Source organism: Malania oleifera, chromosome 1 (genome assembly GCF_029873635.1).
Source record: "Malania oleifera isolate guangnan ecotype guangnan chromosome 1, ASM2987363v1, whole genome shotgun sequence".
NCBI classification, from domain to species: Eukaryota; Viridiplantae; Streptophyta; class Magnoliopsida; order Santalales; family Ximeniaceae; genus Malania; species Malania oleifera.
The window spans coordinates 47,368,364-47,440,452 of record NC_080417.1 but is presented as its reverse complement, the minus strand read 5'-3'; the positions used below and the strand labels follow the sequence as shown (position 1 = coordinate 47,440,452).

Sequence of the window (72,089 nt, the reverse complement as noted above, 5' to 3'; positions counted from 1 at the left end):
ACCATTTTTTTGTCATGTCTTGCATACTGTGAAATGTCTCCAAATGCCATTTTGCTCGTACAACTCCATAAAGCTAGAATCAATGTACTAGGTTCCACTCTCTATCCCAAGGCATTTAATCTCCCTCCCAATCTGGTTTTCCACCTCCACTTTCCACAGTTTAAACTTGGCAAACATCTCTGCCTTGTTTCACATGAAGTACACCTAGACCTTTCATGAGTAATACTAAATAAAACTCGTGAAATACATATACCCTCCTCATGATGCTAATCTCATCAGCCCCCAAACATTTGAATAAATGTGGTCAAGGATTTCCTCTATATTGTGCGTGGTTGCCATGAACTGCACCCTATTATATTTCTTAAGCACACAATACCTCAAAAAATCCAGCTTGCATGATTTGACCCCCTTCAAAAGATTTCTCTTGTGAAGCTCCATCTTTCCACGCTCACCCATATGCCCTAGCTGCATATGCCACAAGACAGTATTATCCAACTCAGACTCTGAAGCTGCAGCTCTACCTATAACTGTGGTACCTAGTCGTGTATAGATATTCCTTGGTACATTCTACCCCTTCATTATGGTTAGAACACCCTTACTCACCTTCATTACCCCACTTTCAGACTTGTAACTAACTCATTATAGTCTAAAGTGTCCAATGAAATCAAATTCTTCCTTAACTCCGATATATACCTAACATCACATAACGTCCTTACCACACCATCAAATACTTTGATTATGATATTCCGTATTCCAGGAAGTTTGCATAAAGCATCATTTCCCATTAGAATAGTGTCAGAATTTACTAACTTGTAAGTGGTGAACCAATTTTTGTTGGGCATCATATGATAAGAGCACGCTGAATCTATGATCCAAGAATCCATGAGGCCATATGAACCAGATGAAACCGAAAGCATAACACCATCACCACTCCCTGAATCTCCTTCTTCCACTACATTTTCCAGTTTTGATGAACCTTCTATATTTTTTCATTCCCTTTCTTCCTCTCTGGACAATCCAATTTTATGTGCCCCTTTTTACCACAATTAAAACACCATATGTCTTTCCCCTTCTTGGAATTGGACTAAGCCTTATTGTTACTCAGTCCACTCCAGAACTTGCTTCTCCCACGATCCAGATTACCTTTCACCACAAGCCCTTCACCTTGAGCATTCTCATCCCTGGCTTTTTTCCTCTAATAAAAACCCAACAAAGCACTTGTTGTATCCTCTAACTCCAAAGTTTCCCCTCCTCATATCAGAGTCGTAACCAAATTTTCATACGTAGGAGACGTCAGTAGGGAATTCCACAACATCAACGCTTTGTCTTCATCCTTAAATTCATATCAACCACTTCAGATCATTGATGATCTGATTGAATACATTGATGTGTTAATTCAGATCTGAACCCTCTACCGTCTTAAGCCCATATAGATTCTACTTAAGATACAACTTTTTCTTCAATGACTTGGACATATGTTGGTTCTTTAGTTTCATCCAAACTGCCGCCAGTGATTCCTCATCCATGGCATGATACATCACTTCATCTGCCAAACAAATCCTGATAGTCACCACATCCTTTGCATCTAATTCATTCCAACTCATGTCGTCCATGCCTTCCGGCTGCCTCTCGTATAATGCCTTCACCATACCTTGCTGCACCAACAATTCCTTAGCCCTCCTATGCCATAGTCTAAAATTTCTTGATTGATCAAACTTGATAATATTGAACTTTACAGAAGAAATCCTAGCCATTGTAACTAATAGCTCTAATACCACTTTGTCGTGCAAAATATCAATGCGCAGCAAAAAATCGAATCGAATCGTACAATGTAGCAACCAATGATGAATAATGTGGAAACACAATCACATACAGATAATAAAGGAAAGCAAATAAACAATAACACAAGAGATTACATGGTTTGGCAATGTGCTAACGTCTACAAGGGCAAACGACTGAAATTTCACTATCAATCTTCGAACAAGGGTTACAATAATGTTTATGAGATTAGGAATAACTTCCCAAGAGGTGGGGTGAATTGGCTTTTAAAAACTTTCGTTTTAGTTCTTTTAAAAGTCCTTAACTTCTTTTAATATTTAACCAATTCTTTTACTTGTTTATCTATTTTGTCAAACAAACAAGAACTAAGTAAACATTTAATCTTCAACCACAACACTTATTGCTTAACCAAACAAGTAATCACATTTTCAACCAAACCAATCAATTTGCCATGATGATCAAACCAAACAATCATAAGAATTCTCAGTTAATTTATCTTTGTTATTATGAATTTGAACCAAGCCTTGTATATATAAATTTGTTTCTTCAATATAATATTCAATGCTTCATCCAATCACTCTTTCCAAATATTCAGAATCCAAATAAACTCTCAGTTAATTTATCTTTCGGACTCCTGTATGGTTTCCGTAAAGAATGGTTCAACCAACGTACTCCCTTTCGATTTACGCAACCCAGATCAAAATTAAACTTAAATTTTACTTGACTTCCAAATATACGTAGTTTATATGATTTTCAAATTTAAATCATCCACACAATTTAAATAAGTATTGAAAATAAAGAATAAGGAAAGAGAGAGTGCGACGGGGATTTTTACGAGGTTCGGCTTATACCCAGCCTACGTCCTTGCCTTTGGCAAACCACCAAAGGATTCACTAAACCTGTTTCGTTGATGGGTGGAACAAAACCTTTACAAGCAATACCCCATGCTCAAACACTCCTTCACTAGACTAGAGCCCGCCTCTCCAAACGATGTCCCCTCGTTTGGTCACTCCTTAATTAGGCTAGAGTTCACCTCTCTAAGCAATGTCCCTTTGCTTAGCCAACAATCCAAACAATCCTTGGAATCATCCAAAATCTACAAGAGAAATAACAAGAAGCTGGTGTACAAGAGATGCTCACACAAAGAGCAAGTTAGTACAAATTGAAACTATGTACTTCAAAAGATAAATATCAAGAAAGAAATACATTTTCGAGCTTAACAAGAATTTCACCAAATTCCTTTTCTCCAGATGAGAAATCAGCAATCTAACTTCAGGAATTGATGAATAGGAATATCAAAATCACAACACTTTCAGCTTGCAAGAGATTGATCAAGGTGAGACTTTGAGAGCAAGAGAGCTTATGAGAGATTTTCAATGCTTGGTGTATTTTGATTTACAAAAACCATGTATTTATAGGCTTTCAAACAAGTTTCCTTGTTGCAAGAGTTTCCTTAAAGAGTTTCCCAAGTTGTTAGAAAAATTTGGAGCTCAATGGCTATTTTATAAAATATTAGATTTTAAAAATTTTTCCCATTAAACAATATTTAGATGTCTGAAGAGTTGAGTTCAGTCATCTGAAGATCCTGAGATCCTTTAAAAAATGAACTGGACACAGGGTCAGATGACTGAAGAGTGGGTTCAGATGTTTGAAGTGTCGTGTTCAAATGTCTGAAGTGTCGAGTTCAGATATCTGAACAGTTACTACCTGTTTCAGTTTTATCCTAGAAAATCTTCAGATGTCTGAGTTTATTCTTAAAACGTCTAAAGTAATTCTTTAGACATCTGAACAGTGAGTTCAGTCATCTGAACAGACAAAAAGTTGTTTAAAAAATATTTTCCATTAAAAATAATTTGCTCTCTTATTCTAATTTTTACAAAACTTGTTTCAATAATCCTAAATAGGTCTTTAGGTCCTCATAATCTCTTGGAAAAGCTTCAAAACATATTTCAAATGATATTTAGCTTTGAAATACTTACAATATGTTTCCTAAGACTTTATATGCCATGCTTGAGATCATTCTCATTCTTTTCTTTTGAAGTTCTTTGGATATTTGCTTGAGCTAGCTTTATCTGCAAATGCCTTAGTTTATCTTTGGATCATTTGTTAGTTTATCTTCCTTGATGACCCACACTTGATCCATACTTGATCTTCACTTGATCCATACTTGATCCTTATTTCTTGAAACACAAAAACTCAACCTTTCCAAGTTAAATTGTCCTTTGTTTGTTATCACTAAAACTGATTGAAAGGCCTTGTTAGGCCAACAATCTCCCCCTTTTTGATGATGACAAATAAGGAGTAAAGATAAAGGTTTTATGTGAAATGAAGTACTCCCCCTTACTATAAACATTAATAAGCAAGCCAAAGAAAGTTCATCAAATATCCATGTTAAGTTCATCATACATCCATTCATTATATATCCATGTCATGTGTCCATTCACATCATATATTCATTTTATCTTTACTAAGCTCTCTCTCCCCCTTTGTCATTAGTCAAAAAGAAAAAAAATAATTTAAATTCAAATACAAATCATTTTAAGCATATCAATAACCATGTATTCCAAACATATGTACACACTCAAGTTATTGTTTTTCAATATAGCATGGGTAGAGTGTAGCTCACAACATTTATTCAAGATACCAACTGATATTATGCTCATGCTCAATTGAAATTAATTTGATGATTTTTTTTTTTATTTTACCAATTTAAAATTTAAAATTTAATTCATGATATCAATTGATTAATAATTCATGACACTCCCCTTGAATTCAATACATTCAGTTTTGTTATTAATTTTACTTTTATCATCCCATGTAAAATATTGAATCATATCATGTATCAAATATTAATATCATGCTAAGATCATCAATATCACATCATGCTCATAGACATAATCATGCTTATAAATAATTTTGACTTTGTGATACCAAGTGAGCTTTTAGATTTGATATCTATTGAAATTTGTAACATGTGAAACCAAAAATACTTTATAGATACCAAAGCTTAATATCACATAATGTATAGTTCATGGATACCAATATGACTACTATATCTTTCATAGCTCATAGATTAAGAGCAATATGTTTATCCATGTGATTCATTTAAAATCATGCATGTTCAAGAATTATCCTTATATAAAAAATTTATGCTTAAGCTCAATAATCTCATTCTCAATTTTCAACATAGTGAGCCATACCTTTCAATATAAATTAAGTTAAGTTAATTGATATACATGTAGCATATATCATATCAATACATCACATGTAGGCAAGTAAACATGTAGCATGTAACATCAAGACGCTTATATAATAAGCTCAGATTTGATATTTTCTTTATATTTTCTTAAGTTAAGTCTTGTAGAAAGTTATCCTATGATTTTGACCAACAATGCCATTTTCTATTTTATATATGTGTGAAGTCATTATTTCATTTTTTATACCCATATTTTCTTGGGTCCGAAGGATTTTTTCAAGGGAGGTTTCTTTTGTTTTCCATACTTGTTTGGTTTTAACACCTTTCCTCTTAAACAGACATTTAAACTTTATATGCCCCTTTTTCTTGCATTGATAGCATATGGTGCTTGTGTAGGCATTAGAAGATGTGCAAGTATAATCTTTGGATTCTTTTGAGAAATATCCCATGTAAGAATTCTTTTTCTTTTTATTTTCAATTCCATTGAAACCAATGCCTTCTTTAGAGACATTGTTTGTAAGCCAATCATCTTATCAAGGTTTTTTTTTTTTTCCTTTTGTGAAGTTGTAAATAATTTTATCCTTATCTTTGATTTGATTCTTGATATCATTTAACTCTATGTCTTTCTTGTTATCAACCTTCTTTAATGATTTCTCTAATTCTAGAGATAATTTTCTGATTCTATCCTCTAATTCAGAAATATACATATCTTTCTCATATATGGTAGAGGATAAGGATCGAAGGCTTTCTATCATTTGGTTATTCTTGCTTTCTAGTTTCTTAATTTTCAAGTTGTTTTCTTTTTCAGCAAGATTTTTGGATTCTATCTCTTTCATTGTCGATTCATACTTATGTTCTAATTGCTTAATCATTGAATCATTTTCTCTTTTATTTTCTCTTTCAGCATTTCTAAGGGATTCTAATTCTTTCATTATACTTTCATTTTTATTCTTTAATGAAGTATTTTGTTTATTTGCTTTGATCAGCATCTTATGTACTTTGAATAAATCATTTTGAAGTTCATCATAAGATAGCATACCCTCATCACTTGATTTATCACTACAAGAATTATTTGAAGATTTAGTTGAGGAGCTTTCTTCATTATCCCATGCCATAAAGTACGTGTAGGCAACCTCTTAGTCGCTTATTTCATTCTCTGAACTACTTGTACTATCCTAAGTAGTGGCTTTTATGGCTTTCTTGGTTTTCTTTTTAGACTCTTTCTTTAATAGTGGACATTCCAGTTTTAAATGTCCAACTTTATTACAATTGTAGCATTTAGGAGTTTTATTCTTTGATTTCTTTTTGCTGATATCTTTTTCTTCTGATTCAGAGTCTTGATTTCTTCTTTTGAATTTGTTTCTCCTTCTTAGTATCCTTGCTAGCTTTTTAGATATGAAGGCTTCTTCATCTTCATCCATTTCACTACTTGAGTTTTCTTTTAAGGCTTTAAAGGCTATTTTTTCTTGGGCTTTGGTTTTCCCACTCTTTTCATTCATTGTCATTTCGTATGTGAGGAGAGAACCTATAAGCTCATCTAAGGATGTATTTTTTAGATTTCTACCTTTCGTGATAGCAGTAGCCTTTGGTTCCCACATGGAGGGAAGGCCTCTTAGAATTTTTCTTATCATCACATAAGTAGTGTAAGTTTTTCCTAAGGCATTTAGGGAATTGATTATGTGAGTAAACTGACTCACTCGAAAAATGAGCAGCTCGAAAGCTATCCCAAGTATAGGAGTTACGTCGTATAATATTAAGCCCAAGGGCTAGATCGTCTCCTCAGGGAATGCATTTTAATCTCGAATTTAACGTTCTCCCAATCAAAATTAAATTGGTACTGAACTCAGTTCAGATTCGGGTTTTCAAGATTGGTTGATTTTATTCTTAACAAATTAAATGACACGCGATTTAAAGTCCTAAAACTAGCACGCACAAAATTAAATAACAATAAAGGAAACCCTAGGCTACCCAAGGAAATACCTAAACACGCATTATTAAATATGGCAACCACAAATAAGAAATTAAAACACGCAGGAATGGAAACTCAATCAGATCCAAACACAGACAAAAAACTGAACTTTTAACACGAATCAAGAACGCAAACTAAAATTAAACTATCAATCAACCTAAACGATAATGGGACACAATAAAAACACGAACTTTGTATGTTATTATTTTTTATTTTTATTTTTTATTTTATACCAGAACTGAACCAAACTTCACTAAATTAATTAAATAAACTAAAGCATTAATTAAATCTATCACTAAATAAATAACCAAGTTGCAGCAATTTAAAATTACATCTTTCCATATACTTCAATAAAAAAAAAAACAATAGTCACTTGAATAATAAGCAATTAAATCTAGATTACTTAAGCTTCAAAAAGAAGAACAAAAACATAATATCCAAATAAAATAAAGTAAAAGAAAAGAATAGAGAAGGAGAGAGAGAGAGAGAGAGAGAGAGAGAGAGAGAGAGAGAGAGAGAGAGAGTAAAACAGAGCCTGTGCTGGTTGGTTGTCCTCGGTTGAAGCTGGAACAGAGGGCTGTAGTATCGGGTGGCTGTGATGAAGGCTGGAGCAGAGAGGCTTGCTACTGCTGTGTTGCTGGCCGAGACAGTGCTGTGGCCGGAGGAGAGGATGCTACAGAAGATGGTGGTCTGGCCATGTGCTGGTGTTGGATGCTCACGGGTTGCTATGGCTTTCGTGGAGTAACTATTGGTGAAACCGTGGCTGCTGCTGCTGTGTGTTATCGCGTTGGAGAAACTGTTGCAGCAGAGAGTTGCTGCCGGTGTCGTGCAGGGGCTGCTGTGTGGAGTTGCAGCTGGTTCTGCAAGACGGCGCTACTGCTTTGGGTGGCTACAGGGCTGCCAGAGAGGACAGGAGGCAGGTTGCAGTGGTCTCGGGTTCTAGCAGAGTGACTGGCTGCAGTGCGGCTGTGGTGGTGCTGGTGTTGTTGTAGCTGCCGGAGCAGGAAGATGGTAGGGAGCAGAGGGATTTAAGGAAGAAGAGTAGGGAAAGATTGGGGAAGAGAATAGGGAAGAATAATAAAAGAAAAAAAAAAAGACAGAACCAAGGGAAAAACAAGAAGAGAAAGGGGAAGAAGAGAAGGGAAAAGTAGGGAAGAGAAGAGCAAAGCAGAAATTGAAATAAAATAAAACAAAGAAGAAGAAGAAGAAGAAGAAGAACAGAGGAGCCGTCAGAAGAGGCTGCACTGGGGGAGTTTAAAAAGAAAAGAAAAGAAGCCCTACCCAGATTAGCCAACCCTGCATGGTCGGGTCACATCAAATATCCATTCAAGTATATATTTTTTTATTTTTTTCATTTTATTTGTTCTCTGTTCGTCGCAAATTTGACTCTTCTGGATCCCGTATCTCACAAAACTCAAAACACAAAAGTTGTAGATCATCCTTTTCTCTTTCTCTAGAAATTTGAATTGTCTTGATCAGAGCTCAGACCAAAAAGTTATGCACAAAATACGAACAAGTATTGGTTTTGGTTCCCGGGAGTTTTCCTGCGACAAAAAATTACCAAAACGTCATAAAAGGTGCAATAAAGTTCAAGAATGATGATTTTGGCACTTTATTAAAATATTGGACAATTTTGGTCATTTAATTAAAAATATAAACCTTAAAACCCAGGTTAAACGTCCAATTACGCAGTTTCGGCGCGTAATCATAAACCTAGTAAACATATTTGTAATTGATTCATTCGAGTTCATCTTAAAGGCTTCATACTCGCTTGTGAGCATATCAACCCTATTATCCCTAACATCCGTTGTTCCTTCATAAGTAACTTCTAGCTTATCCCATATCTTCTTAGCTGATTTGCAGGTCATTACTCTATTAAATTCATTAGCATCCAAGGCACAATATAAAACATTTATAGCACTTGAACTTGTTTGGAGCATTTTATAATCTTAATCGGTCATATCTTTCTTCTCTGTTGGGATTTTTTTTCCATCTACTATCTTAGTGGGAATTTGATCTCCATCTATAACAACTTCCTATACTTTCCAATTCTTCGTTTGGAGATAGATTTGCATTTTCTTTTTCCAAAAAGTGTAGTTCAAACCACAAATGATAGGAGGCCTAGTTGAAAATTGTCCCTCTCCAAAGGGAGCTACGCCTAAGTTAGCCATTTAGATATTTTTATAACTACTTATTATGATTTGTTATAACCTCGCTCTGATACCAATTGAGATTAGGAATAACTTCCCAAGGGGGGGGGGGGTGTGAATTGGCTTTTAAAAACTTCCATTTTAGTTCTTTTAAAAGTCCTTAACTTCTTTTAATATTTTTTAATTCTTTTACTTGTTTATTTATTTTGTCAATCAAACAAGAACTAAGTAAACATTCAATCTTCAACCACAACACTTATTGCTTAACCAAACAAATAATCAACTTTTCAACCAAACCAATCAATTTGCCATGATGATCAAACCAAACAATCATAAGAATTCTTAGCTTGTGTGTAGCCCTTTTGTTAATATGAATTTGAACGAAGCCCTGTATATATGAATTTGTTCCTTCAATATAATATTCAATGCTTCATCCAATCACTCTTTCCAAATCTTCAAAATCCAAATAAACTCTCAGTTAATTTATCTTTCGGTGTTTAACCAAGTAACGTACTCTCGTATGGTTTTCGCAAAGAATGGTTCAACCAACGTACTCCCTTTCAGTTTCTACAACCCTGACTCACTCGAAAAATGAGCAGCTCGAAAGCTATCCCAAGTATAGGAGTTCTGTTGTGTAATATTAAGCCCAAGAGCTAGATCGTCTCCTCAGGGAATGAGTTTAATATCAGATTTTACGTTCTTCTAATCGAAATTAAAAATACACTGAACTCAGTTCATATTCGGGTTTTTCAAGATGGTTCAATTTCACTTTTGATGAATTAAATGACACATAATTTAAAACCCTAAACTAACATGCACTAAATAAAAGAAAACAAGAATAGAAACCCTACGTCTACTTAAGGAAATACCTAAACATGCATTATTAAAGATGACAACTACAAATAAGGAATTAAAACATACAAAGGAAACTCAATCAAACACACACACACACGCAATAAAAATCAAATCTTTAATATGGATCAATAATTCAAACCAAGAACTCGAACAAAAATGCAAACACATAAAAAATCCAAACTTTGAATGATACCGAAAAATAAAAATACGAACTTTAACAAAACTGAAAAATATGAACTTTGACGAAACTGACCCTAACTAAACTGAACCTCAAAAGAAAAATTAAAACTGGGAAAACTTCAAAACAAAACAATATTTTTTTTATATTTTATTTTTTTTCCTTTTTATTTTAAAATTACCCGGACCTTAAGATAATTAAATACTATGAATTAAATTCCTTGTTAAACTGCTTGAGTAAAATAATTAACTAGAACATACTAACACTAAAATAAAACTTTAAATAACCATTCAAGAATCCAATTTTTTCTACTAAAAAAATTCAATCTACAACTATTCTTCATAGAATAAAACGAAAGAAAAGAAAAGAGAGAGAGAGAGAGAGAGAGAGAGAGAGAGAGAGAGAGAGAGAGAGAGAGAGAAACAGAAACAGTGCTGCTGGGTAGAGGGTTGGGGCTGGCTTATCTGGTGCAGAGGAGCTCGAAGGAGGCTGCTGGTATTGCTGCTGCTGGTGTGGGGTTCGGCTGATGGTGCTACTGTGCTCGGGCTGTGCTGGCATGGAAGCAAGGTTGCTTCACAGGGAAGAAGGCTAGCTACTGTTCTTTGGAGCATGGAACAGAAGTGGCTGGAGGATCTGTTGCTGCCGGAGTGAGGGTGCTGTAGAGGATGGAGGGTTGTGGAGCAGCTCGGGTCTATGGACTGTGCAGCAGCTTGTGGAGGCTCACGGGTGGTTTGCTGATTCAAGTACAGCAGAGAGGCTGGAGGTTGGGCAAGAGAAAGAAGAGAAATTGGAGAGAAGAGAAGAAGGAGGGCAGGGAAGAATAAGAGAGAAGAGACAGGGAGCAAAGCAGAAATGAAAAGAACAAATAAAACAAACTAAAGAAGAAGAAGAAGAAGAAGAAGAAGAAAAAGAGAATGGGGAGCCCCGGGGGCTGCCTGCGCAGGGGGAAGAAACAGGAGAGCTTAAATAGGAGGCATTGGGTGCCCTAGACCCAGATAGCACTGACCCGACCCATTTGGAAAGGGTTAACCCGACAACTTGATTTTTTCATTTTTTTCATTCTCTATTCATTACAAATCTGACTCTTCTGGAGCCCGTATCTCATAAAACTCAAAACATGAAAGTTGTAGATAATCCTTTTTTATTTCCCTAGAAATTTGAATCGTCTCGATCGGAGTTCGGATGGAAAAGTTATGCACGAAATACAAACAGGTGTCGATTTTGGTTCCTAGGAATTTTCCTGCGACAAAAAAAATTACCAAAACTTCATAAATAATGCAATAAAATTCAAGAATGATGATTTTAGCACTTTATTAAAATATTGGACAATTTTAGAAATTTAATTAAAAATATAAACCGTAAAGTTCGGGTTAAGATGCCCAATTACGCAGTTTTGACGCGTAATCAAACCCAGATCAAAATTAAACTTAAAGTTTACTTGATTTCCAAATATACGTAGTTTATATGATTTTCAAATTTAAATCATCCACGCAATTTAAATAAGTACTGAAAATAAAGAATAAGGAAAGAGGGAGTGAGACGGGGATTTTTACGAGGTTCGGCTTATACCCAGCCTACGTCCTTACCTTTAGCAAACCACCAAAGGATTCACTAAACCTGTTCCGTTGACAAGTGGAACAAAACCTTTAAAAGCGATACCCCATGCTCAAACACTCCTTCACTAGGCTAAAGCCCGCCTCTCCAAACGATGTCCACTCGTTCGGTCACTTCTTAATTAGGCTAGAGCCCGCCTCTCTAAGCAATGTCCCTTTGCTTAGCCAACGATCCAAACAATCCTTGGAATCATCCAAAATCTACAAGAGAAATAAAAAGAAGCTGGTATACAAGAGATGCTCACACAAAGAACAAGTTAGTACAAATTGAAACTATGCACTTCAAAAGATAAATATCAAGAAAGAAATACACTTTTGAAGCTTAACAAGAATTTCACCAAATTCCTTTTCTCTAGATGAGAAATCAGCGATCTAACTTCAGGAATTGATGAACAAGAATATCAAAATCACAGCACTTCAGCTTGCAAAAGATTGATCAAGGTGAGACTTTGAGAGCAAGAGAGCTTATGAGAGATTTTCAATACTTGGTGTATTTTGATTTACAAAAACCATGTATTTATAGGCTTTCAAACAAGTTTCCTTGTTGCAAGAGTTTCCTTAGAGAGTTTCCCAAGTTGTTAGAAAAATTTGGAGCTCAAATGGCTATTTTATAAAATATTAGATTTTAAAAAATTTTGCCCGTTGAACAGTGTTCAGATGTCTGAAGAGTCGAGTTCAGTCATCTGAAGTTCCTGGAACCCTTTAAAAAATGATCTGGACACAGGGTCAGATGACTGAAGAGTGGGTTCAGATGTCTGAATTGTCGAGTTCAGATGTCTGAAGTGTCGAGTTCAGACGTCTGAATAGCTACTGTCTATTTCAGTTTTGTCCTAGAAAATCTTCAAATGTCTGAGCTTATTCTTTAGACGTTTGAAGTCATTCTTCAGACATCTGAATAGTGAGTTCAGTCATCTGAACAGACAAAAAGCTGTTTAAAAAATATTTTCCATTAAAAATAATTTTCCTCTCTTATTCTGATTTTTACAAAACTTGTTTCAATAATCCTAGATAGGTCTTTATGTCCTCATAATCTCTTGGAAAAGTTTCAAAACATATTTCAAATGATATTTAACTTTGAAATATTTCAATATGTTTCCTAAGACTTTATATGTCATGCTTGAGATCATTCTCATTCTTTGCTTTTGAAGTTCTTTGAATATTTTCCTGAGCTAGCTTTATCTGCAAATGCCTTAGTTTATCTTTGGATCATTTGTTAGTTTATCTTCCTTGATGACCCACACTTGATCCATACTTGATCCTTATTTTCTGAAACACAAAAACTCAACCTTTCCAAGTTAAATTGTCCTTTGTTTGTTATCACCAAAACTGATTGAAAGATCTTGTTAGGCCAACAGTTTATATGCTAACCCTACACATACAAAAGACTTAAGAAGTTCTCTAAGTACCCCTATAGCAAGCTACAGAGGAAAATCCTCTGAAATTCCCAACCTACTGATCTTCCTAATTCAAAATTCGATATCTACACTAACTAAAACCATCGATAGTTGTAGCAAATTGTCGAAGGTTTCCTACAAAAACTAAAATTGCTGTGACTAAAACCGTCGATGATTTATTCCCGTGACTAAACCATCGATGTAACCTTCGACTATTTTTTTCCTGCAGCTCAACTTCCTTGTTTTCCTCACCATGTTTTTCTGTGCATATGTTCCACTCAATATGAGCCACATACTCTAACACAGCTTCTAAAACTACACAATATTCAAGTGTAAGGTCAAATATACCTATCAATGTAATGCAGCAACTTCATTTTCGTTTGATGCAATTTGCATATATTCCTCACAGCTTATCATGCCTACACAAAAGAAGTTACACGTGGTAAACAAAGGATGTACAGATTTGTATCTCCTTGGATTCTTGGAATAATGAAGAAACTATTGAAGCATGATACAGATAAGGTCATAAGAATTGGACTGATGAAATGAAAAGGAAAATTGCCAGAGTCGAAAAAAATCAATAACCAAATAATTACCCAAAGGCTTTATATCATCAGCTGCCAACTTCTCAGTTGATGGTGCTTTTGGCACATCAGTTCTTCTGGGAATATCCATCATTGGCAGCTCTAGCGGATTGATACAATAAATGAAATCTGAATTCACGCTCTGGAGAAATGAATCTTTAGCTTTAGAGGCACCATGGTGAAATGCAAGACGATGCTTTGTTTCTTCACAAACAATTTTTAAACGAGCCTCTTGCAGCAAATCTTAAAGTAGGTGACTGAAAATCAAAGGGACTGTCCCACCACATAATGCAGAGTAGCCCGGTTCCCTGCTCCCTTGAAAGGAGTTTTTCCAAATAAGAGCTCAAAGAAAAAATCCCAAATGTGCACAAATCCACAGCATTCCATGACCCCTACTCATGGAACCCGCAAATGACATAGATTGAGCACTTGTTGGCTCACTAATGAGCTCTACGAGGGGGCTCACTTGATTATAGTTCTTGCTTTGGTTTGGCCTTGTTTTCTTTCATCAATCATTCTTGACAAAAACTTTGATGCAGAACATGCAGGCTGGGTGCAAGCTGACTGGATTATGCAAATTGGCTCAATGCAGGCAGCTTGAAACCAGTATTCTGAGTTCTTTTATTCCAAACTTGAGTTTGATGATGTAAAAAGAGTTTGAAAAACAGCATATCTTGGGGATATTTCAAAATCCGAAAGCATGATATGCCATCTTCCATGACTCGAGCCAGTATCCTGAATCCATCCCTATTTGACTTTGATGATGCAACAAGAGTACTTGGAAAGACAGCATATATTGGGGATATTTCAAAATCCGGAAGCATGATATGGCCATCTTCCATCATTCAAAACATACTCCACTTTATGGTTTCTGTAAATGATCCCAAGCATGTGTAAATACTCCAAAACAAGGAGAACTTCTGCCATGTGAAACCTGCACAAGGAAAGAAACGGTTAGTGGGATGAAATTATGGCTACTACTGCCTTTTTAGCCTCAATATTCCCTCACAAATCAACTCCTACTTGTTGTCACTTTATTAAAGAAAACGCACTAAAGAAAATAAGCATTTCCAAGTTTCCTAAATCAAAACTGTCCTCCAAAAGATCTATATTCCATAAGCCATAGTATCATATTGTGTGCTAGTTTTAGCATACATGTATTATTATTTTCTTTTCCCCCTGAATGTATAGAGTATATGAGTGACAAATGCCAAATTTTGCTACGGATAAAGATAACAAGAATAGAAAAGCCAGAAAACGCACCTCACAATTTTGAAAGCTGCTTCATGTGTGACACTGTGAAGGAAAGACCACAAATAAAATAGATAGAAGAAATCTGGCGTTAAAGATGTGAAGAAACTTTGAGGGGGAAGAGCAGACTGGGAAATGTTAGAGATGGAGCCAGAAAGACAGCTGGAGTCGCGTTGTTGCTGAGGCAGAAAATGCATGGATTTATTCTCTATTTATATCTTGATTATAAACTTCCAATTTGTGATTAATTTGTATTAATTCGCATTCAATTACAATGTAAAATCCAAGCCTATATAAAGAGGCTGTGGAAAGTGATATAGCATAGCACAGCAGTGCAGAGATAGCACAGAGAGTGCAGAGAGAGCTAAAAGGAAGAAGGGAGGAAGTGAGAGAGAGAATTGTAACATTTCCGGCAGAGTTATTGAATAGTTGGTGTGTGTTCCGTGCATGTAGGTCGTTTTTGACCGAACCACGTAAATTTCTTGGTGTCACTTTTTTCTGGATGCTCACAGGGTCCTAACAGGAAACTCATTGGAAGATTTTGATAAATCCAACTTAAGTTCCATGTCTATTTGATAAATCCAATAATCACACAATAAGTGATAAGCCATTTTTTGTTGTTTTGGTGAAAGAGAGTGGCACCTCCTTTCTTAATTTTATTAATAACCCTTACTTATTGCGGAGGAATACCGTGGAAACAAAAAGACACTTGGAGCTTACAAATAACCAATAAAATACCCATATATCAAACCAAACAATAGAAGAAAACAATTCTAAAAATAATTTGCACTAGCTCTTTTTCAATTCTTACATTCCTTCGCTGATATATTTGGGAACTCCTCTAATAATCTCCTAAAACCTGATTAAAAAAGAATTCAATCAAAGTTCAAATTAAAATAAATTAAAGAAAACGGCCACCTGCTTGCAGAATAATCGAAGATTTACTCCAAAATGATGTCATTGTTTTCTTTTTTTTAAAGCATTAACTCAAATTTGCATTGGGTTTGTTTAGAAATGAAACAAGGAAAGTGAGAATTAAACATACATACAAGGATATCGCTTACAGCCAACTGGGAGAAAAAAAAAAAAAAAAATTGAAGAAGCATGAAGGCAAAATAAATGTTAATTTAAAAATTCAATATAAAATATACAAAACTAAGATGAACACCCATCATCAAATCATCATCAGAACAAAAACGAAAGCAAAACATAACCCAAATCAGCGCTTGAAATATAGATATTTCCTCCCCCATTTTTTTTTTTTTTTTAATTATCTGCTATATCACCATTCCATGGACATGTTAGACGTCTGTACATCACAGTCCAAATGTGTAATTTTTTTTCTATTGTTCTGTTCTTTGTGGGAAACCATAAACATGGGGCACTGCTCACCAATTTGTGCAGTATTTCTAATTTCCAACTATTGAATAATTTTCTTTCTTTCTTTCTTTATCAAATATTGCATTGATGGCTTCGTTTTACACATCAAGGATGGTTGACTGTAGTTGCAAGGAGTAATATTGTTCTTGTGAAGACATATTAAGGACAATTAAAGGACGAAAGACTATGAGAACAAGAAATAACAGCATATGGTTATATTTGTACCATTATTTGCTGAGTGGTTCCAATCCAGTCAGCAATTAGATTTAAGATGGTAAATGAGACTACATTCTATGGCTTTATATGTGAGTGACTTAAGATATGACATTCTTATATATCTTATGATTTCATTCAGAAGATAAGTTTATTCTACTACTAAATTTTACTTTTGCACCCACAAATGTGATTCTTTTGAGTAAGAATTGGCAAAATGACGATTTGCAGCCATCATATGGCTTAAGGTCAGTAACTAGGTATAAGAAATGAATCTTGATGAAGAAAACTGATTTTGTTCAATTGAATAAAATAACAATACAAAAGCATGTATATATATACATTTAGCTTAACGAATGAAGTTGAATCTGGTGAAGAAATAAAGAAAACTAATTAACTAACTAAAACAAAATTAGTTTGCTGTTGCTCCTATACGGATGAAGAATCAGTTTGGTTATTTTTTCTGTTAAAATGTTGCTGCACCAGATATAATTCTGTTGCTGCTGCTGCTGCTAAGCTGAGGCTCTACTGTTGCTATTAAGCTGAGGCTGGTTTTTCATACTCCTCCTCAAGATGGATTGATGAAGAACAAAATGTTAATCAGTCCTCTCTTGGATAACAATTCTAAAAATTGTTTGTAACCCAATGCCTTGGTTAATAAATCTGCCAATTGACAATGAGTTCTCACATGATTCAGTTTAATTACTTTAGCCAAGACCTTGTCCCTTACAATGTGACAATCAACCTCTATATGTTTGGTTCTTTCATGAAAAACTGGATTAGATCCTATATGCAAGGCTGAATGACTATCACAAAACAATATTGCTTCTCCATCATATCTAATCTGCAAATCCTTTAGCAAATAAAGAATCCACACAATTTCACAAGTTGCTACAGCCATAGCTCTATACTCTGCCTCAGCTGAAGATCTTGACACAGTAGCTTGTTTCTTTGATTTCCAAGAGATCAATGAAACACCAAGAAATATACAAAACCCTGTAATCGATCGTCTTGTGTCTGAGCTTGATGCCCAATCTGCATCACTGAATCCTTTGACATGTAGTTCTGATTTTGCAGAAAAAAAATACTCCTTTCCTTGGTTCATTTTTTATGTAATGAAGTACCTTAAGAGCAGCTACATAATGAGGCTTTCTAGGTTGTGCCATGAACTGACTGAGCTTATGAACAACAAATGTAATGCCAGGCCTAGTAATAGTTAAGTATGACAATCTTCCAACCAATCTTCTATATTGACTTGGATCATTCAACACATCACCTTCATGTCTGCTAAGTTTTAAAGTAGAATCCATAGGAACTTTTGCAGGTTTGGATCCTAGTAAGCCAACATCTTCCAAAATTTCTAGAGCATACTTCCTTTGACACAAGAAAATGCCCTTAGCTGTTCTTGCTACCTCCAAACCAAGAAAATACCGCAAACTCTCTAAATCTTTCAACTTGAACTTCTGATCTAATAGTATTTTAAAATCTTTGACTCCCTTTTGATCATTGCTTGCTATGAGAACATCATCAACATACACTAGCAACATAATAAATGAATCTCCTTGTTGCCCAATGAATAAAGAATAATCAGCCTTGGATTGAACAAAACTAAGATCAATTAAGGCATTTGAAAACTTAGAAAACCACATTCTAGAAGCCTGTTTAAGCCCATAAAGTGATTTATTGAGCTTACAAACCAAGTGAGTCTGCTGCTCCCCCTGGCTGTGAATAACCTACTCCCCCTGGCTGTGAACAACCTAATATTGCTCCCCCTTGTTGTGAAAACTTGGTAGAAAAGACATGTAAACTTCTTCATTCAAAGCCAACCTTTCACAGCAGCCACAGCAAGTATAGTTTTGATAGATACCATCTTAGCAACTGGGGAGAAAGTGTCAAGATAATTGAGTCCCTCCTTTTGGGTAAAACCCTTGGCAACCAGCGTGGCTTTGTACCTCTCAACTGAACCATCTGAATTGTATTTCACTTTATATACCCATTTACAACCAATGGGCTTCTTACCTGGTGGCAAAGAAGTTATGCTCCAAGTATTATTAGCTTCCAAAGCTGAAATCTCAGCATCCATGGCTGCCTGCCACTTAGGATTACCAGTAGCTTGATGATAAAAAATAGGTTCAGAAATGGAAGAGATGGCACAACAAAAAAATTTATATGAAGGAGACAGATTATTGTAAGATAAATAAGATTGAATGGGATGAGAAGTACTTGAATCATGTAAGAAAGATTTTGAAGTAGAAGCTGATTGTGCTTGATTACAATTATAAGCCTCAAGATAAGATGGTGGTTTAGTATGCTTTGTAGATCTTCTAAGAACAATAGGCTGCTTAGATGTATTAGAAACACCATGTGTATCAGGAAAATCATGAATATTATCATCAAGGTCCTGATGAATGTGAACAATGTGGTCATTAGAAGGAGGTAAAAGAGGAGAAGAAACAACTAGAGATTCAGAGTAGGGAATGGAAGGAAAAATAGGTAAAGGAATGAGATTATCACATGTAAGAGAGTCATTTGAAGCAAAAGGAAAACTTGACTCATGAAATACAACATCCCTGGATAAAAAGAATGTATGAGAATCAAGATCAAAGAGTTTATAACCCTTGACATTGAAGGGATATCCCAGGAAAACACACTTTCTGGCTCTAGGAGTAAATTTATGTTTATGAGGACTGAGATTGTAGCATAACACAAACAACCGAAAATCCTAAGATGTGAATAAGAAGGAGGTTTGTGAAATAGAAGTTCAAAAGGTGTTTTATGATTTAAAAAAGGAGATGGAAGTCTATTTATTAAATAGATTGCAGTGAGGACACAATCACCCCAAAAATAAAGAGGAACATTGGACTAAATTTGTAACGCTCTAGCAGTAGCAAGTATGTGTTGATGCTTTCTTTCTACAACTGAATTTTTTTGTGGAGTCTAAGCACAACTCAATTGATGAACAATTCCTTTGGAGCTGTAAAAATTACTAAAACAAAATTCTGAGGCATTATCTATTCTGATGGATTTGATCTTAGTATCAAATTGAGTAAGAATCATGTTATAGAAAGATTCAATGAGTGATCTAACTTCAGATTTATTTTTGAGTAAGAAAACCCAAGTTGCTCTAGAAGCATCATCAACAATAGTAAGAAAATATCTGTGACCATTAGAGGTTGAAACAAAAAAAGGAACCCAAACATCCATATGAACAAGATCAAAAGGATAAACACATTTATTGTTATTGAAAGGAAAAGGAATTCTCTTCTGTTTTGCCAAAAGACACACAGTACAAGTTTTATTACAATAGTTCTTAAGAAAAGGTAAAACACTGCTCAAAGAATGAATTTTTACATCAGAAGGATGTCCAAGTCTTGAATGCCAAAGTGAAAATACATTCGAAGAAAGAGGAGAAGAACAAGCAACAGAGAAAGCCTTAAGATTCTGCTTAGAAGAAAATGCAGTGGCTTGAGAAAGACTCAAAGCTTGTAATAAGTTCAAACCATCATGCATTTTGCCCATTCCAATCGTGTTCCAACATGTAAGGTCCTGTAGAAAATAGAATTGTGACAGAAAAACAAAACATATGGGTTGAGATTTGGTTAATGCACTAGCTGATAAAAGATTAAAATCAAAAGAAGGTACACAAAGAACATTGTGAAGAATTATATGGGAAGAAAGTTGAATGTTGCCAATACGTGTAACAATAGTTGCTTCTCCATTAGTCATCTTCACCGTAGTATGTGAGACCTCAGTATAAGAAGTTAATAACTGAATGGAACACACTATATGATCACTTGCACCAGTATCAATAACCCATGTATGAAGATCATATGCTTTTCTGTTAACAGCTTTTGCAGAAAGAATAGAATGCTTGCAATTGCCTACAACAACATTTGATGGACCAGTCACAGCATTAGCAGCATGGAGTTCTAAATTTTTAGGCAATTGTGAAGAAGAACAAGAACCAATTAGTGTCAAAAGTTGTTGATATTGATCATGAATGAAAGCTGGAGCTTGAGAAACAGATTGTGATGTAGCAGAATCAGTAAATCCAACAGAATTATTCCTTTGAATGAAGTCAATATTAGATGAAACTTGATGAGCAATGGCATATTTATTATTCTTGAACTTGAAACTTGGTGGAAAACCATGCAGCTTATAGCATTTGTAGATGGTATGACCTAACTTTCCACAGTGAGTGCATAATGGCCTTTCTTTGCCTTTAAAATTGGTTTCAAAATTCTTGGTTGCTAGAGCAGTAGATTCAACTCTAACAACATTATGTACAGACCTCTACATTTCTTCTTGAATAAACAAAGAATGCAGCTTATTAACAAAAGGCAAAGGATCCGTTAATAAAATTTGAGTTCTTACTTGAGAGAAAATATCATTCACTCCCATGAGAAATTCCATAGTGGACTCCTTAGCTTGAAGATTCTGTAAGTTTTGATTAATCCCACACACACACACTGACCACAAGTACATTGAGGAAATGGGTTCAAATTCTACAATTTACCCCACAAAATCTTGAGCTGAGTGAAATATTCAGTGAATGACAGCTCTCCCTAATGAATCTCAGCAATCTGCTTCTAAATATTGAAGATCTTGGTCCCATTTCCTTGACTAAAAGTGTCTTGAAGATCAGTCTAGATTTCTAAAGCAGTATCTCTATAGATAATACTACCTTGAAGCTTTGGTGAAACAGAATTAATGATCCATGTACCTACCATATTATCAGCACGAACCCATGCTTGAATAGTATTTGGAGAATTCACCAATGGTGAAGAAATGGTTAAAGATCCATCAATAAATCCTAACTTGTTTTTGGCAATTAAAGATTTCCTTACTGATCTTGCCCAGGCAAGATAATTTTCTTCCCCAATCAATGGTTGAGAAGTAAGAATTGCTCCAGGATTTTCATTAGGATGCAAGAACAGAGGATCACCAATATTATATGTATCTTGCAAAGAAGATGAAGCCTCTGTGTTGGAAGTATTAGCTGCTGTTTCCACCATTGAAGAAGCTTGTAGAACACAGTAACTGAAGAAAAAGAACTCGAAGAAGAGAACAATGAAGAACAAGATATCTTTGATACCATATAAGAAATGAATATTGATGAAGAAAACTGATTTCATTCAATTGAATAAAATAACAATACAAAAGAATGTATATATATATATATACATTTAGCTTAATGAATGAAGCTGAATCTGGTGAAGAAATAAAGAAAAATAATTAACTAACTAAAACAAAATTAGTTTGCTGTTTCTTCTATATGGATGAAGAATCAGTTTGGTTATTTTTGCTGTTAAACTATTGCTGCACCAGATATAATTCTGTTGCTGCTGCTGTTAAGCTGAGGCTGGTTTTTCATACTAGGAACTAGCAAGGAAGACTGTTGATTCTAGCATTGGTTGCTAGAAAATTAGGTTTACATGTATTCGGCTGTTTGTGATGTTTGAGTGATATCTAAAAGAAGTTATAAAGATAGATTGCATGAAGAGATATTGTATTATCGTGCAATGCCACAACAGTTGTAGAGACAGTAACCCATAAAATCTCTTTATAAATATGTACCCATGCAACCCCCCCCTTACCCCCCACCCTCCCTCCTCTTTTGTGTTTTCTAACACCACTAATTCAAGAAGAGCTTGAAGTTAGATGGATGACTGTTACTTGGATATGATTTACAATTGGGCCAAGTCGCAACCTAAGTGTGGGGGGAGGGGGGAGCTGGGTTTAAAGAAAATTATGTGCTTGATATCAAATTAAACAAACCGAGAAAATACAAAAATATTAAAGCAATTAAATTAAGGAGAGTTATACGAAATTGATGAATGCTCAAAAGCTTTCTATGCTATTCTACAAACCTGAGTTATTCTCCACTTATTTATCAAAATGTCACTCATGCCATTTTCCTCATCAAGACTTTTACATATTTACTACAATTTACATGATGGATGCAAGGTGAATGGGCACAAGACAAATGGCTATAGCCAAATAACAAGGCCTTGCAAAAGCTTGGCTCATAAAAATGGTTAACGCATTCACTGCCCTCAATTTATGATGCATACAAAACCTTAAAACAATTTGGAGAATTATAAATAATGAAACTCGTGAAGATAAGCATGTCATCAATGCATTATAATTCTATATTTCATAAGATTGAATGAATTACTTGAAGATCACCCTCTATAATTATATTCTCTTGAGGAGATACAATATAAAGTGTGTATACGTGTGCACACGTGCTCGCATTTTTCACTTGTTGAGTTGTGTTGGATTGCCATGCCTCTCACAGAAAATTTCCCAATCCAGATGCTCTACATCTGTAGTCCTGCATCACTTTCCACTGGGAGTTTGCTCTATTTTATTCATTTGTCACATGTGTTCAATTGTCACACATGTTTCTTGATTGTTAACAACTATGTCTTTTCATTTAATTGAAACACCTCCAAGATGTTTCCCATTGCGTACTCGCATGCCATTTCATGTTTTGTGGCTTTTAAAGAATCCCCATCTTGTACTCTTAGGATTCTAGAAAAAGAACCTCGTTTATATCTTTTGCTATTTCACTGAGTTCAAGATGAAATATCATGGAATGGATTTTTATGGTGGTTATCACGCTAAAGGTTTAATGGCATCTTTTTTTAAAGAAACATGAAGGAGGACTACGTGAGAAGTTTATACTATAATGCAACTCAGTAACACAATGCTATTTGGAATGGGTAATATCTATGCATAATGTAAAAAAAAATAGAGAAAATTAATGCTGCAAAGCAGAAAATGCTTCAAGGCACGTTACAATGCCGTTTTCCTTAAAATGTTATTTGCCCCCACCAGATCAGTATGTATTGAGTCAGTAAATACGTTTTTAGGATCCAATGAAGCCTAAAATATGATCTGATATCAGTTTGTGTTATAAACAGATGAAAAACTGATCACAAACACCCTTAGAAAAATCTGAACAAACTTTTGAAATTCTGTTTATGCAGAAAACAGAACCCAGAACTGAAGAAGATATAATTTTTGAAAGCCTTATTAGAGAAAGAGAATGAGAGAATGATTGAATATTTTTTGTTAGGATTCTTGAAGTTAATTCTGTCTTTAAATAGACATAATTATGCCTATTCCCAATAGTTACAAAGGCGGTTATTTGAATAAATAGTTACATTTGTTCAAATGTAAACAATCAGTTAAATAACTGTTTTATTAACTGTCACAATCTCGCAACAATGCAAGTGTGCTAAGTGTTAAGTGCGTGTGCTTCAACTAAATGTGTCACTAAAGCCCTACAACCCACACCATGCCACATACGCACATGCGTGTGCATGTGCTAAAGTACACACTAGCACTATCTCTTAAGCAACTTTAAGAAAATATCCCACCTTATCATTTATTAATAACTTTTCCTTTTTCACTCTTTCCAATGTGGGACAAACCCACATAACATAAAATGCTCCTCATAAATACTTTAGAGAATACATAAATTGAAGACTTTGAAAACCCATAAAATCGATTATTTTAGAAAGTATTTCAATACATAAAACCCCTAATTTCACATAAAATAGATTATTTTTGGATGAAGCAAATAGGAGGCATATTAATACTAGTTCTTTAAGTAGCTGTCATAAAAATTGTGTTGGAGCATGTGGCTCATATTAAGTGGAATACATGCTTAGGGAAAGCAAAGTGAAGCAAGAACAAGGAAGTTGAACTACAGCAAGGAACCATCAACAGTTGGGTTGACGGTTTGCTCTCAAGAGATAACCATCAACGGTTTCAATTTAGTTACTTCGGTCTCTGCATTAAACTGTCGACAGTATTGTTCGGCACTGTTTACGGGATTTGAATAAGGAAGATCAGTAGAATGGGGATTTCTAAGGATTTTCCCTCATAGATTACTGCAGGAGTACTTTAGATAATTTCTAAACTTTTTGTATGCATAGAGTTAGCATATAAACATTATTTTGTAACCCTTATTTGATATGATAGTAAAAATCAGCCGCTTGCTGCTGTTGACATAGGCACATTACCAAACCATGTATATTCTTGTGTCATGTGTCTTTATTGCTTTCCTTTATTCTCTTTGCGATTGATTCTTTTTGTTGAGAATTCCACTTGTGAGCTTATCCCACATTAAAAAATTAGAGTGGATGATGGGTGCTTATATACATAATTGGGCCCAAGACCCAATAGGTTTAAACTTTTGGGTCAAGTTGGTGTTCACCCATGTGTATCAAGCCCACCTATGGACTCCTCCAGTCCTAACAAGTGGTATTAGAGTCAACGGTTCATAACTCTGGGTGAGTGTCATCATAAAAGTCAAGACGTAAAGTTAATTCTCCTAATGTGCTAACAGTTGGAGGACCAAGTGTGTGACCAAGGCCAATAAGGATCATCTAGCCTTGGATGGATCCGAATAGGGTCAAGGCGTGGAAGGTAGGATTGGTTCGGAGGCATATGAAATGCAATCCGAGGCACGTAAGGTGTGAGTGATAAGGTCCACTTGAACAACTGTTGGGGAATTGGGCTTACTCCCATAAGGGAGATGGTGTACATTCAAGGGGGAGTGGTTGGAACTCACAAGTGAGGGGGAGATTGTTGAGAATTACACTTGTGAGCTTATCCCACATTAGAAAATTGGAGTGGATGATGGGTGCTTATGTACATGGTTGGGCTCAAGATCCAATAAGCTTAAGCTTTTGGGTCAAGTTGGTGTTCACCCATGTTTATCAAGCCCACCTATGGACTCCGGTCCTAACACTTTTCATATTGTTCATTATTGATTGCTGCATTACACGTTCCGATTCAATTTGTGTTTGCACTGTGCATTGGTGTATACTTTGCACAAAAAATTGGGTAGACAAACATATAACTTACTTCTTGGGTTGATTCCATAATTCCAAATCTATGTGGAAATTTTCTTATCTAGGTAGATACAATTTGGGGTGAAGATTTAATTTGTTCTATACTTCCTTTGCAAGAATCTTATTTTGGGATCTTTATTTGGCCAAAGAGTAAAAAACAGTCCTTGTACATAGGGGAAGCAACCTACGGAATTGTGACAAAGGATGAAAGCACTTGAAAGGTCATCAATCCAAGTGGAAGCTTGGAAATCAAGGAGGTTCTTCATGTTGTGGCTGATCTGACTCAAGGTGGGCTGATCTTTGGGAGGTCAGCGATGCAAGGGTGAGATCCTCGATGATTCAGTTTCTCCTCCTGGGATATCCATCCTATTCTCCATGATACTGGTGTGTCTTGGCCACTCACTTCAATTCTTGTATATTTTTGTTTGTGCATATGAAGGAGAATGGTACTAGCTCATGACTTGGCAAGGGTAGCATCAGTTGTTTTTATTGTACTCTAGTTCAATTCATTCCCTACTTTTGGCCTGTTATTATGTTAGTCATTTGTAAACTAGACCATTGAGTTTGGTCAATGGATTGTGTTTCTAATTCAAAAATGATAATTATAATGTCCTTTCTGGTTTGTTTTGATGACTTGGAGACATGAAGATAAGAACAGGTTGAGTTCAGCCCAAATTTACACAGATCCAAATATGAAGCTTGTAAATGCTCCCATATACACTGTTTTGATTTTCCAACCATATAATAGTTTGCTATTTTTCTTTATTGCCAGTGACAGGAAATCAAACCCTTGATAGTATCCCACAGAAAGATAAAAATAATTGCTACAATTGGAAATGACTGACATGCAGGTATGCCTCAGTCACATAATTTTATTCTATTTTTTTTTTTTTTTCTGAAATTGTTCACATGTCCTGTCTGTTGCTGGCCAAAACTTGGTTCTGCAACAAAAGGTTTTGGTCTTACCGTATGTTTTTTCTTGTAAGTACAATAACAGAAGTTGATTCTTTCAGTTGGTTTTCATCACTATTATATGTTGGGAGGCTTTACACAATTTGGGCAAATCATTAAAGATTCCACAGACTGCTTAGCTTATTGATTTGATGTGCATCTAAAATTCTAAATATAAATGGATTATTAAACCTAATGGTTCTCATTATTTAGATCCAGACATTTATACCAGAAACTGGAAAGCTTCAACACCAGTCACCCATTAATACAATGCTAGTAGGTTATACAAGATTGATGAACACTCATCCTCCCCCGAAGAGCTTTCTATGTTATTCTCACGACTGGTGAGTTTTGCTCCATTTATTTACAAGAATGTCTCTCATTTCATTTTCTCTCCAAAACTTTTACACGTATACATGACCATGAAACATGAATTCAACACCATAATTTACATGATAGACCCAAAGGGAATGGACAGAAGACAAGTCTATCATAGGCAAAGAATAAGGCCTGGCAACGGCTAATGCATACACTATCCTCAATATATGATGCATACAGATCTTAAAAAAATTGGAGGTTAGTGAGTAACTAACCTTGCAAGGATAAGCACGTCACAAATGTACTGTAATACTTGAAATATTTGACTTTACTCAGTACTTGTTTTCTCTTAAAGAGACAATATAAAGTGTGCGTGCGTGTGTGTGTGTGTGTGTATGCACATGTGTGTGTTCTGCACTTGTTTAGTGGTGCTGGATTGCCATGTCACTCAGAGACACGATACCCCAGTTCAGATGCACTATATATTTAATTGTGCATCATTTTCCACTGAGTTTTTATTTGGTCTCATTCATCTGTCAGAATGAACAATTGTCACACATGTTTCTTGATTGTTAACAAGTATGAATTTTCACATTCCTTGGATCACCTCTGTTTTGTTTTCTATGGCATACTGTCACTTTCTCATCTCTCATGCCTCTACATGTTTTGTGGCATTTGAAGAATGCCCATCTTGGTCTTGTGCTTTTAGCATGAATTTTAGGATTGTAGGAAAATGGCATCACTTCCATTTTTCTCTCTTATTGAGTTCTATAAGAGGATTTTAGCATGGATTTATTTCTCATTCATCATGGCAAAAGGTTTTAAAGGTGGTTCTCACACTAATGGTTTGATAGCATCTCTTTAGAAGGAAAAATTAAGGTGGACTGCATGAGTATATTATTGTTTAGTGCAATTCAATAACATCAGGCTATTGACTTCGGTAATGTTTATGCATAAAACCTCACACTGCACATGAAATGAAACCTAAACAGCTAATTAGAGATGGAGCAAATACAAGGCACATTAATGTCAGTACTTCAACAAATTCTAGGTGTGCTAAAACTTGGACAGACAAACATGTACCTAATTTCTAAGGTTGATTTAGTGATTCCAAATCAATGTCAAATGTTTCTTACCCAGGTAAGTACAATTTGGAATGAAGATTTCTCCTTTGTTTTTTGTTTCATTTTTTTTGTTTTTTTTTTGTTTTTTTTTGTTTTTTTTTTGGTTTTGGAGGTGGGGAGAACTAGATTTGATGTGAGAGTAGTAAAAGAAGCCCTTACGGATAAGGGAAGCAACCTGTACAATTGTGGCAAGGGATGAAAGAGGAAAGCCTGTCAGAATGATGAGTACTGCCTGAAGCACTTGAAAGATCCTCAATACAAGTGGATGCTTGCACAATCAAGGAGAATCTTCGTGTTGCAGCTTATCTTGTGGCATCAGTGACACGAAGGCGGGGTCTTGGATGATTTAGGGACAAGGTCATGTTTCTCCACCTGGGATATCCGCATAATCCATCCTATTCTCCTTGGTATTTGTGTAACGACCCCAATTTTTGTTATATATGTATATATATATATATATATATATATATATTTTATTTTCCACATACTATTAATACTTTGATACCATAAAACGTAATCATAGTCAACCCGGACCCATAGGTACCGGAAATTTTCCTATTTATACATCCATGTCATTTAAGTAGCGGAAATCATAATATACTTGACTTATATATAATACCAAAGTTTTACTGTTTCCACTTATACACATATATACCCAAAAAAACTTCATCCTGATTTCGACTCGACTACTTACCCTACAACTGGGGTAGTACCAACGAACTTCTCTATCACGGAGCTCGCTCCACTCGTCTGTCGGGGTTTCTTGAAATGTTTGTAATGCTGGGATGAGACACCTCTCAATAAGGGAGATAAATTAATATCAATGTGTGGCAACATGAGTTTTATCGTGTTATAAACATATACTGCAAGTAATATAACTGTAATATATATTAAGTTGTAACTAATATCACATGAAAATCTATACTTTTAAACATAAGCATACTATATCATGATAAATTTTCGTATCATTTAAATCATCTATTAAATCTGTATATTACTAAAATCATATCCTCGATGGATAATCGTCTATTATGAATTAACCCCAAATGATTCGGGTTGTGGGGCTTGTGGGCTAGACTTAACTCTGGCTGGTCTACCAGGTTAAGTCAATCATGACATAGCTACGCACGATTACCCACCCAACCTAGTCCACCCATCCTACTCTCTGCAACACTTCACGGGTTGGTACATAGTGGGCATCCTACTCTTTGCTATACTTCGAATAATCGGCCTTTGACCCACACTTCTTGAATAGTGTGGTTGCACTGTCGGCTATACACCAACCTAGTTCGCCCATCCTACTCCCCGCAACACTTCTGGGGTCAGTACCTAGGGGTACATTATCTGATCTAGCTAATTAGCTACGTTACCATGCTTATAAAATACGTAAATCATCCAGGTTCTGTTACTATATAATACATTCCATATAATATTTTTTTAAATAAATATCCTTTTATGATTTTTGAGTAAAATATAACATATATGTATTTCTGGGCCGACTGTATTATCATAATATATTGAAAATATCTTAATTTCTCTACTGATTATCATTTTCTAAAACTATTGTCAAATCATGCTTGTTCTGTAAAAACGTAAAATATTTTGACATGATATAAGTCTGCAATCGAATTATCTACACTCATGCCACACAAGTGTGTACTACTATATTATATTATCTAGGCTGGAAAAACATATTTTACTAAAAAAATAATATTAAATCTGAAATCAAGGTTTCTTTAGTTCAACATCAGTATTCCCAAAAACTGTACTATTCACATATATAAAATTCTGAAGTAAATACTATATATTCAATAGTAAATTTTCTAAAAAATAGTTGACTTAGTCTATCCCCCTACCTGATTTTTGAGAAGCCTATTAAAATCTTAAACTACGCTTCCAGCGTCTAGAACTCCAAATCCTCAAATCGCATTAACCCTAGTTCATTCAACTCAAACCCCAATATATTATCATCTAACACATTTCCTAGGTTCACATATCCCAAATAACCACATAAACTTTAAAATAACTTACTTACCCTGATTTTGGGATGGTGCCCAAGTACCCCAAATCAACAATTTGCTCTGGCTATCTTGTAGAGAATCACACCGGGATCATCGTGGTAAATTATGATCATTGAAACAGGGTAAAAATTTCATCCTCTAAATTTTATATTTATCTCATATATCAATCTCTGAAAAACCCGCTATAATTTTATTAATTACCCTCATTTATGGTGGAAGAATGTTGTGGTAACATTTATGGTTCTGAGAGATTATAATAACAAAAAAAAAAAACTCTCCCAAAACCATGTAAAACTAAAAACTATACATACAACTGATTAACCTACACAAAAATTTACTTACTTACATGATTTGTTACTTGAACAATTCCTTCTTCTAACTGATTCTGAATCCCACTAAAACAAATGTAGGTACTTCTAATGCATTTCCTCCTCTAACTCCCACGAAACTTCTTCAACTGCGTGATTTCTCCAGAGCACTTTCACTAGTGGGATTTTCTTGGTGCGCAATTCCTATTCTTTATAATCTAAGACTTGAACTAGTATCTCTTCATACGATAAGGTCCCACCAATCTCTAGTGTTTCATAACTTATTGTGTGAGATGGATTTGGGATGTATTTCTTCAACATGGACACGTGAAATACATCGTGAATTTTGGATAGCGCTGGGGGTAACACTAACATGTAGGCTGCTAGGCCAACTCTTTCCAATATCTTAAATGGCCCAATAAACCTAGGGCTAAGCGTACCCTTCTTTCTGAATCTCATTATTCTTTTCATCGGCGCAATTTTTAAGAACACATTATCACCTTCATCAAATTCCAGTGCTCATCGATGGATATCTGCATAGCTTTTCTGTCAGCTCTGAGTTGTCTTAATCCTCTCTTGGATAAGTTTGATTTTGTCATAAGCCTATTGTACATTCTCTAGCCCCAATATCTGCTTCTCTCCAATTTCATCCCCATATAACGGAGATCGACATCTCCGACCATACAATGCCTCATATGGGGCCATCTCAATACTAGTCTAGTAGCTGTTGTTATAAGCAAATTCCACTATTGTAACCAGCTACCTTCAAAATCTAATACATAGGCACACAACATATCTTCCAATATCTGAATCGTCCTTTTCGTCTGTCCATCAGTCTAAGGATGAAAGGTTGTGCTAAAGGCCAACTGGGATCCCAAATATCTCTGTAAGCTTTTCTAGAATTGATACGTGAAATGTGGATCCCAGTAAGAAACGATGGACATGGGCACTCCATGCAATTTGGCTATCTCTTGTACGTACAGTTCTACCAATCTACCCATGGAGTAATTTACTCTGATGGGAAGAAAATGGATAGTCTTTGTCAGTCTATCAATGATCACCCAAATGGCATCCTGTCCATGCTGTGCCGACAGTAACCTCGATATGAAGTCCATAGCAATATGTTCTCACTTCCATTCAGGAACGTGAAGTGGTTGTAATGGCCCTACCAGTCTCTAATGCTCATCCTTCACCTACTGGCATGTCAAACAATGCCCTACATATTCAACAATCTCTTTTTTCATATTGCTCCACCAAAAGGATAACCTCAAATCCCTCTACATTTTCGTACTCCCTAGATGTACTATATACAGGAAACGGCGCACCTCCTCCAAAATGATCCTTTTAATCTCAGCATCTATAAGCACACAGAGTCTGGTATAGAACCTCTAAGCTCCATAATTTGAAATACTGAACTCCGCCCCCTCGCCACTCTGCACCTTATCCATAATCTTCATTAACTCCACATCTTTCACCTAAGCAGCTTTAATTTTATCCAGAAATGTGGGTTGTATAACCAGATTGGCGATGAACACCTAATGATTACCCTCTACAAGCTCTACCCTGATTCATTCCAAAACCATTCTAATATGATGTGCAATTATTATCGCTGAAATGGACGCGCTCCCTGATTTAAGGCTCAACACATCAGCTTCCACGTTATCCTACCCTGAGTGGTAACTGATGGTGCAATCATGGTTTTTAATCAGCTCGAGTCATCTCCTCTATCTCATATTCAATTCCTTCTATTTGAAGACGTACTTCAAACTTTTATGATCAGAAAATATTTTGCATCTCCCTCAATACAGATAATGTCTCCAAATTTTTAATGCATAAACCACCGCTACTAATTCCAGATCATGGGTAGGGTAATTCCTTTCGTATTCTTTCAACTGTCTGGAGGCATACGCAATAACTCTCCCCTGCTGCATTAGAACACATCTGAGCCTCTTCAAAGATGCATCACTGTAAATTACATATCCACCCTATCCTGATGGAATAGTCAATACTGGTGCAGTAACGAGCCGCTGCTTCAATTCCTGGAAGCTCTTCTCATATTCATCATTCTATTCAAACCTAGTATTCTTCCTTATTAGTCTTTTCAGAGGCCCTGACAAGCTAGAGAATCCCTCTACTAACCGCTGGTAATATCCCGCCAGTCCCAAGAAACTTCTAATCTCTTGGATGTTTTTCAGCCTCGCCCAATTTACCACTACCTCTATCTTGCTAGGATCTTCTGAAATTCCATCCCCGGATATAACATGCCCAAGGAATGCAACTTTCTCTAACCAGAACTCACACGTCTTGAATTTGACATACAGTTTCCTTTCCCTGAGTATCTGAAGTACCAGCCTTAAATGTATCTTGTGCTCCTTGAAACTCCTTGAATAGACCAATATATCATCAATAAAGACCACTATGAACTGGTACTAGTACTGATGAAAAAATCTATTCATCGAACCCATTAATACAGTAGGAGCATTCGTTAGTTCGAATGGCATAACCAAAAAACTTATAGTGGTCATACCGAGTTCAGAACACTATCTCAAAGATGTCCTATGCTTTGACCTTCACTTGATGGTACCCAGAGCATAGATCAATCTTCGAATAAAATCGTATACCTTGGAATTGATCAAACAAGTCATTTATATGAGGATGAGCATACTTATTCTTACAAGTTGTTTTATTTATTTCTCTGTAGTCTATACACATCCTCATTGTCTCGTCTTTCTTCTTTAGAAACAAAAGCTAGAGCTCCCCATGGTGACACACTTAGTCTGATAAAACCTTTATCTATTAAATCCTGCAACTGTTCTTTTAATTCTCTCAATTCTACTGGGCCAATTATATAGGGAGCTTTATAAATTAGTGTTGTCCCTAGAAGTAAATCAATGGAAAAATCAACCTCGTGGTCGGGAGGCAATCCGAGTAGCTCCTCTCAAAAGACATCTAGAAATTCCTTTACCACTAAAGTATTGGTAAGCTTCAATTCTTTCTCTGTCACTTCCTTTACGCAGGCTATAAACCCCTTGCATCCATCCAGGAGTAGCCTCCTCGCTTGAATGGTTGACACTAGCTGTGGTAAGGAAAGCACACGCGACCCCATAAATCTGAATTCCTGCTCCCCAGGAGGTTTGAGTATCACCCGCTTTCTGATGACCGGCGATATTGGCATAATTAGTAGCTGAAATGAGGAATAGCTTCCCAAGAGGGGGGGTGAATTGGATTATTTTTAAATTTTAATAATTTTTAAGCTATTGATTTTAATTACCCAAAAAACAAGATATATAAACGATAACTACACTTAAAAATACTGAAATTTAAATTCACAAGTCAATTAATGAAATCAACGTAATTCAATCACTCAACCAAAAATATTTGAGCTTTAGTTGATTTTTCTGTAAACTCTTAGTATGCACTCTACTTGATCAAGATTTTTGCAGATTAACCAACGTACTCCCTTTTTGGGTTTCCGCAAATGATTAATCAAAACATACTTTCTAAATATCAAGTAGCTTTGTTTCTTTCTCACTTAAGAATCTACAACCTGCACATTTAAGTCATACCACAATAGCAAGTAAATAATATAAAGTAAAGCAGAGAGAAGGACACAAGATTTTTACAAGGTTCGGCTTCAACACAACCTACGTCCTCGCCTTTGGCAAAACACCAAAGGATTCCACTATATCAGTTCTGTTACCTGGTGGAACAATACCAATTTACAACCACTCCTTTTGTCAGGCTAGAGCCCGCCTCTCCAAACAATAACCCCTTGTTTGGTCCAATGATTCAACAACTCTGAATCGTTTAAGAATGATGATAAAGAAATTTGTGTACAAAAGAGAACTCTCACAATAGAGTAGATTAGTACAATGATCAACTCACTTAAACTCCAAAGTAATTCAAATATAAGAAATTTGAAGCTCAACGCTTAGTATGAATTACCAAATGATTTTTCAAAGAAAATGAAAGATTCTGATTTTTTAAAGCTTTGCTTCAAAAATATAAATCAATATCAGATCAAAAATTTTAAACACAAGAAAATTTTAGGTCCTTTGAGAAATTTGAATATTTGAAAATCACTTGATCTAAAAACCTTTGAAAAATTGTTTGATCTAAAAACCTTGAAGGTTGCTTGATCTTAAACTTTGAAGATTGCTGGATCTGAAACTTTGAAGATTTCTGGATCTGAAACTTTTGAAGATTTCTGGATCTGAAACTTTTGAAGATTTATGGATCTGAAACTTTTGAGAATTGCTTAATTTCAAAAACCTTTCAATATTGCCTCTATGATCATTATTTTAAACCTTTGAAACTTTTGACTATTTATAGATGTTTTTAGAAGCCATCCATTACTCCCAAAGATTCCTAAAATTCATTTCCAAATATTTTGAAATAAATATGTTTAAAAACATGGTTTAAAAAATCTTCCCTTCTTAAGCCCTTTTTATTTATTAAAAAAAACTTTTTAGAGTATATATGTTTAAAAAAATGGTTTAAAAAATCTTCCCTTCTTAAGCCCTTTTTATTTATTAAAAAAAGTACTTTTTAGAGTATATATGTTTAAAAAAATATTTTTGATTTTCTATGACCTTCAAACCACTTTATATTTGAGTTTAACCTTTGAAGTACTTACATTAAGAACATCCTAAAATATAATTCTTTAATTTTCAATCTTGTTCTTCCATCATCTTTGTTGTTTCAATCTTTTATTTGAGCTTTTTACCAGTATAATTTTATTCCTCATGCTCTTTATAATCCATAAGCTTTTCTTTGTGTTCTTCAAGGATTCTTTGTAATCCATAAACTATACTTGTGTTCTTCAAGAATTCTTTGTAATCCATAGGCTTCTTTATGCACTTGGGCTTTGTCACTTTCCTGAAAAAATTTTACTTGAAACATATTAAACATATCATTGATTTGTTATCATCAAAATAAGAATTGTAAGCTTTATTAGGCCAACAGTAGCTAACCAATCCATTCCCAAAATCATATCGAATCCATGCATGTCTAACATTATTAGGTCAGCTAGTAATACTTTCCCCTAAATATCTACTGGACAGCCTCTGAGCACCCTTAGACACCTCATTACTGACCCTGTCAGTGTGGCTACTAACAACTTGGTGTCTAATAGTTAAGTTTCAACCCCACATAATTTCACGCACCCCATGGATACAAACGAGTGTGTGGCCCCTAAATCAAATAATACAACAACTTTAATTGAAAACATATTAATCGTACCTATCACCACGTCGCCAGCTACCTCACCATCTCCCGGTGTCAATGCATAAACCCGCACCTGCACGGTATTTCTCTACTGGCCTCCTCAGGGCACCTGGATGTTTTCCCGGAATGGTATGGGAGCAGGAGTAGTACTATGATGCGCATGAAAGTCTTGTGCTACATAACTCAATCTACCACATCGATAATAGACATTTTTCCCCGCTTGACACTCTCCCTTGTGTCTCTTCCCACATGTAAGACAAACTAGAAAAGCCTGCTCACCCTAAACCTCCTGGCTCCCAGTCTCCTGCCTCTATCCTCCGCTGCAACCACCTCTCCTCCATGAACCTCAGCTAGCACCCGCCTAAAATCCAGGAGGTGTAGGTCTCTTCCTCTGGCCCTGCACCTCAGCACCCCTCTGCCTGCTTGCCTCTGCCACCGCTGCTTTATCCACTAGTTCGGTGAAATCCTGCACCTTCAACACTACCACCTGTTCGTAAATTTCCTGCCTCAAGCCTCTGTCGAATCTCCTCACCTTCTTCGCCTCGTCAGGAACAATGTATTGGCCAAAGCGGGATAGTTCAATAAATTTCGCTGCATATTTGTGGACTGTCTGATGCCCCTGGGTCAGGTTCAAAAACTCCTCCACTTTTGCTTCTCGAGTGGTGGTAGGAAAATATCAATCGTAGAATATGTCCTTAAACCAGCTCCAAGTCAGAGCTACAGGTACAAGTCTCTGCTCCTCCAGGAGTCTCACAGTCGACCACCAACGCTCAGCCTCCCCTATCAGTTTGAAGGTGGCATATAATACTTTTTGCTCATTGGTACAGCGTAGTACAGTATGTATCTTTTCCATTTCATGTACCCAGTTCTCTGCTATAGTTGGGTCTACCCTCCCCAAGAAATCTGGATGCTTCATTTTGGTGAACTGTTCTATAGTGCAGCCTCGGTCTGCTGATGGGCCTTCCTGCTCCATAGAGCTCTATGCAATCTCAGCCATAACCTGTTGTAGAGACCTAGAAAATTATAACTATTAAAATAACTAGGAAAGATGATAAATAGATATATAAATAAATAATAAGAGGAAAAAGGGAAAATTTTAAAGGGAAAGACAACAAACCTCGTCGACAAATCTCTTGTCTTCGTCGATGAGTGATCTTCTAGGGATCGTTGACACAGTTCAGTCCCTCATCAACAAAGATATCTTGAGAGAGTGAATTTCATATTTTAAGTTTCGTCGACGAATACATCCTCTCATCGATGAATTCAATTTTGTGGTTCGTTGACGAATCTTATCTTCTCGTCGACAAAGCCACGTGGCAACATTATGTATAAATTGATTTAAGGAAGCTTCTCCATGAAGAAATCACTTTTTCTTCATTTTTCTCCCTCTAAAATGCCTCTCTATGCCCTCTCTCTAAGTATGCGACACGAATTTAGCCCGAATTAACAAACGGAAACCGCTACAAAGTTCTAGGGGAGATTCTCTACACATCTAGTGGAGCAGATTTATAAAATGGGCTTTTCAGGAATCACTCCAAAGTTGAAGTAAGGGTTAGGATTTTTAGTTTTTAGGGTTTAAAACGTTTATTTGAGGTTTATGGGTTGATAAAATGTTGAAATAGTAGGTTATTTGGGGTTTATTTGATTAAATTAGGGTTTTTGATTCAGGGTTCGGGTAAATGCCACAGGCATCATTTTGGGGTTCCTGTTGGCATAGTTCAGGAAATCAGGTAAAGGGAATATATTAAATTAGGATTTTTTAGGAAATAACTAGTGAGAAATGGAAATATTATGTATATATGTATATGACTTTCATCTGGGTTCTGAAATGCCAACCGTTTGAATTGTAAATTTTTGAGCCTAGGGCTGTGCTACTAGATATTATTTGTGAAAATGGAAAGTTAAAATGGCAGATTTTATGATTAATTGTGTAAGAAATTAAATGTATATTTTCAGCATATGAACGATGATTATGGGTTGGCTTATTTTTAGTGAACGTATGAATATATGTTGTTAAATTGTGTGACATAAGTAAAATGAAGTTTCTGTGTTGAACCATGATATATGTATGAGATGTAGGAAATATTGGAAATGTATTGAGAATTAAAATGTGAAATGACTTATTTTGCATGTTTTTGGTAATGTTAAATTACAATGTATGGTCTAAGAACTTCGGTGGACCAAAAAAAGGCACAGTACTGTTGCAAATATGTATGGTAACACTAGTATGCACCCACACGTCTTAGATAAAGTGTGGAGACGAGATGGTCGATAGTGCTGAGAAGGGTAGTATCCCTCTGGAGTCTAGACCATATTGGAACAGCCAATAGTACCTATAGACTGTAGAATGTGGTTGATTTAACTCTATAGAGCCAACTAGGGTTAAGTCCAGCCTTCGGGCCACACAACCCATTATAGGGCAAAAGCATGACTATGATATTTTACCAATATAGAGAGTTCCATGGATAATATGAGAACAAAAAATATGGAAATAGCAGATATAAGAACAACAGATATAAGAACAGTAGACGAAAATGATATAAAAACATAATATGTGAAAGGTGACATGAATATAGAAATGAGAAATGTAGAATATGAATGTGAATGTAATGAATGACACATAGATAACAGCATAAAGAGTAATGTAGTAAAATATTATCAGTTTTAAATATAGTAGTATTACATGTATTTGGGTCTAGGTATACTCTTCACCTGAGGGCTTGCTGAGAAAGGCGAGTGCCTTGATAAGTATCAGATGTAACTATACTAGGCGGCATAACGTATTAGGGCAAAGGAAAGCTGCTTGTATGGGTGGGTAATCTTCCCTATTCTTGAGAACTCCTTCTAGTAAACATTTTCATGAATGTGTGAGTACGAGATAAACTGAACCCCTGAGGGCTTACTAAGTAAGGTAAGGGAAAGTTAAGGAGTTGTCCCAAGAGGGGGGTGAATTGGGTTATTAAAATTTTCTTTTAATTCTTTTTATGAATTCTTTGACCTCTTGTTGATTTATCAAACACACAGGAAAATCTTAGTTAATTATTCAATCCACAAACTAACACTTCAAACACAACACAAGTAAACCAAAACTCAAACAATCAAACAATCAACAATTAATGCAATCAACCACCAAAATACCCGATCAATATATGGTATGCAACACTTTGTTTGCACTCTCTTAACTAAGATTTCTGCGAACAATTAAACAATGTACTCCCATTTGGGTTTCCACAAAAGTTTAATCAAAACGTACTTTCTTATATTTAGAGTCTTCTTTTAATCTCAGTTTTTGTTTTTCCAGCAACCTACACTCATACACACCACACAATAAAGACATATATACTGAATGTAAAAGAGTAGAGTAAGAGCGAGACCAAGATTTTTACGAGGTTTGGCTATCCCCAGTTTACGTCCTCGCCTTAGGCTAATACCATCTAGGGATTCCACTAGAACACTCCTTTCTAGGCAGAGCAAACCTTTAACAAGGGATACTCCACGCTCAGTCACTCCTTCAATAGGCTAGAGCAATGCTCTCCAAGTAATACCCCACGCTCGGTCCAACGATCCAACAACCTGGACTGTCAATTCACTACAAGGAAAGAAGAAGTAATCCCTGCGTACAATAACACTCTCACAAGAGCACAATAGTACAAGTTAAAACACTATATACTTCAACATTAAAATATCAAATTGAAATTGATTGAAACTCAAGAATGAATTCACCAATCTTCTTCTCTTAGATGAGAATCAGTAATAGAACTCAGGGTATGATGTATCAGCACTTATGTATTCTTTCAACAATTCAGTTTAGCAAGAGTTAAGTAAGAGAGGTTTTGAGAGAGCAAGATGGCTTTCAGTTTTGAAAGAGATTTTCAATTCTCTTGGTAAGTTTAATTTGCTAAAACCATGTATTTATAGGTTTTCAAAAGTAATTTCGTGTTGCCCAAGATTACTTGAAGTAATTCCCAAGTTTTTGTATATTTTGGGGCACAAGAAACCTTTATTTTGATTTTAAAACATTTAAAAAAATTAACCGTTAATAGTATTCAGTAGACTGAAGTGTTGGGTTCAGTCTTCTAAAGTACCTTAAAACACTGAAAAATTTAGTCTGGATACAGGGTCAGATGACTGAAGTGAGGGTTTAGTCCTCTGAGGGTGTACTACTTCTTATGTATTCTCTCAGGAAAAACTTCAACAAACTGAACTTATTCTTCAATATCCTGAAGCAATACTTCAGTCTTCTAGAATATCAGTTCAGTCTTCTAGGCAGTCACTTTTTTGGTTTTTCATTTTAGTTTTCAAAAATTCATTGCTCTCTTGCTTTGATTACTTATATAACATTTTTTGAGGTTTGAAATAAGGTTTGTAAGTCCATAATAAACCCTAAAGACCTTCAAATTATTTCATGAGATATTTAAACATGAGGTACTTACAATATTGTTCTTAAAGCCTAAACCTCAAATCTTCAAGTCTTCCATGGTATTTTGCCTTATGTCCCTTTTGACTTCAGCTTGAGTTAGCTTTAAGTTTCCACATGCACTTTACTCATGTTGGTGTTGCTTGAGCTATCTTTGGATCTCTTTGACTTCATGCCTTAATATTCTTTAAGCTTCATTTGATCATCTTATTTTGGAGTATAAGCTTTCAATGATCCTTGTGAGCACTTGACCTTGTATTCACATACTTGAGTCCTGAAATATCATGACTTAACCAAATATGTTAAGTTCCTCTGATTTTTTATCATCAAAACATTATTTTAAGCCTTGTAAGGCCAACAGTCTCCCCCTTTTGATGATGACAAATAAAAAGCAAAAAATTGAGTAAGCCTTAAAAGGACTCCCCCTTACAATAAGCGTCAACTTAACATTATTTGCAATATTAAGATCAATTTCAATATTACTTTCAATATCATGCTCATATATAAAAATCATATCATTCAAGATCAAGATCACATCATTCAAGATCAAATACTCTCATAGGTGAGCTAATATATCAACCTAAGTATACAGTATCATGCTCAATTTCTGCCCAAAATTTCTCCCCTTTTGACATCAATCAAAAAGAGTAAGATATCAAGAAAAATGTATAAATACTAAGGTAATGAGCAACCATAAGCAAAAGTATAGATCTAGTGAAGGTTCAAAAATAGAAACTTTGCATTCAACATGCATATAAAGATTTACAAAAAGTCTCAAAGTAGCATGAAAAAAAAAATACAAAAGATTGTATATAATAATTTTCAATGATTTCCATAAATCATGATTTCATTATTTGACTAGTCTAACTCCCTTTGAATGAAATGTATTTTATATTCAATAGGTTTATAATTTCATTCTTGAATTGTAAACTCTGTATTCATGAAGATACCAATTGTGCTTTTAAATTTATCATGTCATGGTTCAAATATTAATTTATTTCATGTAAGTGCTCATGGATACCAATATCAAAATAATACCAATATCATATAATGTGTTGCTCATGGATATCAATTTTTCAACTCAAATCTCTCTCCCTGTTTATATCAAAAAAAAGATAAACCAAAATAAATATTATGTAGAGGTACTAAGGACCAAAACAAATTTCACATTTAGATTGCAATACAAATATCTATAAGCCAGCATTATCATAACATGTTGTTCCATTAATCAATCATGCAAGAGATATATAATGTGATCCATCATTTAGCATGTAAACTGATATGGTCAAGAGTTAATTTCATACTTATATATCAATATCATATCAAGATTCGTGTTTCATAATTATGCTCAATAATTTCATGCTAAAATTTGCAATTATAAGTTAAGTCATTATCTTATCTTTTGTAATATCAAGACATCATACATGTCAGAATTTTAGCATAGACATAGCTCAGCATTTAGTTCATATTATCATATCATTAGTATCTCACCACATATGCATATCAAAATATCAGCATTTAGCATGTAAGTATGTAGCATATATGCATATCATATAAGCATGGAGCATATTATTATCATTTGTACATTGTGCTACAATTTTGCTCAATTTTTTCTCATGTTACTCAAGTATTTCTCATTCTCAAATATCTCTCATTTTGCTTAACTATCTCTTATTTTTCTCAAATAACTCACCCTCTTGATCAAAATACTCATGCAATAAGCTCAATGTGCTTTAGATTTTCTTTCTTTTGATTTCATATGACTTCCCAAAATTCATATTGCTTTCCAAATCTTAATACATTATAACTTAAGCCTTGTATGAATCATCCTATGATTTTGGCCAACAATGCCATTTTTGTTTTTTATTTGTTTCAATGTTATAGTCCTCAATAAGCTCTTAAACTCTTCCTTGAGATTTTCCATTTAAGAAGTTAGGGTTTTAAAGTATTAAATATATAGTTCTCGTGACCTCAGAAGATTGAAGATTTAGTTAAGTCTTCTGAAGATTTTCAGAATCGGGAAACTGAACAGGTAGTAACACCTCGGTCGTCTGAGGTCCAGGTTCAATCGTCTGAGCCTTCAGTGCTACAGTGTTCAGTCGTCTAAGCTTACAAGCTCAGTCATCTAAAGTCTGAAAATTTTCAAAAATCTTTCTATTCTTATCTTGAAACCTTCCTAATTTACTTCCCTACTAAGCTTTATCAAATTATTTGGCTTCAAGCATCTTTTTAGCATTGCCTTTTGAGACATATAGCTTTCTTGTTCTTCGAAGATAAGCCATATTCAATAAAGGTTCTCTTGATTTGAGGCTACCAATGAAATTTTGTAATTATCTCATAAGCTCTTCTTTATTTCAACTAGTTCATTATCCTTGTCGAAAATTGGATTATGTGACTTTATTAATTTCTAAAAGGGAATACCTAAAATCTATGGAGTCATTGGTTTATGAACTAGTCTTTTTATCTAGGTACCCATGCATTCTTCGGTCCGGATGGTTTAGAAGAAGTTGATTCTTTTATTCTCCAAACTTGTCTAATTTTCACATCTTTCCTCTTTAATGGACACTCGAACTTAATGTGCCCTTTCTTCTTACATAGAAAACATATAGTGTGATTATAAGTATTAGAGGAGGTGCTAGCAAAGTCTTTGGAGGCTTTCGTAAAGTACCCCATATAAAGGTTCTTTTTCCTTGTATTTTCAACTCCATTGAACCCTATGCCTTCTTTATTCAAAGACATTCTTTGTGCACCAATCATTCTATCAAAGTTCTCTTTTCCTCTAATGAAATTGTTGACCTTATTGGTCACGCCCGGTTTTGATTATGATAAATACTCATTGTATCTAATGAGCGTTTGAGGTTTTGTGCAGGAATCAAGAATGATAAGATCAAGATGTGCACAAAGCAAGAGAAACTTGAAGACCAAATCATACTCATTGTAATAAATTTATATTGGCCTGTAATAGTAATTAGGGCATTTGGTTTGTAATAAGCTCACACACATCACATGCATGATTTATTTTGTAAGCTCACACCGAACCATGAATGAGACAGGACCTTAGAAAGACCTTAGGGTGCACCTTCGGTCGACCGAAGGTCGATCGACACTGGACTTTTTCGGTGTCTTCAAAATGGGACCCCAAATGCCTCTAGGACACTCACACTTTCACATATATGTCGTAGGCACTTGAATAGGACTTGTTTGGTTCAATACGGGACCGAAATGCACAATTGGTGCACTTTCGGTCGATCGACCAACACAGTTCATTTTGGCCTGGTCGACCGAAACGGCCCTGGGTCAACAATTTGACCAAGGCCCAGTCGACCGAACTTCACAATTCATTTCTTGCCGATCAACCGAACCACCTGGGAGTCAACATTTTGACCTCCCGGTCGACCGACCACTTTTTGTACTCCAACTATCTGGTCGACTGAAGGGTCTTGGGAGAATTCCTAATGGTCTGGTCGACTGAGCCCTTCAGTTCAAAAAGGCCCGGTCGACCGAACCTCGGAAATTTGGAAAATCGCCTTGCCTTGGTCGACTGACTATTCAATTCGAAAGTCCCCTAGTCGACCGAGCCATTTGAGTCCTGGTCGACCGAACCATTTCTGGTCGACCGGACCTCTCGGGTTGCTCTGATTTTTTATCGCAGTTAATATTTTCTTTAAATAGGGTTAAAATGCTTTAAACATCATTAAAATTTTCTAATAATACCCAATAGGTCCCCAACGGTCATATTTCCTTCCATGGCTATATATATACCTTCATTTGCAAAGATTAAAAAAAAGATTAGCCACTTTGATTAGGGAAAATTCTCTAAAATATCAAAACCCTATAATACTAATTTCCAAGCTCCACACACTCAATCTTACCTTCCCGTATTGCCTACATCATTTGTAAGTTGATTTTTGAGTGTTTATATTGATTGGTTTGCTCTCCTATCTTTGGATTGTTTGACTTATTATTGAGAGCTAAACCTTAAGTATTCTTAGGGGACTTTATTAATAAGTCTCTCCTAAGAAGACTTATATAGAACTTCTGAGTATTGCATATTCATTGGAATGTCTTAAGAAGTTTGTATTTGTATTTTGGTTGCAAAAACACTCTCAAATATCTACTGTGTTTTTATCTTGAAAATATTTGATGAGATATTTGCTTATGTGACAAAGTCTTTGTTGCAATACTCGTTAACTCATATATCCTTTGCTGAATACAAAGATTGAATATCTTTTTGCAAACCAAACTTATACATTGCTAGAGCTTCATATACATATATATATTGAGAAAAATTGTTGATTGAAATATATGAAGTTTGGATAATATCTTTGTTTGAGCACTTAGATTGAATATCCTGTGATACAAAGATCATTTAGGTTTGCACTCTCACGCACTCATTGCAACGATAGTAAATCTATTTGAGAGTTGACATCTTAGACCACATTGAGCTTACAAATTATTTCATATTTGTGGTGTATATTATTGCGCGAATTTGGGTACACATCTGCTGTACTTGAAAGCACAATCACTGTATCATTTGATTGTTATACACTTTGGTTGTATTTCTAGGCACGAGCCTGAAGAGGGAGACTAGCTCTGGAATAGTCCCGGATTGGCTTAGACCCGGTTAGGAAAGCTAGGTGCGTCGTCCTGTTAAGGCGTGTAGGTTGAGGTCAGCCCTGCTAATTGACCTGGTTAAGGTTGAGGTCAGCCCTGTGTTAATTTGACCTGGTTGTAAACGGTGCCGCTCCACCCTTAAGTGAGCTATTAGTGGAATCCTCAAGCTTGCGAGCTTGAGGCGGGGACGTAGGCACAGTTGGCCGAACCCCGATAACATATCGTGTGTTTGCTTATATTTCTGCACTTTATATTTACCGCACGTGTATGTTATGGGTAAATGATGCGTATGACTTAATTTTCACAGCATATTTATCTACGCGTTTGGAAATTGCATAGACTGATCCTAGGTTGTGTACATACCGTTGTTGCATAGATCAACCTAGGTGAAAAAGTTTTAAAATTCCAATTCACCCCCCCCCTCTTGGAAATACACCAATTCTAACAGAAATTGTAAATTATTTTAGCTTGATCCTCATTTTTCCTCTTAAGATCACTAATTCTTGAGTCAAGAGTACTTTTACCCTTTTCTTGCAGCTTTTCTTGGTTTTGAGATATCTTGGTAATTTTATTTTCTAGTTGAAAAATATATAAGTCTTTTTCTTTATCCATAGAAGTTTTAGACTTTAAATCTTCTAGTTCTTTTATCACCTTCTCATTCTTGCTTTCTAATCTATTGATTTTTAAATCTTTTTCTCTTTCAGCAAGTCTTAGAGATTCCAACTCTTTCATTACACCTTGATTCTTATTTTTAAATAATGTATATCTTTTAGTCACATTAAATAAGATCTTATGCACCTTGAATAGTTCATTTTGAAGTTATTCATAAAATGGTATACTTTCGTCATTGGATTCATTAGATGAATCATTGCAAGAATCATTAATTAATTAGGATGAGGAGCTTTCCTCATCGTCCCATGCCATATGGTAAGCAACCTTTTGGTTACTTGATTCATTATCTGAACTACTTGTATTCATATCATCCCAAGTGGTGGCTTTCATAGCCTTTTTCATTTTATTTTTGGAATCTTTCTTAAGTTGTGAACAATCTGATTTTATATGTCTGACTTTCTTACATTTGTAACAAGTAGGGGGTTCTTTCTTATTTTCCTTTTTACTAGTTTCTCCTTTTTTCAGATTTTGACCTTTTAAACTTTCTAGCAAACTTCTTGTTTCTTTTAAATAATTTTCAAAACCTCTTAGTAATGAATGCTAGTTCTTCATCATCTCAGTCACTTGTATCTTCCTCTTCTTCAGTAGAGCTTTCTTTTGCTGCCTTAAGGGCTATAGATTTTCTATTTTTGTTTTCAACATTTCTTTCATTCATAGTCATCTTATAGGTGAGAAGATATCCAATAAGTTCATCTAGTGAGGTATTCTTGAGGTTATTCCTTCCGTAATAGCTCTAGCTTTAGGTTCCCAAATAGGTGGAAGACTTCTAAGGATTTTTCAAATCATTTCAAAAGTTGAGTAATTCTTTCCTAAGGCATTAAGGGAGTTTATGATATAAGTGAACCTAGTGTACATATTAGTGATGGTTTCATCCAGGTTCATCTTGAAAGCCTCAAACTCGCTTGTGAGCATGTCGATTCTATTATCTCTAACATCTATTGTTCCTTCATAGCTTACTTCTTGCTTGTCCCAAATTTCTTTGGCTGACTTACATGCCATGATCCTATTAAACTCATTAACATCTAAAGCACAATATAGTACATACATGGCACTGGAGTTTACTTGCATCATTTTGTAATCATTGTCGGTCAAGTCTTTTTCTTCTTTAGGAACTTCTTTGCCATCTACAGTTTTAGTAGAAATGTAGTCACCATGTGTGACAACCTTCCATGCTTTCCAATTTATGGTTTGAATATATATCTTCATTCTTTGTTTTCAAAATGTATAATTTAAATCACAAAATATGGGAGGCCTAGTTGAGGATTGATCCTCTCCAAAGGGAGCTACTCCTACGTGTGCCATCTATATCTTTATAATAGCTACTGATTAATATTTGCTACAACCCTGCTCTGATACCAATTGAAATTTAAGGAGTTGTCCCAAGAGGGGGGTGAAATGGATTATTAAAAAAAAAATTCAATTCTTTTTATGAATTCTTTGACCTCTTGTTGAATTATCAAACATACAACAAAAGCTTAGTTAATTATTCAATCCACAAACCAATACTTCAACACAACACAAGTAAATCAAAACTCAAACAATCAAACAATCAAAACTTAATGCAATCAACCACAAAAATACCCAATCAATATATGGTATGCAACACTTTGGCAATTTTCTGCTCAAGGTATTTGGTTGTAGCCCTATGAATATATGTAATCCCTATATTGAATGAAATTGTTTGCACTCTCTTAACTAAGATTTCCTTAAAAGATTAAACAATGTACTCCTTTTTGGGTTTCCGAAAAAGTTTAATCAAAACATAATTTCTTATATTAAGAGTTTTCTTTTATTCTCAATTTTTGTTTTTCCCGCAACTTGCACTCACACACACCACACAATATATATATATATACACTAAATGTAAAATATTAGAGTAAGAGCGATACCCAGATTTTTACGAGGTTCGTCTTATCCCCAACCTACGTCTTTGCCTGAGGCCAATACCACCTAATGATTCCACAAGAGCACTCATTTCCAAGCAGAGCAAACCTTTTATAGGCGATACCCCATGCTTAGTCACTCCTTCATTAGGCTAGAGCAATGCCTCTCCAAGAGATGCCCCACATTCGGTCCAATGATCCAACAACCTGGATCGTCAATTCACTATAAGGAAACAAGAAATAATCTCTTCGTACAATAACACTCTCACAAGAGCAAATTAGTACAAGTTAAAAAAATTTATATGTAACGACCCGAAAAATTTTAACTATTTAAAATAATAAGAAAGATAATAAAAGGAAAAGGGGAAATAGAAGAAAAGGGGAAAAAAATTTAAAATAAAGGTCAGCTAGAACTCGTCGATGAACCAACTGGTCTCGTCAACGAAAGTTCTTCATTGATCTGTCAATGAGGGCACATGACTCATCGACGAGGAGTTGTCGAGGGGTTTGAGATATTCTTAATTTCGTCGACGAACTTTCGATTTCGTCCATGAGCGGTGTACTAGGACTCGTCGATGAGGCTCTACTTGTAAATAGAGTTTTCTTTTATTTTTAGCGAAACAAATTGGGGTTCTTCACTTTCTCTCTCTAGAAAATGGTCCCTCTACCTTCTCTCTTCGATTTTGAGCTAGATTTGACTCAGTTTGACGATTCGAAACCACCACAAGGTTTGTAGGATTATTCTCTATAAGGTTGCCAGAGCGGATCGTTGATTTAGGGTTTTGGGGAATCATCCCAAAATCAGGGTAAGGGAATTAGTTTGGAATTTTCTTGATAAATATAATTATTTAGAGCCTAGGAAGTATTAAATGGGTATTTTTCTGAGATTTGGGTAAGTTAGGATTTTTGGAATACAGGGTCTTATTTTGTTCGATTTAGGTAGGAATCCAAAGGAGCAGGTAAGGGGAAATATCTTATAACAACATTTTTAATAATTTTAAATCGGCTAATTTTGGGTATAAATTTTATATATTTTGGTATAATTTCTTGAACAGTGCAGGTATTGAAAATATTATTTTTATTTAATTATATAATATATTGGGAAAAACCATGTGGCATGAAAACAACTTTGTTAATTAAATGGCTACGAGTACTGCGGAGTTTTGATTTATGGTGTGATTGTGAATATTGTTTGGGCTTCGAATTCTATTTGGTTGAAAATACTGGTTGGTTGTGAAACTACTTGATTGAGTATACTATGGTAGATGTGTGGATGTGTTTGAGTGGTTGGATTTGCTATTGATTTGTGTTGTGGTTCATGTAAATTGCGATATAACATTGGTAGTGGTATGAGGATGTCATTATATCGTACCTAATATAACTGTCATATAACGTTGGCAGTGGTATGAGGAGGTCATTATATGGGCATTTATATTGGGGGGTAAAACATTGGCAGTAGTATGAGAAGTTTGTTTTACCTATTTATCATGAATAGGGTGGTTTGTGTTTCAATATGTGTGATGATTAGTCTTGTGTGGACCGTGTAACCTGTGTGGTTAATAGTCCTATGTGGACCGTGTAACCTGTATGTATGATAGTCCTGTGTGGACCAGTCCTGTATCGACATTGCATTCTATGTGGATATGTACCCTGTGTGGGTGTGAATGAAAACTGTACAAATTATCCTATGTGGATTGGTTGTGGTATGCGTATATGTGTGAAACTCTATGGCGTGACGGCATTGGATATATGTAACTTTAATTAAATGAGTATTTATGTTATAGTTAAATTCTCCACCCGAGGCCTTGCTGAGGAAGGGGAGAACTCTGGTAATTATTTGTGGATATCAAAGTAGAGGGAAGCCATTTGTATAGGCGGGTGACCTTCCCTATTCTCGAAAAATTTACCTAGATACATAACCCAAGGGCTTACTGAGAAAAGTGAGTGTCCTGGTGTTAGCACAAGAGCAGAGGGAATCTACTTATATGGATGGGTAGACTTCCTTATTCTCGGGCTTTATCATTAAAAATAATTATGTATGTGTGTATGTGATTGGGTGTAATAACCTGAATAATTATTGGAATTAAATAGTAAAGATAAGAAAGGGAAAAATAATTTTAAAGGGGGACGCAGCAGGGCCTCATCGATGAACGTGGAGCGTTCATCGACAAAAAGTCTTCTTGAGCTCGTCGACGTGGACGCATGTCTTGTCAACGGGAGTTTACTGAGGGGCTATTTTTGGGGCATAAAACTCCTTGACGAGGGTTAGGTGCTCATCGACAAACTCCCATCTTGAACTCGTCGACGAGGTGACATGGCTCGTCGACAAGGCCACATGGCAAAAGATCTATAAATAGTAGAAAATCGAGTTTCAGTGAAAGAAAATCATTTCTTTGTTTTCTTTCTCTCTTTAACTCGGTTCTCTCTCCTTCTCTCTACAATTCTCACCTCGATTCTCCCCATTTCAAAGATCAGAAGTCATTACATTGATCCACGGAAGATTCTCTACAAGTCTGCCGAAACAGGTTGTTAGTTTGGCCAACTTGGGCACTATCCTAGAATCAAGGTAAGTACATTATTTGGGTATTTTCAGTTTTATAAGGTTTATTTGAGTTTAAATTTTGAGTAATATGGGAATATACTAGAGTTTTGTGAAATAAAGTAGGATATTATATTTTTAGGAATAGGGTATTTTTGGGACCCTGCAAACATGGGTTGGGGACCCCAATGAATATTTTCAGGAGCCCAGGTAAATTATAATTCATAAAATATATGAGTATGTAGGTTTGGGGAAATATAGTTGATTTATTGGAAATATGCTTATATGTATTATTTCAGGATTTTAGGGATAGTACGCCTTGAGTGTGAGGATTAAGTTGGAGGCGAGCCTCCCAACCAGTTAGGTAAAGCAAATATAATATGTTAGGAAATTCAGAAATATTATTAGTAAATTATAGTATTTTTTATTAAAATATGGGGTATTAATTATACAGTTTTACAAATTTCAGAACATGAGTTTTAATAATTGTGTGGCCTGAGTAGATATTCGATTAGTACATAATTTGTATAGTTTTTCAGAATATCATGATTTAGAGTGTATATATATAGACAGATATATTTACCAGATAGATATTTACTAGACAAATACTTTACAGATATTATATAGACCAGTATTTTACAGCAATTACAAAATTTCATGCTTTCCAAAACTATAACACTCAGACATTACAGATTATTCAGTCAGATATAACAGTTAGATATTATAGTAAGATATTATAGTATTTTCATATAAGATTTATAGAGTTATGGTTATTTTGGAATCATGATGAAAACAGTAGGATAAGTATATATAGTATTAGACCCTGATGAATCAAGTTATGTTCAGTTAGCATAGCACAGTACCATTGTTATTTTCATATTACAGTGCAACCACATATCTCAGATAGTATGTGGATTCCGTCAACTGTGTCTATGGAGTGATTGCAGTCTTGTTAGCTTTGGTGTATTCCCAAGAGTGGGGAGTGAATTAGGTATTAAAATTTTCTCCTCTAGGTTCAACTAGTTTAGCAACAGTATATTCACAACCTAGGGCCAATCTACTCAAATGCGCCGATAAGTATAATATGTGGAATTTAAATCATGCCCATCATTCACATAATAAGATACACATGCAATAAAATACAAAGTGCGAAAATATAAATAGACACACGATATGTTATCGGGGTTTGGCCAACTGTGCCTACGTCCTTGCCTTGGCTACACCAGCACAAGGATTCCACTAATGGCTCACTTAACGGGTGGAGCGGCACCTAATACAACCAGGTCAATTAGCACATGGCTGACCTCAACCTTTACAAACCCTCCTTATAGGGTAGAGAAGGCCCTAGGTCAAATTCATAGGGCTGACCCCAACCTAATCCTTCCGGGCTAGATCAAACCCCCTCAGGCCACGTCTGGAAATACAACAATATATTCACTCAAATGGTATGGTGATTATGCTTTCATGTAAAGCAGATATGTACCCTATACGCAAAGTATAATCAATCAACTACACATCAACAATGTGGGTAAATGTAAGCTCAGTGATGTGTATATACCTGCAAATAACACTCACCCAGATATGATTGTTAATATGCTCAAGAGTTTTCTAATCAAGCTATTTCTTTGAAACAGTATATATCAAATCTCAATAATAATCAGGGTTTTAAAGATGCTACAAATATTCAAAAAACTCAAAATATTTTCTTCATTGTAATATGCTCAAGAATTGCTTGAAAGAATAATATAGCTTGTAGAAAAATATTTTTGCACAACAAAATCAAGCTATAGGAATCTTTGCAATGACAGTGCAAAAATCCTTAAGCTAATGGGTTTTTCCCAACACTAGATTTATCAAATAAAAATATGTGGGAAAACTCTTGCTTAACTCCCCAACAACAATAACAATCAATCAATAAAAACAATGGGAGTATAAGCAATAACACTAAGCAATAACCCAAGCAAGAACTCTCACAAGGCAAAGATTAATCAATGGAATGAAGGTATAAGAGTGTTTGGAAGAATTATAACCAAAATGGGATTTTGGGTTTGAGAGAATTTTGGCTAATGATATTTCCTAATCTCTTACTAATCCTCACAAATGAACCCATATTTATAAGCTAGGGTAAAATTATAACCGTTTAGGGCTTGTTGGGTATTCCTAGAAAAGTCTAAAATGCTTAGGAAATATTAACCCAAATTACCCCGTGTTTACCTCAGTTAAAATATTTTTAATTTGATAAGGTTTGAGTGGTTGAACCAAGGTCCAGTCGCCTAAACAGACACAATAAATAAAGGTCCTTAAATGGGTTCAGCAACCCGAGTTTAAGTTTAGTAGCCCAAAAAAAAGTTAGAAACATTTATTCGTAGATTCGAGTGCCCATTCACAAGTTCAGCAGCCCGAACTCATATGTTTAGTCGCCTGGGGTCTGATTTGAACATGAAGGTTCGATCGACCAGGTTGGTGAAAAGTTCCCTTTAAAGGGTTCAATCGCCCGAGGACAATAGAGTTATTTCAGGTTCGATCGTCCGAAACTTGATCAAACTGTTGACTTCTCAACAGTTCGGGCGCCCGAGGAGTTTTGAACTCCTGAGGTTCAATCGATCGACCTCTCACATGCTTACCCTATTTTGTCCAATTTTATTTCAATTCTTTCCCTTGATAATGTAAGTGATTATGGGGACTTTGTGTGCAATGTGTAGAGATCTAGGGACTTTTCAAGTATACCCAAAAACCTAGCGTTGATCGAATGGTTCCCTAAGGTCAATTCGGTCTCTATGGTCAATCTATAGCATTTCTGAGCTTATAAATCGTACATGCATGACATGTAGAGATTATCACAGACCGTTCCTACTTAAATATTACAGACCCAATCAATAGTGAAATGTGTTAGAATTGGTGTATTCCCAAGAGGGGGGGTGAATTGGAATTTTAAACTTTAACTCCTAGGTTAATATATTCAACAACAGTATATGCACAACCTATGGCCTATATATGCAATTTCCAAATGCGTAGATAAATATAATATGGAAATTAATTCATACGCATCATTCACTCATAACATATACGTGCGGTAAATATAGAGTGCAGAAATATAAACAAACACACGATATGTTATCGGGGTTCGGCCAACTGTGCCTACGTCCCCGCCTCTAGCTCGCAAGCAGGAGGATTCCACTAATAGCTCACTTAAGGGCGGAGCAACACCGTTTACAACCAGGTCAAATTATCACAGGGCTGACCTCAACCTTAACCAGGTCAATTAGCGGGGCTGACCTCAACCTACACGCCTTAACAGGACAACGCGCCTAGCTTTCCTAACCAGGTCTAAGCCAATCCGGGACTATTCCAGGGCTAGTCTCCCTCTTCAGGCCCGTGCCTGGAAATACAACAGTATTTAAAATACAATCAAATGGTACAATGAATAAGCTTTCACGTAAAGCAGATGTGTACCCAGATACGCGCAATAATATACACCACAAATATGATTCAATATGTAAGCTCAGTGTGGTCTAAGATGTCAACTCTCAAATAGATTTACTATCGTTGTAATGAGTGCGTGAGAGTGCAAACCTAAATGATCTTTGTATCACAGGATATTCGATCTAAGTGCTCAAACAAAGATATTATCCAAACTTCATATATTTCAATCAAGAAGTTTTGTCAATACATATATGTATATGAAGCACTAGCCGCGTATAAATTTGGTTTGCAAAAAGGGATATCCAATCTTTGTACTCAACAAGAGATATATGAGTTAACGAATATTGCAACAAAGATTTTATCACACTAGCAAATATCTCATCAAATATTTTTCAAGATAAAAACACAGTAGATATTTGAAAATGTTTTTGCAACCAAAGTACAAACACAATCTTCTTAAGATGTTGCAATGAAGGTGCAAATCTTAGAAGATCTATCAAAGTCTTCTTAGGATAGACTTATTAACCAAGTCTCCTAAGAATACTTAGGTTTAGCTCTCAATGAAAATAAATCAATCAATTATGAATAGGAGAGCAAACCTATCGAATATAAGCACTCAATTGACTTACAGAGGATTTAAGAGATTAAAGAAGGTAAGCATGAGTGAATGGGAATTGAATATGAGTATTATAGGGTTTTGATTTTTCAAAGAATTTTCCCTAATCAAGGTGGCTAATCATCATTTAATTTTTGCAAATGAACACATATATATAGCCATGGAAGGAAATATGACCGTTGGGGACCTATAGGGTATTATTAGAAAAGTTTAATGATGTTTAAGACATTTTAACCCTGTTTAGAAAAATATTATCCACGGTAAAAATGGGAACAACTCGAGAGGTCCAGTCGACCAAAAGTGGTTCGGTCGACCAGGACTCAAGTGGCTCGGTCGACTAGGGGCATTTTGAACTGAGTGGTCGGTCGACGGGCAAGGGCAATTTTCAAAAACTCCGAGGTTCGGTCGACCAGCCCCATTTTGAACTGCATGGCTCGATTGACTAGACCGCTGGAAATCCTCCCAAGACCCCTCGGTCGACCAGGTAGTTGGAGTACAAATCTGGCCGGTCGACTGGGAGGTCAAAAAGTTTACTCCCAGGAGGTTCAGTCGACCGAGGTCAAATGACCTGTAAGTGCTCGGTCGACCGGGCCTAGGTCAAACAGTTGACCAGAACCGGTTTCGGTCGACCGGGCCAAATTGAACTGAGTTGGCCGGTCGATCGAAAGTGCACCAAGTGTGCATTTCGATCGCTTCCTGCAACATATAAACCCTATTCAAGTGCCTATTACATACAAGTGCAAAGGTGAGTGTCCTAAGGTCACTTGAGGTCCAATTTGAAATCACCGAAAAAGTCCGGTGTCGATCGACCGAAACCTTAAGGTCTTTCTAAAGTTCATTCTCATTCATGGTTTGTTTGAGCTTACGTATTATCATGCATGTGATGTGTGTGAGCTTATTACAAACCAAAGACCTATTTACTATTACAGACCTTTCCTACTTAAATATTACAGACCCGAATATAAATTACAACAAATCAATTATATCAAGGGTCTTCAGAGTCTTCGTTTTCCTCCGGGTCTCCAAGTGCCATCATAGGATACTGCCAAGACAAACCTGCACATCAACTTGGCAATCATTAAATACCTGAGTATTTGTCATAATCAAAACAGGGTATGACCTATAAGGTCAACAAAATGAATTACACCATGAAAATAGTCTTCAGGGTCTTTAGGCTTCACTTCAAGTTGCCGCATGCCATTATATGAGTATTTGCCAATAAGAACCTGCACACAAACTTGGCAACCATTAAATACCTGAGTATTTGTCATAATCAAAATAGGGTATGACCCATGGGGTCAACAAGTCTCCCTAGTATTCTGGGTTCAGGAGGCCGGTTTGACGAGGTAGTTACTAATTCTGGGCCTAGGAGAGGTTGGAGTTTGGACTGGACTGAGAATTGGTAGAGTACAATTGACTTACTTGGTAGGCCAACCAGGATTTAGTCGCGTTTACGGGTTGCACAACCCTGTAATAAGGGGTTAAATCATGACGTACAGTTTTCCAGGGTAAAATCTCAATTACGTATATCTATACAAATTTATAGAATATCAGTAATATAGTATGATACTAGAAGTATGAAAAGTAGAAAACTCAGATATTATAGTTATACGTTGAACTATGATAAATGCGAGTTATACCGTCTATTGATTTACCAACTTATATAGTTTCAGATATTGCCATTATTATATTTATAAAACTCAATTACCACACACTAGTAATAGCATATTTCCTTTTACTAAGTGTTGTCTCATCCCAGTGGTTTAATATTTTTAAAATGATCTAGTTAGGCGAGCAGATCAGGCTTGCGGATAGAGAGATCTTTTGTACTGCCCTATTTTAAAGGGTAAGTGTGTTCAGGGGAATGTATTTTTGGAATAAATGAAACTTGGGTGATGTGTAAATATGTATATGTGGTTTGGAAACACTGAATTCTGGTATTGTAAATATGGGTGTATGACTTTATGTTTTCCATTGCATAGATGTGTCAATTTGTGTACTGGGTTACCTCAGTGCTCATTTTGGGCTTGAGATGTTATAGCAGGTATTACAGGGGTATTAGAGTAACTTATATATATATAATGGTGTAATTTTTGGGTCGTTACATCAGGTGACAGAGAAGTTGACAATGGTGTGATTATGAATGCGTCTTCTTGGCTTCTATTGGTGGTGTAATATAATTGTATGTATATTTTGTAACTATATATTAAACACTTCAGCCACACATTGTTGTAACTTATTTCTTCCTTACTGAGAGGTGTCCCACCCCGGCGATTGTTTAATCTTTTCAGGTCTTCCAGGTGATCGAGCTTAGAAAGCTCTAGGGCGGGGTAGTTTTGTGAGTAAATAAAAAGAACGGATATGTATAGTTTTATGTGTAATTAATCTGGTCATGTAATATGGAAAATATGGTTGTAATTTTTATGGGTTTGCGTATGTAAACATAGAACTCTGATATTATGTCTAAGGTTATTTAATTAATTCTGCTGCATGAATGGTATCAGAGACACGTGTTTGGTCTCACAACACTCTGGGCCCCATATGGCGGGTGATTACGTGCTTAAACTGCAAAATTTGGTGCTTTAATTCATGCATTGAGGCTTATATTTTTAATTAAATACCTAATTACTCTCAATAATTTAACGTTGTATCCTAATTATAATATTTGGATTTTATTGAGTAATTTATGAATTTTTAGTATTTTTTTATTGCAGGGCAATTATTGGAAGCTAAAGCTGACGCTATTTTGTAATCTATGCGTAATTTTCTTGTTCGAGCTCTAATTAAGACGATTCAAAATTTTTTGGAAAGATAAGAAAATTATCTACAACTTTTGTGTTTTAAGTTTTGAGAGATACGTGCTTTAGGACAATAAAATCGCCCTCATTCTCTAGGAAACAGAATTAAGAAGAAAAGAAAAAAAAAACATAAATTACCTTGATTTGGCCCGGCCATGCAGTCGGGTCCTAATCTCCACCTTGCACTGGGTAGGGTTGGCCCCCCCTCTCCCTTATATATGCTTTTTTTTTTCTTCTTTCAGACAGCAACACCCGAGCCCCTTTCTTCCTTTAAACTCTCAACCCGCACCCTCTCCATTCCTGCTTCTCTATCTCCCTAACTCTCCTCTTTCCCTCTCTAACCCTCTCAACTCTCTTCTCTTCTCTCTCTCCTCCCCTTCCTCTCTCTTCCTCCTCCCCTCTTTCCTTCTTTCCTTCTTCCCTTCCTCTCTAACTTGCGTGTGTCGTGCTACTGCCAAGGTCTCTCCCTTGTTGCTGCTGTGTGCTGGAGAAGCCCAACCCGTGAAAAGCTGCTCCTCCTCCTCCTCCTCCTCCTCTGTCGTGCATGCTGTTGTGGCTGCCATCTGAGACCTCATTGCTCCCCTACTACTAATCCCTTGCTACTCATGAACTGCTTGTGTGCCGAGAAGACCCTCCTCTTGCTGTCCTCTCCCTATGTGCTGCTCCTTTACTACGGCTATAACTCCTCACGGCCAGCTATTCTCCTCCTTCTCAATCTTTCTTTCTTTCTACTTTCTTTCATTTAATTGTTTTGTTTAAAGTTTTTAATTAGTTGGATCATTGTAATTTTTTTTTACTAAAACTTTCATTAAAGTTTTAGTTTTGTTTGGGTGCTACTACTAAGGGTATTATTTTCTTTCTTTCTTAGTTAATATTAGCATTAGACGTAATCATTGCTTAAGCTAATTTTTTTTATTTATTGGAATTTGGTTTAGTTCTTGAAAAAAAAAAAGAATAACATATAAAAAGGGGAAAATATATATATCTTCTTTAGAAATTAAATCACTGGTCTTCTTTAAAATTTTAATTCTAATGAGTTCGATTTAGTTTATGTTTAATTTTATTGAAGTCTGATTTTTTTTTTTTTACTGTGTTTCCGTTTACTGTTTAGTTCTTAAAGTTTTGAATTTTCGTTTAAGTTATTGATCGCATTAAAATTAGTTTTTATTTAAATTTGTGATTGGTTGAGTTTTTAGAATTGCGTGTTTTAATTACGTAGGAAAGTTATCGTCTTTTGTTTTATTCCGAAGTTCAAATGTGTGTTTCAATTCTTGTTCGGCTATTAAACATAGGATTTCCATTTCTCGTTGTTAAATTCAGAGCATGTTAGGACTCATATTTTAAATTGCATGCTCTTTTAATTCATAAAAAAGAATCTCAAACAAACCAGAAAACCTGAATCTGAACTATGTTCAGTGACCTTTTTGTTTCTTATTTTTGGATTGGAACTATGCAAAATTTGGAACTAAACTACATTCCATGAGGAGACAATCTGACCCTTGGGCTCAGTATTACACGACGTAACTCTTATACTTGGGATAGTTTCCAAGCTGCTCATTTTTTGAGTGAGTCAGCAGGTCCAGGGCATTACAGTTGGTATCAGAGCATAATGGCCTTTTAGACTTTAGGAGGATTAATACCATAGTATAGGTTTGAGTTGGATAAGGTTAGGAATGGGTAGATTGAGGTACTAATAGGAGTTTGAGTTTGTTTCGTAGCCTAGAGGCAAAAATCCTTTGACGTGCTTCTATGATTTTCTAAATTATTCGATGGTTTCAGAAAACCATGGTAAATCCATCAACGGTGATGTTTCTAAGTAGAAAAACTAAAATTTGGAATTTGAATTTGAAGATTAAGATGATTGCGGATAATTGGTGTTGGATATTTAATTGAGGATTTGGATATTAAATTGTTTTCATGTTTTATGATTATGTTAGATATATTAAGATGTGGAGATTCTAAATTGCTGCTATTGTATATTTATATTCAGGAATGGATCCTAGAGGCAAAGGCATGGATGAAGGAGGAGGAAGCGAGTTGGGAGCTTCCAGTGGGGATAAGATTGACATCTTTTGACTATTACGAGGAATAGAACATCAGGTTAGGGAAGAGATGAGATGAGACTTCGGGGGATCAAGCTACCCACTAGTGCACTAGGGTTGCACGATTGATCAATTCACCCATCTGAAACCCTCATCTTTCGAGGGTGGCACTGACCCGATTAAGGTTGAGACGTGGATGCAAGAAATGGAGTAGATAATGGCAGTGTTGAACTGCACTAAGGAACAAAGGGTTCTTTTCGCCACCTTCAAGATGGTCAGAGAAGCTAAACGGTGGTGGCACGCAGTGAAGCTGCTGGAAGAATAGCGATCGGTACCTATAGCGATGACTTGGGGTTGTTTTAAGCAGGTTTTCTATGATCGATACTTCCCTGCCACCACCAAGAATGCGAAGACGGAGGAATTTTTCAACCTGACTCAAGGGCGCCTCACTATTTAGTAGTATACTGCTAGGTTCCTTAAACTATCTCACTTTGCACCTTCTATGATTCCAGATGAATACCAAAAGGCGAGGTGTTTTGAAAGGGACTTGAATTAAAGGATTCATGAGTATATGACATGTTTGCAAATTCAGGATTTCGCAGAACTGGTGGAGAAAGCTACTGTTGTAGAGTCGAGTCTGCAGAGAGGTGCAGGGGCATTAGAATGAAAGAAAAAGCCTCTGTTGACCTCATAGGTCACGCCCAGTTTTGATTATGATAAATACTCATTATATCTAATGGGTGTTTGAGATTATGTGCAGGAACTTAAATTGAAAGATCTTAATGCACATGGAAGCAAGTGAAGATTGAAGACCTAATGTTGATGTTGTAATATATTTCATTCATGTAAAGGGTTTGTAATAGTAATTAGGGTCTATGGTTTGTAATAATCACACACACATCACATGCATGGTCTAATGCGTAAGCTCAAAATGAAAATGACCTTAGAAAGACCTTAGGGATTACCCTTCGGTCGACCGATGCCGAATTTTTTTGATACCTTCAAAAAGACGTAAAAATGACCCTAAAACACTCACCATTGCACTTGTATGTATTAGGAACTTGAATAAAGTGAATGTGCATTACAATAGGACCAAAATGCACAAGTTATGCACTTTCGGTCGACCGACCTATACAGGTCATTTTGCCCTAGTTGACTGAATTCGGTATGGGTCAATCGATTGACAACAGCCCAGTCGACCGAGATGAAATAGTTCATTTGACCTTAGTCGACTGAAACCCCTTGAAGTCAATAGTTTGACTTCCTAGTCGACCGAGACATTTTTTAACTACACCAACCTGGTTGACCGAGTTCCCACGTATGGGAACCCAATGGTCTGGTCGACTCACCTGTCAATTCATTTTTACCCTGGTCAACCGAACCACGCTATTTTGAAAAATAACCCTTTCCAGTCGACTGACCCTGAAGTTCAAAATTGGCCCAGTCGACCGATCCATATGAGCTTTAGTCGACCAAATCCATCTTGGTCGACCGGTGCTCATAGGTTGTTCCAAATTTTTACTGCGGTTAACTATTTTTATATGGGGTTAATTAGGGTTAAAATGATTTAAAACAATATTAATAATACCCTATATGTCCTAATGGCTATAATTCTTCCAATTTCTATAAATAGCCCATCATTTGCAAAGATTAAGGTGTGATTAGCAATCTTGATTAGGAAAAATTCTCTGAAGATCCCAAAATCCATAATACTCATCTTTGAGCCTCCAACACTTATTCTTACCAGATCTTACTTCTCAAATACTTTTGTAAGTGTGATTTAAGTGTTGTTGTTCCTTAAGGATTACTCTCTCAAGATTGTGTTTGTATGAAATTATTTTACTTGAGAGCACATCCTCAAGTGCTTTTAGGGGCTGTATCAATAAGTCTTTCCTAAGAAGACTTCGTTGGAGCTTATGAGTATTGCATCATCATTGCAATATCTTAAGAAGTTTATATTTGATTTTGGTTGCAAAAATTCTTTTCAAATAACTTTCAAATATCTAGTGTGTTTCATCTTGATAAATCTCTGAAGAGATATTTATTTGTGTGATGAAATCTTTGTTGCAATATTTATTGATTTATATCATTTGTTGAATACAAAGATTAAACTCTTTTTGCAAACAAAACATATACATTACTTGAACATCATACGATTGAGAAAATCTGCTGATTGAATATATATATATATATATATATATATATATATAATGTTTGGCTAATATATTTGTTTGAGCACTTAGATTGAATACATCTTGTGATACAAAGATTATAGTGATTGCACTCTCACGCACTGATTTCATCGATAGCAAATATTTATTTGAGAGTACATATTTAACCACATTGAGCTTACTTATTATATCTTGCTTGTGGTGTATGTGATTACGCGTAACTGGGTACATATCTACTTTACTTGAAAGCAAATCACTGTACCATGTCATTGATTGTGAACATACTATTGTATTTTCAGGCACGAGCCTGAAAAGGGAGACTAGTCCTTTGAAATAGTCTCAGATTGGCTTAAACCCGGTTAGGAAAGTTAGGTGCATCATCCTATTAGGGTGTAGGTTGACATTAGCTCCGCTAATTGACCTAATTGTAAAGGTTGAGGCCAGCCCTGTGCTAATTGACCTAGTTTTAATCGGTGCCATTCCACCCTTAAGTGAGCCTTTAGTTGAATTCTCAGGCTTGCGAGCTAGAGGCGGGATGTAGGCACAGTTGGTCGAACCCCAATAACATATCGTGTGCCTTGTTTATATTTCTGCACTTTATATTTACCGCACATGTATGTTATGGTGTGAATGATGCGCTTGATTTAAATTTCCGCACATTATATTGGCGCATTTGGAATTACATAGAGAGACCCTAGGTTGTATTATATGGGTATTTCATTTAACCTAGGAGATAAATTTTGAAATTCCAATTCACCCCCCCCCCCTCTTTGAAATACACTAATTCTAACAACCTCTATCTCCTCACTCCCAAACAAATGTCAGACAAGGGTTGTGGAGGGGAGGCAAAGATTTTGTAAGTCAAGGGTCGGAAAGAAATGATCGAGGATGACAGGGCGATTCGTCACGCCCCCACTGCCCTAGATGTAACTAGCGGCATTGGGGAGAATGCCAGCGTAGGGGTGTTGTATGCTATAGATGCAGAAAATATGGTTATATAGCTCGAGAATGTCAAGAACCACCGAGCAATGCACTAGCTCTGAATCAGAACTAGAGGAACAGCCTGGTGCCTCACAGAGGCGATGCCCCGGCATGTGTGTATATGTTGGGTACACCTGAGGAGGACAACACTAAAGGCCCAGGTAATATGTTTATATTAGCATGTGTGTTAATTTTGTTTGACTTTGCATGATTCGGTGTTGTATATGTTTGAATTGGTTGAAATGTACGAATGTGGTTAGTTAGCTTTTTAGTTGTGAGAAATGGGTGATTAACGAATTTCGGGGACGAAATTCTTTTAAGGAGAGGAGAATGTAATGACTCAAAAATTTTTAACTATTTAAAACAATAAGAAAGATAATAAAAGGAAAAAGGGAAATAGAAGAAAAGGGAAAATGAATTTTTTAAAAAGAAAGGTTAGCGAGAACTCGTCGATGAACCAACTAGTCTCGTCGATGAGAGTTCTTCCTTGATCTATTGATGAGGGCACATGACTCGTCGACAAGGAGTTGCCGAGGGGTTTGAGATATTCTAAATTTCGTCGATGAGGCCCTGCCTATAAATAGAGTTTTCTTTCATTTTCAGCAAGAAAAATTGAGGTTCTTCACTTTCTCTTTCTAGAAAACAGTCCCTATGCCTTCTCTCTTCGATTCCGGACTAGATTTGACTTGGTTTAACGATCCAGAACCACCATGGGGTTTGTAGGATTGTTCTCTGCAAGGCTACTGGAGCGGATCGTTGATTTAGGATTTTGGGAAATTATCCCAAAATCAAGGTAAGTGAGTTATTTTGAAATTTTCTTAATAAATATAATTATTTGGAGCTTAAGAAGTATTAAACGAGTATTTTTATGAGATTTGAGTAAGTTGGGATTTTGGGAATATAGGGTCTCATTTTGTTCGGTTTAGGTAAGAATCCTGAGGAGCAAGTAAGGGGAACTATTTTATAACAACATTTTTAATAATTTTAAACCAGCTAATTTTGAGTATAAATTCTATATATTAAGGTATAATTTCCTGAACGGTGCAGGTATTGAAAATATTGTTTTTATTTAATTATATAATATATTGGAAAAAATCGTGTGGCGTGAAAACAAATTTATTAATTAAATGGCTGCGAGTACTGTGGAGTTTTGATTTATGGTGTGATTATGAATATTGTTTAGGCTGCGAATTCCGTTTGGTTGAAAATACTGGTTGATTGTGAAACTGTTTGATTGTGTATACTGTGGTAGATGTGTGGATGTGTTTGAGTGGTTGGATTTGCTATTGATTTTTGTCGTGGTTCATGTAAATTTCGAGATAACGTTGGCAGTGGTATGAAGAGGTCGTTATATGAGCGTTTATATTGGGGGGTAAAACAATTGCAGTGGTATGAGGAGTTTGTTTTACCTATTTACCATGAATAGGGTGGTTTGTGTTGTAATCTGCGTGATGATTAGTCCTTTGTGGACCGTGCAACCTGTGTGGTTGATAGTCTTGTGTGGACCGTGTAACTTGTATGTATGATAGTCCTGTGTGGACTAATTTTGTGTGGACATTGCATTCTGTGTGAATATGAACCCTGTGTGGATGTGAATGAAAACTGTACAAATTATCATGTGTGGATTGGTTGTGGCATGCATATATGTGTGAAACTCTATAATGTGATGGCATTAGATATGTGTACTTTAATTACATGAGTATTTATGGTAAAGTTAAATTCTCCACTTGAGGGCTTGCTAAGGAAGGCGAGTACTCTGGTAATTATTTGTGGATACCATAGTAGAGGGAAGCCACTTGTATGGATAGGTGACCTTCCCTATTCTCGGAGACTTTACCTGGATACATAACCTGATGGCTTACTGAGAAAGGTGAGTGCCCTAGTGTTTGCACTCAAGCAAAAGGAATATACTTGTATGGGTGAGTAGACTTCCCTATTTTCAGGAATTATCAATAAAAATAATTATGTATGTGTGTATGTGATTGGGTGATAGAGAAGTTGATAATGGTGTGATTATGAATGCGTCTTCTTGGCTGCTATAGGTGGTATAATATAATTGTATGTATATTTTGTAATTATATATTAAATACTTCAGCCACACACTATTGTAACTTATTTCTTCCTTACTGAACACCCCGGCGATTATTTAATCTTTTTAGGTCTTCCAGGTGATCGAGCTTAGAAAGCTCTAGGGTGGGGTAATTTTGTGAGTAAATAAAAGAACAAATATGTATAGTTTTATGCGTAATTAAATCTAGTCATGTAATATAGAGGATATGGTTGTAATTTTTATGGGTTTTGCGTATATAAATATAGAACTCTGGTATTTTGTTTGAGGTTATTTAATTAATTCCGCTGCGTGAATGGTATCATATACACGTGTTTGGTCTCATAACAGTCTAAGCCCTATGTGGTGGATCCAAGGCGTTACAATATACTTCAATATTTAAATATCAAATTGAAATAGATTGAAGCTCAAGAATGAATTCACCAATTTTCTTCTCTTAGATTAGAATTAGCAATAGAATTCAGGGTAGGATGTTTCAGCACTTCAGTATTCTCTTAGCAATTCAATTTAGCAAGAGTTGAGCAAGAGAGTTTATAAGAGAGCAAGATGGCTTTCAGCTTTGAAATAGATTTTCAATTTTCTTGGTAAGTTTAATTTTCTAAAACCATGTATTTATAGGTTTTCAAAAGTAATTTCGTGTTGCCCAAGATTACTTAGAGTATTTCCCAAGTTTTCATAAATTTTGGGGCACAAGAAACCTTTATTTGGATTTTAAAATATTTTAAAAAATTAGTTGTTAACAACGTTCAGTAGACTGAAGTGTCAGGTTCAATTTTCTGAAGTACCTTAAAATACTAAAAACTTTAGTCTGGATACAGGGTCAGATGACTAAACTAAGGGTTTGGTCTTCTGAGGGTGTACTGCCTCTTCTGTATTCCTTCAGGAAAAACTTTAGCATACTAAACTTATTTTTCAGCCTTCTGAAGAAATTCTTCAGTAGACTAATGTTAAACTTCAGTCTTCTGGAATATCAGTTCAGTCTTCTAGGCAATCACTTTTCTGGTTTTTTATTTTAGTTTTCAAAAATTCATTGCTCTCTTGCTTTGATTACTTATAAAACATTTTCTGGGGTTTGAAATAAGGTCTGTAAGTCCATAATTAACCCTAAAGAGCTTGAAAATATTTCATGAGATATTTAAACATAAAGTACTTACAATATTGTTCTTAAAGCCTAAAACTCAAATGTTCAAGTCTTCCATGGTATTTTGCCTTATGTCCCTTTTGACTTAAGCTTGAGTTAGCTTTAAGTTTCCACATGCACTTTACTCATGTTGGTGTTGCTTGAGCTATATTTGGATCTCTTTGACTTCATGCCTTAATATTCTTTTAAGTTTCATTTGATCATTTTCTTTGGGGTATAAGCTTCCAATGATCCTTGCGAGCACTTGACCTTGTATTCACATACTTGAGTCCTGAAATATCATCACTTAACCAAATATGTTAAGTTCCTCTGATTTTTTATCATCAAAACAAGATTTTAAGTCTTGTAAGGTCAACAGTAAGTGCCCTGATATGCTTCAGTTGTGATCGTAGGTTGCTTAAGGTGTCAAAGCAGAGGGGTGCTACTTGTATGGGTGGGTAATCACCCCTATCCTTAGGAACTCTCATTGGTAAAATACCTTGGATGTGTTTGAGTAGGAATAGGGAATGATTTCATAATTGTGGTTTCATTTGAAAATAATGAATATATATATATATATATATATATATATATATATGTGTTGTACTTAAACCTCATGATTGTCACACACTAATTTATTGTCTTCCATCTTTACTAAGATGTGTCTCACTCGATAGTTGAATTTTATCTTTTTCAGGACCTCTGCGGGATTGAGCTTAGAGAGCTTTGGGCTGTTGTAGCATTTTTTAGATAGAGGGTATAAACTTTGGTTATAATATTTGGGTTTGTAATATATTTATGTTTTCAGAGTTGTGAATATTGGATGTTGGATTATGTTTTTGAGATGCATATAGATGTAAATTATTGAGGAGTTTTTATTACTTCTACTGCGTAACTGATAGAGAGCTAGGTACAAGTAATAGAACACATGGCACCCAGGTCCCACTTGGCGGGTTCGGGGTGTCACGAGGTGGTATCGGAGATATCTTTCAAATAACACTCCAAACTTTAGTTTCAGGTTCAGGTCATTACACTTGCTGAGCTACACTGCGCAGAATTGCATATGAATCACCGCCGCTCATGCTATAGGGTCATGCACCATCATTGCCACTAGTGTGAGCATTGCTACCCCCAGGGTCCATCTTGAAAAGATAATAAATGAAATCTGATGACCCTATCTTCATAACAATTTAACTAAAATCTCATATCATCAATTAACCTAACGTCCTTATTTTAAATTTAAGATTTAGTCGAAGAATTTGGAAACACAACCTGCTAATAGTTTACCATCGCTTTTCCGAAATCATCACCCCAAGAAAGACACAAAAACCACTATAGAAATCTTGCTTCCCTATTGTGGAATAAAACCCTAAATCCTCATCTTAACTTCCCAACATTGACTCACTAAATTCTTGATCTATTCTTATACTCTGGTATTGTTTCCGTTATGCACTAAAGTCTACAGAACCTAATAACCTAGACTCTGATACCAAACTGTAACGAGCCCAATTTCTACTATATATATATAGTAGAAACTGGGCTCGTTACAGTTTGGTATCAGAGCCTATATATTTCTACATACTAATAATACTGTGAAACCATAAAAAGTAGTCATAGTCAATTCAGACCCATAGGTACTGAGAATTTTCCTGTTTATACATACATGTCATCTAAGTAACAGAAACCATAATATACTTAACTTTTATGCAATACCAGAGTTTTATTGTTTCCACTTATACACATATATACCCCAAAAAAATCCATCTCGATTCCGACTCGACTACTTACCCTGCAACTGGGGCGAACCAATGAACTCCTCTATCATGGAGCTCGTTCCACTCATTTATCAGGGTTTCCTGAAATGTTTGTAATGTTGGGGTGAGACACCTCTCAATAAGGGAGATAGACTAGTATCAATGTGTGGCAACATTAGTTTTATCGTGTTATAAACATATACTGCAATTAATATAACTGTAATATATATTAAGTTGTAACTGATATCACATGGAAATATGTATTTTGAAACATAAGCATACTATATTATGATAAATTTTTGTATCGTTTAAATCATCTATTAAATCTGTATATTACTAAAATCATGCCCTAGATACTGTTTATCACGAGTTAACCTCGCATGATTTGGGTTGTGCGGCCTATGGGCTGGACTTAAATTTGGTTGGTCTACTAGGTTAAGTCAAACATAACATAGCTACACACGATTGCCCACCCAATCTAGTCCGCCCATTCTACTCTCCGCAACACTTCACGGATCGGTAAATAGTGGGTATCCTACTATTCACTATACTTCGGCTAATCGACCTCCGACCCACATTTCTTGAATAGTGTGGTTGCACTATCGGCTATACACCAACTTGGTCTACCCATCCTACTCCCCGCAACACTTCTCGGGTCGGCACGCAGGGGTACATTATCTGATCTGGCTAGCTACGGTACCGTGCTCATAACATACGTAAACTATCTAGGTTCTATTACTATATAATACATTCCACATAATATTTCTGTAAATAAACATCTATTTCTGATTTCTGAGTAAAATCTTATATATATATATATATATATATATATATATATGTATGTATTTCTTTATAGAAACTTGTCATTTCATAGTTTCTGAATATGTAGTCATATTAAAACTAATCACGACATCTGCGCCGGTTGAATTCTCACGGCATCTGGGCTGGATGTATTATCTTAATATACTAAAAATGTCTTAATTTCTGTACTGATTATCATCTTTCTAAAACTATTGTCAAATCATACTTGTTTTGTGAAAACGTAAAATATTATGACATGATATAAGTCTGCAGTAGAATTATTTACACTCACACCACACAAGTGTGTACTACTACTATATTATATTATCTGGCCTGGAAAAACATATTTTACTCAAAAAATAATATTAAATCTGAAATCAAGGTTTCCTCGGTTGAACATTAGTATTCCCAAACACTATACTATTCACGTGTATAAATTTCTGAATTAAATACTATATAGTCAATAATAAATTTTCTAAAAATATTTGTCTTAGTCTATCCTCTTACCTAATTTCTAAGAAACTTGTTAAAAACTTAAACCACGCTTACAATGTCTAGAACTCCAAAAACCCAGTTCAATCAACTCAAACCCCAGTATACTACCATCTAACACATTTCTTGGGTTCACATATCCCAAATAACCACATAAACCTTAAAATAACTTACTTACCCTGAATTTGGGATGGTGTCCAAGTACCCCAAATTAACAATCCGCTTCGGCTATCTTGCATAGAATCACCTCGGGATCATTGTGGTAACTTTCGATCATCGAAACGGGGTAAAATGGAGTCAGATTTGAAGAGAGAAGGTGGGCTGGACGAAGGTAGAGAGAGAAAATGAGAGAGGAACTAATTTTTTGCTGAGAAATATTTTCGGCTATATATATAGGGAGCTGTCCACATGACTTCGTCAACGAGACGCGTGGACTCGTCGACGAACCGAAGAAGGAAGTTCGTCAACAAAATCGGTGAGTTCGTTGACAAACATTTTAGGGTTTCAAATTTTCCCCTTCTCGATATCTCCTCGTCAACGAGACACGTGTACTTCATCGATGAGACTTAGAAGGACATTCGTCGACAAAGAACCTGGGTTCGTCGATGAATTCCTACTGATACCCCTTTTATAATTCTTTTTCCATCTTTTCTTCCTTTACTTTTCTTTTCTTTTATTACATTCATAAATTAAATTTTTCGGGTCTCTACAATTGGTGCCTTGGCCAATCACTTCAATTCTTGTACGTTTAGGTTTGTGCATGGGATGGAGAAGGGTACTAGCCCATTTCTTGGCAAGGCTAGCATTAGTTTTGTGAGTGCACTCAACACTATTTACTCCCTTCTTGCGGCCTCTTATTAGGTTAAAGAGTGTCGTAACCTAAGCCTTTGAGCTTAGTGAATGAATTAGCTTTTGATTTGAAAATGATAATATATCCTTTCTGTTATGTTTTCTCATCTGGGAAGCATAATGACTGCAACTGCTTGAGATCTTTGCTCTCAGGCACATTTGATTTCCAACTTTCGTATAATTTGGTCTTTTTATTAATCCCACTGGGGAATATAAATAATTGTTGCAATTAGCAGCGACTGACATGCACGTCTGCCTCAGTCACATAAGTACATTACATTTTTCTGAAGTCGTTCACATGTCCTGGCTGTTGCTGGCCAGAACTCGGTTCTGCTTCAAAAATGCTTCTCTCTTTTACTAAATATTTTGGCTTCAAGTACAATAACTGAAGTTGTTACTTTGGGTTGGCTTTCATCACCATAGGTTGGGCGGGTTCCTCATCAAATCATTAGAGATTCCAAAGACTGGTTAACTAATTGATTTGACGTGCATCTAAATAAATGGATTATTGAACCTAATGGTTATCATAATTTAGACCCAGACACTTACAGCAGGAGTTGGAAATTTTCAACACGCCACACAAGCATCAAGGGTTGTCTTTCTTTCTTTGGTTAGGTCTAGGTTTGGTTTTTAGTTTTTATTTTTATTTTGTTGGTTGTAGGGGAGCTCATATATTAATTGTTGGTCATGGTACAAGTTAGTGTTAGATGACAGATGAACATGAGCTGGTTGCCTTTAGTCAATATGGAAGCTAAATTTGCATATTCAACCCCTTGAAGTCATCTGTCATCAGTTAGCTCTTTTTTTCTTTTTTTCTTTTTTTCTTTTTTTAAGTTAGGATTTTATTTATTTATTTTAAAAGTCAAAACCACCATAGACTGGCTTTTAGTTGGGGAGGGGAGTCGCATAACAAATGACTCCGTTTTAAGTGTTTCCATTTTGGCAAGGAGCTATACAGAAATGGATAGTCAAAATTTATCATTGTGTGGCCTCATTGTTAACATAAAATGCAAATAACATCACGGTTGTGCATTATAACCATATCATCAGATGGATGAATGACTCCTCAAATAACTGTAATTGCTTTTTAATTTAAATTGGTCTAAACTGGGAGGAGATTGAAAAACGTTTTCTACCCATGGCCGACATCTGAGATCTCAAAACAAATATAAACCCTTTTTAGAAGGGCTCCTAATCCAAGCAATGCTCCATTCCAAATTCAATCTTCAGAAATCAGCCACTCAGAAAATAGTCATATCTTTTCTCTATTAAAAAAGGTACATTACATCCTTCCCATTCATCTCTTTCTTATAAACATCTCGATCCTAAGCTGATTCATGCCACAGCCTAACAACCCATAGTCTGAGCAGCAGCCCTCTTCAAGCCAGAAATTATATCCGGCAAAATGTGAGGATATACAGTCAAAAGTTGAAAAGAAAGTTAAAAAGCAAAGCATGAGATCCATCTGTCTTTCTTAAAGCCCATTATTATATACCTTCGTCTCTTTGAAAACCCCAAAATTGGCAAATTGATGCACCATGGAAGAAGAACATGAAAAGAAGAATGATTATAAATAACTGGGAACTCCCAACAATAACAGAAAACAACTAACAACCGTATATACACTCCATGAGAATTAACATATCAGAAAGCCCCCAAAAACTTAATTTTCTTCTGGCTTCACCCGAACAACAATTGGGGATATCATACTTTGATTGAATCATCAATGGAATCCCCTGGAACCTCTTGACTGATAAAGCTCTAACTTACCTTTGGCCTCTACTAACAATGCTTCCACTAATTCATCCTGAACCATGGAGGCTTGTTTTGAAGCCCATTCGAGCACGGTGAGCACCTCGGCCTGAGCAAGTTCCTCACTGTCTGGTACGTGCAGTGCGATGTAGCACAGGAGAACCAATGAAGGAATTTGAACCATTTGCTCCCCAAAATACACAAGCTGAATTAGGTGCTTCACCCCTCCTGCACCCACTATTGCTTTGGCGTGATCAAGGTGTAGATAATTCTCGGTGCATGCAAACTTCGTGAGGGCAATGGAAGCCTCCCGGGAAATCTCAGCCTCTCGCTCGTCCAGAAGCATAACCAGAGGCCAGATCATCCTTGTCTCAGTTGCCCGAAATGTTCTCGCCAGATTTCCAATGGCCTTAATGCAGGGGATGAGTAGGTCAGATTCACCTTTTTCAATTATGTGCAGCAGCTGGTCGACCACGGCCTTGCAGGCTGGCGAATTGGGCTTGAATGCGGATCTTCTCAGATCAGTGTCTTGCTCAGCCACTGCAGTGATCTCCATCAATGCCATTGCCGAGTTGAATTGAACTTCTTCAGCTCCTTTCTCCATGAGGACTGCGAAGCACAACAGAGCTCTCGATTCGGTGATGCTCCTGCAAATGGGCGAGTTTTCCCTTGCAAGGAGCCAGAGGGCTCTCGCTGCCATTGCTTTCATTTCTGCCTTTGTCCCGGGATCTTCAAACTCTCTCCCTTTGATGCTAGTCCCGGAAAGGGAAACATGCTGGTGCTGGTTCTGGTGCTGATGCTGATTATGGTGATTGTAGTTTTGCTTCACGCTGTTATGATTCTGGGACGGCTTGGGTTGGGATGATGTCAATGCCATGGTAGTGGTAACCACATTGTGCATTTGGTTGGGGTTGTCATTCCCCAGAGGGTGAGGAATTCTGGTCTTCTCATCATCGTCGTTACCTTTATTGTTGGGGATGGTATTGTTCACCTTATTATCATTGTTATTGTTATTGTTATTATTGCTGGCCATTAGAACAGCATGGATCGAGGTAGCCTTGCTTGCAATGGCATACTTGCTGTGTTCTTGAACCGTCTCGAACGCGAGGTGGCTAACCAGCAATCGGATTATATTGTTCTGGGCAAACAGATCCTGGCATTTGGGATAATTGGCAGCGAGCTCAGAAACCGCCCAGGCCACCACGGCTTGAACTTTCATAGGACCTTCTTTGAGGATTTTCGCAAACACAGAGCAGACGCCGGCGTGCACCATGTGTTCCACGCTTTCCGGGTCGCGGCCGAGCAAGCCAATGGCACGGGCGGCGTTCTCCTGCCCCTCCAGTTTGCCCTCCTTCACCAGCTTCAGCAACGGCACTACCCCACCTTCCTCGATGATGAGCTTCCCGTAGCGGTCGTTGTCGCGGGCGAGGGAGACGAGGGAAGCCGCGGCATCGGAACGGTCGTCGAGGGAACCGGTGCAGAGGATGGCGATCTGTTCCCAGATGAGGCAGAGGATGGGCTCGTTGGCTGCGATTGGGGGGAGACCCAGGTACTCGTCGTCGCGCTCTTCGGCGGGGGCGGAGACCCGGAGGAGCCAGGAGACGTCGCCGATGGAGTTCTCAAGCTGGGATGACATCTTGCGGAAGGCGGCAGCGGGGATGATGGTGAAGACGCGCTTCATGAGGCCGTTGGCCCGGCACTTGAGGACGAGGGTGAG

General features: G+C 36.1%; 2 protein-coding genes across 2 annotated transcripts in view; both read right to left on the bottom strand.

The window, feature by feature from the left end:
• Positions 1 to 35,741: 35,741 nt before the first annotated feature.
• Positions 35,742 to 36,353, bottom strand: LOC131160793 (uncharacterized). The gene is made up of 2 exons (XM_058116700.1): positions 36,102 to 36,353; positions 35,742 to 35,999 (listed from the first exon to the last, which is right to left on the bottom strand). Exons 1-2 carry the CDS (start codon positions 36,351 to 36,353, stop codon positions 35,742 to 35,744), a joined length of 510 nt encoding a protein of 169 aa, XP_057972683.1.
• A 33,737-nt stretch (positions 36,354 to 70,090) lies between these two features.
• Positions 70,091 to 72,089, bottom strand: part of LOC131153895 (uncharacterized) — a 2,640-nt gene continuing 641 nt past the window's right edge. The window contains exon 1 of the mRNA XM_058106346.1: positions 70,091 to 72,089. This exon is cut by the window's right edge and continues 641 nt beyond it. Coding sequence (XP_057962329.1) covers positions 70,344 to 72,089 — 1,746 coding nt within the window. The 3' untranslated portion in view covers positions 70,091 to 70,343.

Excerpts from the sequence above, each read along its gene's own strand:
- LOC131160793 (XM_058116700.1), bottom strand. The coding sequence starts at position 36,353 with ATGGAGCAGGAAGGCCCATCAGCAGACCGAGGCTGCACTATAGAACAG. Across the intron at positions 36,000-36,101 it reads AGGAGCAGAGACTTGTACCT|GGGCATCAGACAGTCCACAA; the intron begins GTAGCTCTGACT and ends AACCTGACCCAG.